Source organism: Ascaphus truei, chromosome 5, assembly GCF_040206685.1.
Source record: "Ascaphus truei isolate aAscTru1 chromosome 5, aAscTru1.hap1, whole genome shotgun sequence".
Taxonomy (NCBI): Eukaryota; Metazoa; Chordata; class Amphibia; order Anura; family Ascaphidae; genus Ascaphus; species Ascaphus truei.
Window position 1 is genome coordinate 269,949,126 of NC_134487.1, and position 72,089 is coordinate 270,021,214.

At 45.3% G+C, this 72,089-nt stretch overlaps 1 long non-coding RNA gene across 1 annotated transcript; it reads right to left on the reverse strand.

The window, feature by feature from the left end:
• Window positions 1-26,910: 26,910 nt before the first annotated feature.
• LOC142494570 (uncharacterized) lies at window positions 26,911-40,534 on the reverse strand. The gene is made up of 5 exons (XR_012801540.1): window positions 40,353-40,534; window positions 39,293-39,367; window positions 37,494-37,676; window positions 28,674-28,778; window positions 26,911-27,093 (listed from the first exon to the last, which is right to left on the reverse strand). It is a non-coding gene; the product is annotated as an uncharacterized LOC142494570 (long non-coding RNA).
• Between the last annotated feature and the right edge of the window lie 31,555 nt (window positions 40,535-72,089).

Genomic DNA, 72,089 nt, shown 5'->3' on the forward strand with positions numbered 1-72,089 from the left:
TCAATCTGCCTATAATTGTCTGATTAAAAAATAAAAATTAAATCGTTATCAGAAGTTAATGCATTGAAGGCTCCTTCTGGCAGTGAAAGGGTTAAACATTATTAAGAGAGGTTCATTTTTCAGACAGCACATTTAAGGAGAACCCCCTCATCCCTACGTTGGGGGTGACATGACCGGTGGGGCCAGGCTCCCTCTCTTGACCTTCCTCGCTTCTTTCGATAGGCTTACCTTAGGGCTGTGGGGGTGGGGTCTTAAAGGGGGTAGGTTGCAATAACCAATCAGGGCTGGGAAGGAGCATTCTACTCTGATCGACTTAGTTTGTGCTTCCGACGCACCGGCTACTTGGGAAGCTCATGCAGATGCCTGGCGTGAGTATATTAATCTAGCGTTTCAATAAACTACAACAATAGTAACTGACTTTCTTGGAAAGATGATTTTCCTGCTTAAAGCGAATTGTTTACCTATTTGTATATTATGTAAAATGGACATCTTTTATTTTTTTTTATTAAATTGGTTAAAAAAAATGTAAGTATATAGATTAGACAGTCATGTAGGAGGCTTGTTCCACACCAGGGATTCAACTTAATCACATCCCTTCGGCCGCGTTCACACTGGGGACTTCGCGACACAGCGTGCGCGTGCGCGCGCATCTGCCTGTTGGGCGATGTGTGATCATCCCCAGCAGACGGAATGATCCGACACAGGGCGACATCCAGGAAGGAATGAAAGTGCTTTTTAAACTCTCCAATGTGTAGCCATGTGTAAGATTGGTGTACATATCTCTTTCTCATGCTGGCAGTAAACCTGGTAAGTATGCAGGAATGCCAGTAGTTATCATGGAGGTTTGCCCTCACACCCTGGTGAGGTGTCATATGTTCCCAAAGGAAGTGACAACATGCATTGTGCCCCCACTTAGTGGTACAGAGCAGGTTTGTTCTCTGGGGGGTGATATAAGACACAGCACAGCCTAAAGTTAGAAGTCAGTTTCCTGTTGTTGTGCTGCCTGTTCACTGAGAGGCACGTGAAGGTTTGCAACATTGTTGCAGTGTCTCCTGCTAGCTGTGAGTCAGTAAGCATACGCAGCAGAGTAAGCAGACGCAGCAGAGTTAGAGGAGCTGACAGACAGAGCAGCTCAAGAGAGAGACAAAGCAGCTCAGGAGAGGAGATTACAGCAGCCAGAGAAGCTGGGGAATCTCTTTTAGAGTAAAGGTGGAAAGCAGTACTATTAGGGACAAGGGACCTTCCTAAGAGAGTGCTGAAAAGAGATGAGTGGCTGAGCTGTTATCTGTGAGGGGCAGCTTGCCCATACCACCATGCAAATAAAGATGCCCTTGTTAAAGATACCTCCACTGGGTGAGTGTGAAGTTACTCAGCAGTGGATGGCACCACCAAGAAGGAGTTCCTCACCAGGACCATCTTCCTGCGGAAGCACAGATCCTGATGAGGTGGAGGCGCTGCACATTAAGTAAGTTGGACTCGCACCCACTACCTCAGCTACCTGTCCTGATGACATCCCCTAATAACACCAAGCGGGAGACTCAAGAGTCCTGTTACTTGCAGGTGCACCACCACACACGCCTTGTAATGGGAGACTGGTTAGACTACACGGGCCAATATGAGATTGGGTGGGTCAGGCCAGAGGGAACACCCGTTACAATTGGAGGCGCTGCTGAGATACCTGTCAACAGGACAGGCTTTTGCTAGGCACACAATAGGAAACAGGGAAAGTGTCTGCTGCCACTTTGTGCTGCGTGGGACGGGGCCAGGGGTAGTCAGGGAGATGCTGGAGATGCATGCCGCAAAGACGCCTTGGGATCCGTAAGGGGTTAGTGAGTCTGGAGCCGGGGGCTATTGCTGTTCTAGTCGCCTTGAGGTAGCGCTAGCGGGGGACGCCTGAAGGGGTAAACTGGTAACTGAGAGCAGGAATTCTGGAAGGGTCCGCACTAGGCTAGCCAAAAGTAGGTCGACGCCCAAAGTACTGCATGGAAGAGCCAGAGTACTCTAGTCTCCATTCCAGACCACTTACCAAGGAGCACAGACTGGAGGAAAGCGTTACAGTAGACACTGAGAGAGTGAGCCTAGCCTGAGGTAGTGCAAACACGAGTCAGATCTACATTAGGTACACAAGGTGGTGCACAAGGCATTTTATTGCATCGGTGTGGCAGCTGCCCCGCAGAGAGGAGCTCCATGTGCGATAACAGAAATTATAACAGAGAAAAGAATGGCGACCGCAAGATTGGAGGCTCTCTCAAGCAGTGAGTCACACCAAAGATGGCGGCTCCCGCCAAGTCGGGAGAGCACCAGGACTGTGCAAGAAATTGTTGCAGAGTATTGTCAGGGTTGTTGGGTGTGGGTGCGAAAACCAGAGCTTCACCCCTGCACTGTGAGTAGTTCAGCACAGAGTCAGAACCACTCCTTGGTAGAAAGTGTCCCTTCTCGAGAGAGCCCCATCAGAATGGAGGATCTGCACAGAGTAGAAGGTCCAGGATGGCAGGGGGCAGAGAGAACCGTCAGAATGGAGGATCTGCACAGAGTAGAAGGTCCCGGATGGCAGGGGGCAGAGAGAACCGTCAGAATGGAGGATCTGCAGAGCGCAGAAGGTCCAGGAAGGCGGGTAAACGAGGAACATGCATATGACCTGTGCGTGGAAGAAGAACAAGCTACAGAAGAGACTTCTGTGAGCCTGTTGGAGACTGGCGTGACAGCCATGGCTGCGCCGGGGTTGTCCTGTCTATGCTCTCGGGAAAGTAACCTTGAGGCTAGGGAGGACGACAGTGTTGCTAGAGGGGAGGAACGAAATGGACTTTGTTATCATTCAATATACAAACAGCCAAACGCTACCTCAAATGTGATGAAGAAAGACAGTACTAACCAACATGGCGGTTCCCGCGTTCCCGGGATACCGCGTGGGCCAGCTGCAGAAAGTCTTGCAACTTTGCAGTTTGCTAATTGTTGGCCAGGATTGGCGCCAACGAGAAAACTCCACCCTGTTGGGGAGTTTGGCACGAAAGCTGGAGCCGCGCCCTCATGGACTATGACTGACTCCGCCCCTGTGCTGGGTCAGCCTACAAGTCTACGAGACCCTCCTCTAGAGTCCACCAGGGGGAGTGAGCACAGTGAACTGCCAGTAGCAACTTCTGTTCCCCCTAAGAAAGAAACAGAATGCAGCGAACCACATCCGCAGTTGTATGGTGTTTGGCCAGCAGAGGGACTGTATGTAACATTTCTTTTGTGCCCGTGCTTACAGAAAGACCTTAAACTCTCTGGTGGTATGAACTTTGATCCCTATCAGCGACCACGAGGGGTTCAGGTAGTGAAAGTCGAAGGAAAAAGGTACGTCCGGTGCCTATGCCCCAAGTGTGCTTTTCCTGATGGCGAATTGAGCTGGGGACCCAAGTGTGCCTGCTGCGCGGCACAGTTCCTAAAACCAGTGCTGCTGTGTGCTACGGAACCCGTAGCGGAAGATGCGGCTAACCAGCCTACCTCAACTACAGAGGGCCCGTGCGCCCTAACCGCGGCTCCAGATCTGGTTCCAATACCGGAACCCCAGATGATGGAACCATTCCTGACGGAATCAACGAAGGGTAAGGTGACTGCCCAGGGAGAAGGGGGATCGCTACCACTGGTACGGCTGGAGCAGGACCGCTTCAGGCCGATGGCCATCAGCGAATGCGAAGCGCCCCGACGCTGTTCCCCTGCGGAGATGTCCCTATCCCCATACTGTACTACTGAAGACAGTAGTCAACCAGCTGTGGTGATGCGCCAGCCGGCGGACCACACAAGTGAAGCTGAAGATAAAGAGACATTTATCCCATCGGCTGCGGACCATGATGTAGGCCCGTGTGCTCTACAACAGCCAGTCTGGCCTACCACAGAGGAACACATCGCAAGCCAGCGGAGTGGTGAGGAACCTCCTAACCCCCCACAGGCGCCGGTGGTGGCAACGCCGGAGAAAGGCCTAGCCCAGGCCCGAGCAGAGCGGAGAACAGAACCATCACTTCCGGCGGCGGAGGTCGTTCTGGAGGAAGAGGTTCCGGTTGGGAACCCAACGCAAGATGGCGGCGAGTCCAGCGAGATGGCCGTGTCCTCGTGGCCAAGCAGCTGTACCCGGTTGCCTGGGTCCGAGAAGAGCCAGCAGGCCCTGCGGAAGCCTGGGAGTAAGGAGGCGAGTGAACCGGAGTGCCAGTCCGATGGTACTGGGCAAGGTAGCGAGAAGTTGCGGGTCGTAGCCCCGCGTATGCCGGCGGTGTTTCCCTATGCCCAACCCCAGGCCATAGTTAAAACCCCTGCCCCTGTCACTTTTTCCTATGGGTCCCAGTCTAGCCAAGGGTTGTCTGGGGAGTCCCGAGCCACTTTTGAAGAATGGACTGGGGAAAATCTGGACTGGGGTGACTGTTTTGTCTCCGATGAGGGGTCGGGGAGGGAAATGTCTATGCAACGAATGTTATACTGCCCTCATGATGACAATCGTACTGTTATGGTGGGATGTGATCCTAAGAGCCTTGGGTCAAATTTTGGGTCTCCAGGGACATTGGGAGTTTCATCTGGGGATTTGGGTAATGTTGCTCATATGGTGCCTATTGCCCGGAGAGCCCCCTATGTGCCCTCACTGTCAGAAAGAGTTATTAGGGATCGCCAAAAGTTGGTACGTAATTTTCATCGTCCCTGGGAGAACGAACTTATGTTTGAAATGGGTTCCCTTGATTCAGAAAATTGGGATCCTGGCGGGTTAGATGAGAAGTGGTGTAGTCAAGAGGGGATAGTCTACATCTTCAAGAGATGCCTTGGGGAAATGTATGGGCATGATCCTCTCAGTCCACTAGCATCCAAGCCAGAGTTATGGTCTGATGGTGGGTGTACAGTATGTCCCCTAGAGTGTTACAGCATTGATGCTCTAAGCCCAGTGGACCATGCTCTGCGCAAGCCACCTTAAGAGGGTAGAGTAGTCCCAGTAATGGATACTCCAGCATGAGGTAATCCTAGTTGTTATACATCTAAAGTTAGGATGTATCTATTATGGTTATGATGAAAAGATATGTACTGTAATGTGTTGTTATGTTTTGCAGTGCTACCTGAAGGAAGGTTCCGCAAATTTAGATCCCAGCCGGGTCGTTGGGGTTCCACCAGGGGGAGAATGTAGCCATGTGTAAGATTGGTGTACATATCTCTTTCTCATGCTGGCAGTAAACCTGGTAAGTATGCAGGAATGCCAGTAGTTATCATGGAGGTTTGCCCTCACACCCTGGTGAGGTGTCATATGTTCCCAAAGGAAGTGACAACATGCATTGTGCCCCCACTTAGTGGTACAGAGCAGGTTTGTTCTCTGGGGGGTGATATAAGACACAGCACAGCCTAAAGTTAGAAGTCAGTTTCCTGTTGTTGTGCTGCCTGTTCACTGAGAGGCACGTGAAGGTTTGCAACATTGTTGCAGTGTCTCCTGCTAGCTGTGAGTCAGTAAGCATACGCAGCAGAGTAAGCAGACGCAGCAGAGTTAGAGGAGCTGACAGACAGAGCAGCTCAAGAGAGAGACAAAGCAGCTCAGGAGAGGAGATTACAGCAGCCAGAGAAGCTGGGGAATCTCTTTTAGAGTAAAGGTGGAAAGCAGTACTATTAGGGACAAGGGACCTTCCTAAGAGAGTGCTGAAAAGAGATGAGTGGCTGAGCTGTTATCTGTGAGGGGCAGCTTGCCCATACCACCATGCAAATAAAGATGCCCTTGTTAAAGATACCTCCACTGGGTGAGTGTGAAGTTACTCAGCAGTGGATGGCACCACCAAGAAGGAGTTCCTCACCAGGACCATCTTCCTGCGGAAGCACAGATCCTGATGAGGTGGAGGCGCTGCACATGAAGTAAGTTGGACTCGCACCCACTACCTCAGCTACCTGTCCTGATGACATCCCCTAATAACACCAAGCGGGAGACTCAAGAGTCCTGTTACTTGCAGGTGCACCACCACACACGCCTTGTAATGGGAGACTGGTTAGACTACACGGGCCAATATGAGATTGGGTGGGTCAGGCCAGAGGGAACACCCGTTACAAATGTCATATCTGTGGAACTGGCTACATAAAGACATCAAAAGTGGAATGGTTGTATTTTGGAGCTGTGCGAACTGCCAATGTACTGTATATCTACGTGTATAAATACGTTTCGTTCAAAATGTAAACTCATTTGTGCTTATGTTATGACATTTAGATGTTAGCAGCACTTTAATGATTATTTTTTTCACAGAACGCGTTATATTTTTGTTAAGGAAGCGGTTAATTGTCATACCTAGAAGAGTGAATAAAAACAAAGGCTTCATTTTAATACGCAAATCCATTAAATTTAGAGAAAATAATGTAAAAAAAAAAAAAAACGTTCTGATTGGCTGCTGAAATTGACGTCGCGCTGCTGCAGCTCGAAATCACAGATTCAAAGTTGATCCGCTAGTGCAGCAGCGTCGACGCTGTAATTTGCAGCCAATGGTAGTTTCAATACTGAACACTACCATTAGTCGTCAGGAATCTGTGACGAACGCGCGCATGTCGTGTAGTGCGCTGTGTGTGCTCCTGATGAAACTCTCGTGGTGAAACGCGTAGAGTGTCGGTCTACTCCAGTCAGCAGAGGGATACTTGGAGGATTCCAACCTCCCAATTTCCTGCTTCTACTAACTGCGACAGAGCTGGTACAGCCGAGCGACGCGAGGTGCAAGGGCCCAGAGTGACGTGAGGGGAGAACGCACGGAGAGTCATCAGCTGACCGACGGCGCCTCTTCCAACTACTCAGAGGGACCCGCTCGCTGCCGCTCCAAGACGGATGTCTGATACCTTCCAAGTTGCTGAGGCAGATATATACCTGGCGGGGTTACTATCTCAATTTGATTACACTTGTAAAATGTCCCACCATACACATTTATATGTGAATTGGATTACAGGCTAACAAAGAAACCTTTGTATACACGCACACCCTCTGAGAAATTTGTAAGTACAAATCTCATTGGGACATATTTATCTGAATCATCCACCATTTGAATAGACATTTGCACTATTTTGCTTGTGTTTGTTCTCTTCTATATATATATATCTGCGCTCCCCAGTATCCGGCTACCTGAAAACTTTTTGGATTGAAGAAAAACAATCTACACGAAGGGTTGAAGCAGCATTTATTTCTTATATCGCTGATTTTTCACTTTTTCACTTTGTATATTTGATATAATCACTGACGTGCACTTATGAAGTCACTTTAAATTAGATTTAAGCCCCACTCTTTAACCATTGGTTTGCGCTGTGTGTGCGGGGCCTTATATGTCAATAGCCAAACAGAAAGAAAGTGGTAGCATAAGTACAGTTAAGAGAAATGGGGCTGCTATAAGGGCAGTAAAAGTCCCCCATAACTTCAAATTACCATGTTACAAACATTTCCAGGATAATAATCTAATATCGTTGAAAATATACTTATGAATGGCCAACTCCAGTCCGCAAGGGCCAACAACAGGGTCAGATTTTAATGATATCCCTGCTTCAGTCGTTGATTGAGCCATCTGCTGAAGCAGGGATAGCCTGAAAACCTGACCTGTTGGTGGCCCTTGAGGACTAGAGTCTGCTACCCCTGTACTTGTCTGTTTTTTAAGGTGAGTCACTAAGTTTTTTACCCTATTAAACAAATTAATACATCTATATCCCCTCTATATTTCTAGAACAAAAGTCTTTTAAACCTGATCTCAGGGTGTAACCAATTTCAGTGCTGTTCATCTCTTGGTCTGAGGGCAAAATGCAGGCCTTCACAGGGACTTAGTGAAATTAATGAATGAATGAAATTGACCATGAAATGCCCTAAAGCTTAGCGCCACTTAGTAAATAAATTATAGTATAAGGAGGAAGGCTGGGGAAATCGGTGAAAAGAATTTGCAATAAAAAGAGATATAGGAAAAAAGGGCTACCAACAAATGCAAGAAAGAGGGAAACTGAGCAAGAGAAAGACGGACGCACTTTTTTTTTACAGAATTTGGGTCACCCCTGGAACAAAATTGCACTGTTTTCAACCCCCTCCGCCCCTGAGCTACTTACTCATAAGTTCGTAGTTCAGTTATAGTGCTCTAAGAACCTTAGATGTTGCACATGTAATAATGCATTGGTTTCTTGATTGAAGAACGGTAATAGGCTGGGTTAAGGTGTATGAATGAGTAGTGACGTATATATGGGTGAGCGTATATGTCTGTGACCTGAATAAAATGTCCTAGTGAGTGTGGGTGATGGAGATATATGAGCCCCACCACCTCACTGCCAATGTGGACTGGGTCTGACAAACGACTAATGACACCGATAGAATACCTCAAAGTACAAATAAAGTACCAACTCACGTGACCATGCCCATAATGCCTTCCAAGATGCGTGCTTCTGCGGGTAGAATGAAGGTAAGGTAGCCACGAATGCAGGTGATGCAGCGCACAGCAAAGGAACAGGATTCCACGGGATAGCAGCGGTATAGTAAAAAAGATCCTTTATTATAACATCATGGTGCAGACAGGACTGGGTGCAGAAAAAACCTCCGTCTCTTACGCGTTTCACGCCTGTGTGGCGCTGTGTGTGAGGTTTTTTCTGTACCCAGTCCTGTCTGCACCATGATGTTATAATAAAGGATCTTTTTTACTATACCGCTGCTGTCCTGTGGAATCCTGTTCCTTTGCTGTGCGCTGCATCCCTGCATTCGTGGCTACCTTACCTTTACTCATAAGTTCCTTGGTGCTTTATTTTCGATCTAGAAAACACAACATGGCCACCATGTCATTGGCTTTTTATTGGTTGACTTCTATTGGTTTTTTTGTATAACAGGTCACAAAACTGGGAGTTTCTGGATATATGTGTAACGGTGTTTCCTCCACCCAATCGCAGATAGGGGCCATTACAGGGTGTATGGTGTATATACCTTCTGGCAACAAGGAGGGCTGAGTCATCCACTGATGGTAGTGGGGACACAGGAACAGGCTTCTGGGGTTCATACCCCACATATTTACTTAGCAGTGCAGCGCCTCCATCTGCCGTGGACTCCAGGAACTGAAGTTGATCTCCCATGGTAGAACTTATTACCTCCCCCCAGTAAGGTCACACACCAGGCAGCAGGTATATTGCAAACAGGAACAGGTTTATTACTACGCTCTGCAGTAACAGTTACACAGCAGTCTTCTGCCGGATACAGTCTGTCAGTATTCACTGGATGATGGTCCCTGGACCGCCACTTCAGGCCAAGGGCACCAACAGCCATCCTAGCTCTTCCCCACCTCCCTAACGGAGGCAGAGGTATGGTACACACTCACTCTCCCCCAAGGGGAAGAGGAATAGAATAGGCCCAATATGCAGCTCCAATGTGTGACCTGCCTTCCTCAAGAGGGGGAAGGCACAACTAATTTAGGGTGGTGTCTGCCTTTAAGTACAGCCATGAGAGACACCAGGTCTGTCCCAGGATTGGGCAATCTCAAATCTGCTGTGCCCGCCTCCTCTGATACTTAGGTGCAGCACCAGTGAAGCGGAAAACCCCCATGATGATTACTGGCAGGCCTACTGTACCAGGGCTTACGGCCATGAGAAGGGCAGAATAGTAGTCAGGGGTGACCCTGCTATATATTGTTTTGGAAATATGATGTCCAGCATACACATGCAGCACTATCAAAAATAATCTGTTATTAAACTCGGACTCTCTCAGGTTACTTTCAATATTCCCAATAGCGATCAAGGTACTGTAGAGCCTTTAGATTTATATCTCAAGTTCTGATTGAAGAGCCTGTCATTTTCGCCATGCTGTCACAATAGTATATATTTTTTCCAAGAGGTTAGGTTATACTCTTCCCCCCCCCTACACTAGAGTTGTTTTGATTACACTTCCAGTGCAGTAAAACCTTTTGTAATATCATCACACATTGTCAAAGCAGTGTCGCTGTCAGCTGGTCCCATCACAGACATGCAGTAGAGTTTTCCTGCAGTTATCATGGCACAAACACACTGGCTGTCAGTGGGTAATTTCATTTTATCCGAGACATTGGATGCATGTATTAATTATGCACATGATTTAGCAGGATGCTTTCTGACGATTGCCAGTTCGGCAGTGCATAAGATAAGAAGACATCTCAAGCAGAATAAGGAGCCTGAGAAATGGGTAAAATGATAATACTGATGTGTGAAAGTGTGTAGGTGTGTACGTAGTTTTACTCAAGATACTGTGATGCCCACACCACGTTGTAGCATCTTTTAGTCCCAGATAAAGGCAGGAAACATAATATTTATCTATATGGGGTTTATTTACAGTCAAAACAAAATCATAAAATAAACTCTTCTTAGGAGACTAAGGCTGTGCTTACAGTGCCGGAGACAGCGACGTCACGTCAAAACAAATGCATTGCCGCCATCGCGCGCTTATAGTACGCACTACGTGACGGAGCGACGGCTTGGTCGCGATCGCTGGAAGTCATCTCAATTTGATTTTTCCAGTGACCGCAGCCTGACGTCGCCGGCACTATAAGCGTAGCCTAAGTACACATTCAGTGGCAACCCTTACTAACTGGATGGACAGCTAAGCTGGTTACCACCCAAACAGGTATTATTATAGCTGAACACATATAAAGTCTCTGAACACAGCAATAAAGGATTTCTCTTATCTGTTATTCCAGGGTTTGTAGCAGACGTCCCCGTTTCAGCACGGTCTTGCATCCTTCCTTCCTAGGGGAGCTAGGCCCCACGAGAGCTCAGAGAATCTCTCCTCTGTAAGTCCAATGTTAAGGATAGGACATCCCCGCTTCAGCACGGTCTTGTGTCCTTCATTCCTCTTCATATTCATACACAGATGCCCACAGGCCTGCAACCCTCAAAATAGAGCCATGAAGAGAGAGGCACATACAGGCCCATATTTACAAAGCAGTAACAAGACACCTTATGATTTACTTAAAGGAGTCTTCAAGTGCCAAAAGCTGCCATGTGGAGTGATTAATATGGGCCCTAGTGATTTTCTTTGAGTACTCTGTTGCTGTTTTTACACTACTACTGCATGACCTTTGCAGCGGGGAGACTGGTTAATATCCACCGCAGCTTGAACGGAATCTGCCATCCTTCCCAGAAAGCTCCATATACTCCCAACGTATACCCCACCTATGTATTTTTTCCCTCTGTAAAAATTGTATTTTGTATTGTATGTCTTTATTTATATAGCGCCATTAATGTACATAGCGCTTCACAGTAGTAATACACGTGGTAATCAAATAAATAACAGATAATATAAATAACAGATCATGGGAATAAGTGCTTCAGACATAAAAGTAACATTTAAAGTATTAATCCGGTTTCTTAAAGATCCTACGTATCGGTCCAGTCCAGGCCATTTTGTCACAGCCACATATCCACCAGAGACCGTTAACTTCCCGGCATGTATAGCTGCAGGGCACATGTCAGAGTTCTACAGACAAATACAAAACAGATGTATTGTGAGATTTTCACGGTGCCAAGCTTAAGTTTATCAACATCCTAGCACCCCACGAGCCTCTATCAGATACATAGATATGAAGTGTTCCATACATTTTTACCATAGCAGACAACTACGATTTCACTCTGTGTGTTTTCTCCCATTTACTCCTGGTGTTCCAACACTAATTTGCAAGCCACAGCATAAGTGCTCCATGGTTTATACGCAGATCATGGGAACCCAAGACACTGTATTGTCTGCCCCACCTCTGGAATGCGAATGCCCTGGAGGATAAAAGGACTCGGAAATCACAGCTGCATTCATTCTGAACCCCTTCAATCTACATCTGCGTCGCCCCAAAGGCGCACAGCCAAAGGGCAGCCAAAGGGTGTCAGCCGTTTGCTGATGTTTGTTGGTATTAAAATTCCTGTATTTCAATCTGAAACTCTGCACCCCTTTTATCCCCTGCGCCCAATTTTCCAACTCTATCTGTCCATGAAATGTCTGTGAATTGATTGTACAACCCTGTTTAATGTAACCATGTATTGTTATAACTCTGTGCCCAGGACATACTTGAAAACGAGAGGTAACCCTCAATGTATTACTTCCTGGTAAAACATTTTATAAATTAAATTTTAAAAAAATTAAACATTAAGGAAGAAAAGTCCCTGCTCCGAGGAGCTTACAGTCTAATTGGTAGGTAGGGAGAACGTACAGAGACAGTAGGAGGGCGTTCTGATATAATAATGCTTTGATAACATGGATTTTGGATCCTGGGAATGAGCCCAGGAAAGTTATTTAGATGCGGTTACGCGTTCCTGTTTCTTTTTTCGGGACATTGCTTTATTACCCTTTCACCCTGTACCTCTAACACAGGCGTAACGAGAAAAGTTTCTGCTGCTCACCACTCGGCAACAGGCAAGTCTCGTTCAGTCTGTTTCATGTTGCCATCTATCACGAGAAATGAAGCTGTCACTTCCAAAACTGATTAGAGATGAGGAGACGGTGAGAATTGAAGACAAGGACATGAGTATATGACAGGCAATTGAGATATTTTCTTTAGATCTAAGATCAATGATCATTGGTTAACTATTCCCACTGCTTGCCTTTTATATGGCGACAGGGGTGCTTTAGCCTATCAAATCTGTCGCCTCTAAGGAGACAGATAAGAACTTTAGACCATTAAGTCTGTGAATCTCTTGGTTAAAGAACCTTTGGCTTATTGTGTCCACCCTGGGCCCCACCACAAGGTAACAATAAGATGTGATTAGAAACTGTAGCTGATCAAGTTTGTCCGTCCTATCCCGCAATAAGATAACATAGCAACAAGGGAAAGGGACTTATGGCCCATGAGTTCAATGTCCTGCTCTCCATAGATAAAAGCTTAAAATGGAATGAATACAACTATGGATTGCACAGAAGAGTTAATTACCCTAAATGTCATTTTTTAACCCAGGCTGCATATTTGACCTTAAAGCTGCAGACCAAGCAATATCCTACATATGTGTTTTATTTTAATAAATCAGTTACTTGCAGCATTTTTTTAAACAACTCTGAATAACATTTTTAATGTATTATAATGTAACAAGCCTTTTTTTGTTTCTATAGCAACCATTTACAAAGTCACATCCCCTTCTTCTTCTGAAACAGGCTCTGGTACACCCCTTTTTTGAGCCCTTCCCACTCTCTTGCAGTGCGCAAGCTCAATTGTATCTAGTGACTACCTGGTCACATGATCTGCCCCACAGAATTTTGTCATATTATTATGCATATGCATACCACTGAATGCAGCATACTCCTCTGCAGTCATTTAGTGAACCCCGAGCCGAATCTTCGCCAATCGATCACAGTTGAACGGATCGATCGGCAACTTAGCTAATTATTTATCGTTGTGTGGATTGTATTGATGCACATATTAAAGGAAAAGCTTGGACTGCGGCTTTAGGCCCCGTCCAGGGTGAAGCTGAGTGCGCTTGCGCGCTCATGCGACACGCGATCATTACACATGATCGCAATGTGTCTGTCCAGCATGCATGTGCGCACATCCCTGTGAGCGCTCGGCGCTCAGCTGCTTGCAGAGACAAATTAATATGATACTGTCGCTCGCTGGCGCGTCACGTGAGCGGTTCACCCAATGAGGGCGAACCAGCTCCGTGACGTCATGGCCGCACCCCCCGGCTTCAATCCAGGGGGGGGGGAAACAAGGGGGAAAAAAGAGCATGGATTGCCACTTTAGGAGTTTATAATCAACTGATTTATTCATACTTATCAATATCATGAACTATATATACCCTAATATCAGTAGATCTTTTTACCTTATATTTTATTTGAAATAGTTAGAGGGACTTAAAGATTAAAAAACGAAGAAGAGAAACAACGCTTACTTACCCAGATTTACTCTGCACTCAGTAGAGGTCCAAAGGAAGAAGCATAAAAAATATAACACATCAGAAAGGTTGTACATATATATATATATATATATATATATATATATATATATATATATATATATATATATATATATACACATACACACACACACACACACACACACACACACACGTGTATATATATATATATATATATATATATATATATATATATATATATATATATATATATAATTTTATTCAACCATGAACAATATGATGATAATTGATAATAATACACACAGAGTTGCTCTAACCTATATTGTGTACATTGATACTCCACTTTGCGACCACATTTCATACTAAAGCAGGGGTGACCAACTTCAGTCCTCAAGGGTCACTAAAAGGTCAGGTTTTAAGGATTTCCCTGCATCAGCACAGGTGGCTCAATCAATGGCTCGATCTTTGACTAAGCCACTTATTGAGCCCCTGGTGCTTAAGCATGGCTATCTTTAAAACATGACCTGTTGGTGACCCTTGAGGGACTGGAGTTGGCCACTGCTGTACTAATGCTTTGACGGCAGGTGAGGGATGTTGTGAGGACCCAGCTAGGGAGGGAGACAGGCCGATAGTTAGAAAGACAGGTAGGGTAGAGTAGAGGGAGGAGTTAAAAATGTGTGTGAGCGTAGGGTTTATAGTAGGAGCAAGAGGTTTCAGGAGATGGGAGGGAATGGGGTCAAGAGGGCAAGTGGTAGATGGAGAAGAGGAGAACAGCAACGAGACATCCTCCTCTGAGACAGCAGAAAAAGAGTCAAGGAAGGCAGGAGGAGAGTTAGGAAGAGATGCAGGATGGGAGGAGGAAACAGAGGGGATGTCCTGATGTATGGATTCCACCTTTTCCTTGAAATAGTCAGCAAAATCCTGAGGTGAGATGGAGGAGAAAGAAGAGGCAGCTGAGCGTGGTCTGAGTAGGGAGTCAAAGACAGAGAAGAGTCTGCGTGGGTTAGACCTGTGGGTGTTGATTCGTTGAGAAAAGTAGGTTTGTTTAGCTTGAGAGAGAGCAGAGTTGAAACAGGAAAGCATAAATTTGTAGTGGAGGAAGTCTGCAAGAGTGTGAAATTTCCTCCTGAGGCATTCAGAGGAACGAGTGCAGAAAAGCAGCATGCCGTGTGGGAATTTATTTAAAACCAGAGACAGAACATGAAACACAGACAGAGCTCAGTGCACATCCAGTGAAACCTATACAGGGTACAGTGCCTAAATATATATGTATAGATATCTATTAAATAAAATGGTCTTTTAGTTTAACATTTTGGCCAAAGTGTTGTAAGCCCCTGAGCCACTACACGGCAGACCACATCTCAAGGGTCCCTAACACTAATATAAATTCTTAATAACCTGTGCATTACCAGGAAGAATGATTTATAATAAATCTGTCAAAATTAGTTGCATAGTTCTATGTCTGATTGAAGCTTTTATTAACCTGTACATTACCAGGAAAAGCACTCTGTATTAGATTTGTCACAATTATACTGCAAGCAGGCAAGTTCCCCCGAGTGGGAGATGCTATGGAGTGAGCTTTTAACCATTTAAATATGGGAGGGGGTGAGCTTCAACAAGATAGGAAGAGACACCTTCCAATCAGCTAAGACCAGCTGAACAAGATTTATAAAACATACAGGACACCTGCAAGCTCATATTGAACCCCCAAAATAGCCACAACATATATATAAGCCTATAAGTGTCACAGAGCAGTGCTACTGAGCATGGCGATATATATTTAAAACCAAGACTAAAACTAAAAGACTGAGTGAGCCAAGTCTCAGTTATAGCAAAGAGAAGCAGGTAGAGAGAGAAAAAGAAGTCATGCACAGTGAGGAACTTGTTAGAAAGGGAGCGAGCATTCCAAAGGGCACGGGAGAATGGGAGAGAGGAGGGAGTGTGACAGAGGATGGGTATGGGGTTAGAGGAGTTGACACCAGAGGGAGTGGGAGTTGCATGTGGGAGGTGAGGATGAGCGCAAGTAGAAATAAGACAGGGACCAGGATTGGGAGATATATCCCCAGATGCAAGGAGGAGAAGCATGGAAAAAAGAGAATGTGTGAGGATGTTTTGTAGGGGTGTGTTTTAGTGCAGGGGTTATAGCTGTGTAGTGTCAGAGAGCGCAGGTAAGAAAGGAGTTCATGTGAACTGAGAAGTGGTGAAGGAAGGAGAGATGGAGATATATGAATAGTTACAGACATGAGGCTGGTAGAAAGAAGTGTGTACTTTGAGAAGTGAGGTCACATCAAATATAAATAGTAACGGTGGCATGGCAGCAATAGGTAAGTGCTGAGATGTGCAGTCTGGGATAGATAATATCCTCCTTTCCAGCATAGATCAAATTAGGATTCAGGGCCAGTAGGTGTTCTCCACTTGTTCACTCCTTTTGAACTCCCATTTAAACTCTAGCACTGCATGCTACTTTAAACTGGGCTACTTCAAGCATGGGCTGCAGACAACAATGGCTGCTATGTCTGCAGTAATAAAGGCCTCAACTTTGACAAAAGAGACCACAGATTTCAGTGTGGATTTTTGACTGAAAACATCCTGAATAGCCGCTTTGGACAACTTAGAATAAGGCCCAAAGTTTGCAGCAACAATAGTAACAGAAAAGATATAGCAACAAAGAAGCACAGGTGAAGTTCAGCAGCGCTGTATAACTCAGGTGAGACATTTGTTTTTGAGAATGTTGCAACAGAAAGGCTCACATATAACTTAACAAAGCAGCGGCATTTGGCAGCAGAGAAGAGACATTGGCTTAATCATCTGTTCCATACCTTGTTATTGAAGGAAGGAAGAATGATTGTTCTGTTGCCAGCTTGGAATGTAAAGATCTGAGTCAGTCAGAAATTCTAACACTCCTCGTTGGACTCATCATTATATTTTAAAGATGTATTAAATAATAAATTATACAAAATATAATACATAATAAATTAAATATCTATAAAATTATTTGCAGCCATAAATTCAGCATGAATTCCTTAGTGTTACAGTCCGAACTTTTGACTGTTTCATTCACCAGATCACTTTGACTGTAAGACTTAACTCAGCATATAAAGTTTGAGCATATTGGCGTGTGTGTGTGTGTGTGTGTGTGTGTGTGTGTGTGTGTGTGTGTGTGTGTGTGTGTGTGTGTGTGTGTGTGTGTGTGTGTGTGTGTGTGTGTGTGTGTGTGTGTGTGTGTGTGTGTGTATATTTATTTATTTATTTTTAATTTATATAGGAATCTGCACCGTGTTAGCCGAGCTTAATTATCAAAAATGAATAGACGATACCGTTCTGTGGCTAACGAAATGCTTTTATTTGTGCAAGCTTTCGAGATACACTGATCTCTTCTTCCGGCCGTGTTACAATGCATAAAGCAAGCAAGGTTTAACTTAAAAACAGTGAATTTTGGAATTGTATCTGTGATATATATTTATATATATATATATATATATATATATATACATATATATAATATCAGTATATATATATATATATATATATATATATATATATATATATATATATATATATATATATATATAGTGGAAATAGAGAGACACACGGAAAGGGAAAGACAAAGCCAGAGAGACAGAGATACATCTGACATACGGTTTTGGAATCAGATGGTTGATATATTGTGTATTCCTGGGAGTGAACTCATCAGAAACAGCAAACAACTTCCTAGCCTCTGTTGTTGGAGGGGTGTAAACAAGGTAGTTAATATGCATAAAACATAATTAACGTCTTCAGTTTTTTCACTTGCTGTAGTAGCGCCTCTGCAGCTGGACTCATGGGAAATGTAATAGCAACATCTACATATTGCTATTAATTACAGACAATCGGGCGGACAAGTTGTGGTTAAGTGCCTGACTGGCTCTCTCTTTTGCCAGCACTCTCCCTCCGTTCCCCACTCTGTCTATTCTTTACCAAAGCATTCTGGGGTTTGCAGCTTTGCGATAAAGGCCGTATTATCTGTCCTTCAGAACAGACACATAGGGGCTTATTCTGTAAAGTGTGATAGCACAGATGACGTGCTATCGCATGAAAGCTCCATTGACTTAACTGTGGATTTTCCTGTGATAGCACGAAATCTGCGCTATCACACTGAATAAGCCCCGTAATGTAAACAAAACAATACCAACATATCGGTATTACCAATACTACTATATTACATAGTAGAAGTAGGTTGAAAAAAGACATATCCATCGAATTCAACCCATGCCTTTATGTTTGCTAGGAAAACAAGTGATGACGTTTTACGGCTATTTAAACAACTACTTTTTATTATCCAGAAGCCATAACACTCACACGCTTTACCCATCTTTACTGAAGCCTGTAACACTACAACAAATTAAAATGCAAGGATACTCATGCAAAGTAAATAAGTATGTGAAGTATTTCAAATAACACAAATAGAAAAGGCGCTACACCTACACAACTAAAGATGGGCGAATCCATGCGTGTGTGTGTGTGTGTGTGTGTGTGCATGTGTATCTCTATGTGCTTGTGTCTCTGTGTGTGTCTCTCTATTTGTGTGTGTGTGTCAGTGTTAGTGTGTGTCTCCGTCTCCAAAAGTGTGCCGGGGTTGGTTGAGCTCCTGCGAATGCATGCCGAGCCGGCAGCTGCTGCGTATGCGCACCGAGCCGGCGGCTGCTGCGTATGCGCACCGAGCCGGCGGCTGCTGCGTATGCGCACCGAGCCGGCGGCTGCTGCGTATGCGCACCGAGCCGGCGGCTGCTGCGTATGCGCACCGAGCCGGCGGCTGCTGCGTATGCGCACCGAGCTGGCGGCTGCTGTGCATGAGCGTCCCCACTTGCCCACAGATGACGCGCGCCGATGGCCTCTTTTGCCAACCGTGACATCACTTCTGTTACTCTACATCCATCACCATGAAGGACATACTTGAAAACGAGCGGTAACTCTCAATGTATTACTTCCTGGTAAAATATTTTATAAATAAAATAAATTTGTGGAAGCAAAATTTTTGTAGTTGTCAGCAAAGAAACTTCACTTAAAAAATCCACAAAACGTGAATCGCCCTTTTTGAGTTTGATCCGCTTAAATCTGCGGACCAAAGGAACCGGCCGATCGGCATCGGATCCAAATCCGCCCCCAAAATTTGCCCATCTCTACACACAACCATCAATAAAATAAAGCAAAAAAAAAATCCGTATTTCACAATTCCCTATTGCAGCTTGTTTAAAAGAATGGGGGCAAGTGCAAGTGGGCAAGAATCTGCAAGTTCTACCATGAGTGCTCTTCCTGTGGGGGAAGCCAATCCACTTCCAACTGACTTAAGAAAGGCAAGCAGCTAGTAAGTCAGGCTGCAGGAAGGGATGAAGTTGGGATCGGGTGGAGACATCAGTAAGAGTAGAGACAATGATGCTTTGTCTGGGGGAGTGGCAAGGTGTTTGTGTGAGGGTTTTTCAGTATGGTTTAGCATTCCTTACAGGAGTGAAAGGGTACAGATTTGGGAGGAGGAACATTTGGTGTCTGCAAGGGACAATAAGAAGGTAGTGGAGAACAAACTGTGGAAGAAAGTGAGGTTGGGTAGAGTAGCGGACCATTTGAGGAGTTATCAATTCAAGGGTTGAGGATTTCACCTCTAGGCATGGTACGCAAAAAAGGAGAAGGCTCTTTCAAGCTTATACACCATTTGTCATTTCCCGAGGGTGGTTCGGTAAATTATTTCATTGACAAGGATGAGTGCAATTCTTCATTTGATAAGGCGTTGAAGCTGGTAAGGAGTTGCGGTAAGGGGCCCAGGTTGGCTAAGACAAGTATAGAGTCAGCATTGAGGTTGCTTCCTCTTCACCAGGAAAAAAATGTAATGTTATCTTGCCAGTTTAGAGGATAGACAAGTACCCGTCCATTGGGTGCTCTGTATCCTGTGCTTATTTTATAGCATTTAACACTTTTCTGAAGTTGGTTGTTAAAAAGTTGGGGAAAGCTCTGGGGTGGTTCATTATCCAGGTCATTGTTTTGTTTGTGGGTAGGAAGGATTCTGGGAAATGTGAGTGGTTGTAAGCAGTATTTTGGGATAGGGCTGTTGATTTTGGGGTACCCATAGCTGAGGTAAGACGGAGGGTCCCTGCACTAAGCTCTGTTTCCTGGGTATAGTGAATTACATGTTTTTTTGTTTGCCGGAAGGGAAAGTCAGGGAGTTGCAAGCTTTTGCTGAGGTGGTAGGGGCTGCAAAGAAGGTCAGATTGAAAAGGTTGCAATCTCTTCTGGGTCGCTTGGCATTGGCATTTAAGACCATCTCCATCAGTCGGGTGTTTTCCAAATATTTGGTGGTGGCCAACGCCATGGAAACAGAACCCCGACATTTTGTGAGGATAAATAAGGAGTTGAAGGAAGATTTGTAGGACTGGAGTCATTTTTTCGTTGTGTTTAATGATAGGACCAGATGATAACAGGGGGGTGGTGTCTGACCATGAGCTGAATGCAGAGGCAATTGTATTCGAGGGTTTCTTGGATGGTCAATGGTGTGCAGTGGAGTGACTAAAGGGAATGGAAAGACAGTCAATTGATACGGAATTGGGTGTTTTGGGAACATTTTGCCATACTGGTGGTGATTGAATTATGATGTGAGGAGTCTGACAGCAGGAGCGTTAATTTTTTTGTGGCAATTTGGGAGTGTTAATGTATATTAATAACCTATCGGCCTAATTCCCCCGGTGGTTAAGTTTCTGAGTGTCCTACTGTTTAGCTTTTTCTAAAAGACCATCTGGTTCAGGGCCAGCCATGGTTTGGGTGTGTCCAATGCAACCATGCACTTTCTTCCTCATTTCAAGTGGGAACAATTCAGAGAAGCTGCACCATATGCATCAAGGGATGGCTGCGCATGCTTGGAACACCTGCGGAACATGGGACTGATGGTATATTGATGTTGGAAGGGTTTTTAGTGGGTTGTACTTGGGTTGCTTGTAAGAGGGCATGGGTGGAAAGGAGAGCCTTTGTGATGGGTTCAGGCAAGGTGCCCGACTCTTTAGAGCTAGTATAGCAATTCCTGGGAGGGTTGTGAGTTACGCGTGTTTTGAAAGGGGCAGTGAGTAAGAGGCTGGCAGGTTTTAATGTTGCTGAAAGTTGTTAGTTAGGGAGGATTTTTCCAAGGAATTTATAGGTAAGAAAGTGTTGACTGGTTGGGGCAAGATGGGGATTAAAAGGGAATTGCGTAGGTCTATCACCCTCTGTTATTGGGGAAAATTGCCAGATGATTTTTTTTTTCAGATTATGTGGTGGTTTTACTCAAAACAGCTTTGTGTTGACCATTGTTGTTTCGTGTAAGTTAACTGGTGGGTTTCAGATAGGACCGAGGTAGGGGTTTACAAAGGGCCAATGTGGTAATAAAAGAGATTTATATGGCACAGAGGGTGAGAAAATCTAAAACAAATCAGCAAAGTGATGGTAAATGGGTTTAGTCGTTCAGGGTTGAAAATGTTGTGCCCAATGGAGGTGGTTTGGAGTTTTTTGTGATTGAGGCAGAAGGACTCAAGTCAGTTGTCAAATTATGAGTATTTTTTTTTTTTCAGTTTAATGGAGTTCTTAAAAAAATACTTTGGTGGTGAAAAAGGTCGGGTGTTTGGCACACACAGCCAAGGGCAGCCACGGAGAATGTTACAGTGGGTTGAGTTTCATTCAACGTTAAAAAGAATTGGACAGTGGTCATCAGATATAAGGGCTACAGCTGGTATGAAGTTTTGTCATGTATTTTATTGTAGGTGATAAGGTTAAAGGGTATGGATTTGAGGTTACTTACAGTCATGTGAAAAAGAAAGTACACCCTCTTTGAATTCTATGGTTTTACATATCAGGACATAATAACAATCACCTGTTCCTTATCAGGTCTAAAAAATTAGGTAAATACAACCTCAGATGAACAACAACACATGACATATTACACCGTGCCATGATTTATTTAACAAAAATAAAGCCAAAATGGAGAAGCCATGTGTGAAAAACTAAGTACACCCTTACTGCTTCCATAGGAATTAACATGCTAAGTAGCAGACAGGTGCTGCTAATCAAATGCCCTTGATTAATTGATCATCAGCCAGTGTGACCACCTCTATAAAAGCCGAAGTTTTAGTAATTTGCTGGTCTGGAGCATTCAGGTGTGTTTTAACACAATCCCAAGGAGGAAAGACATCAGCAATGATCTTAGAGAAGCAATTGTTGCTGCCCATCAATCTGTGAAGGGTTATAAGGCCATTTCCAAACAATTTAAAGTCCATCATTCTGCAGTGAGAAAGATTATTCAAAAGTGGAAAACATTCAAGACAGTTGCCAATCTTCCCAGGAGTGGACATCCCAGCAAATTCACCCCAAGGTCAGACCATGCAATGCTCAAAGAAATTGCAAAATACCCAAGAGTTACATCTCAGACTCTACAGGCATCAGTTAGCATGTTAAATGTTAAAGTTCATCACAGTACAATTAGAAAAAGACTGAACAAGTATGGTTTGTTTGGAAGGATTGCCAGGAGAATGCCTCTTCTCTCTAAAAAGAACATGGCAGCATGGCTTAGGTTTGCAAAGTTGCATCTGAACAAACCACAAGTCTTCTGGAACAATGTCCTTTGGACAGACGAGACCAAAGTGGAGATGTTTAGCCATAATGCACAGCTCCACGTTTGGCGAAAACCAAACACAGCATATCAGCACAAACACCTCATACCAACTGCCAAGCACGGTGGTGGAGGGGTGATGATTTGGGCTTGTTTTTGTAGCCACAGGACCTGGGAACCTTGCAGTCATTGAGTCGACCATGAACTCCTCTGTATAACAAAGTATTCTAGAGTCAAATGTGAGGCCATCTGTCTGAAGCTAAAGCTAAAGCTTGGCCGAAATTGGGTCATGCAACAGGACAATGATCCCAAGCACACCAGCAAATCTACAACAGAATGGCTGAAAAAGAAAAGAATCAAGGTGTTGCAATGGCCCAGTCAAAGTCCAGACCTCAACCCGATTGAAATGCTGTGGCTGGACCTTAAGAGAGCTGTGCATAAACAAATGCCCACAAACCTCAATGAACTGAAGCAACGTTGTAAAGAAGAGTGGGCCAAAATTCTTCCACAATGATGTGAGAGACTGATAAAGTCATACAGAAAATAATTACTTTAAGTTATTGTTGCTAAAGGTGGTTCTACAAACTATTGAATCATAAGGTATACTTCGTTTTTCACACATGGCTTCTCCATTTTGGCTTTATTTTTGTTAAATCATGGCACGGTGTAATATGTCAATATGACGATATTGAAGTCTTTAAAAAATTTAAGAAAACTCATAAACACCATAATTTTAAAAAATCACAGAAGGATATTATTAATGGTCTAGAAGCTGATAAAGATATTATCCTCAAACCCGCAGATAAGGGTGGAGCACTAGTAGTGATGAACCGCAGGGATTATAAATTAGAGATCCTAAGACAGTTGGGGGACGAGAATTTCTATAAAAAAGTTGACCACGACCCCACTAGAGAGGTGGCAAATAGGATTTTAGCTATTGTCAATTTGGCAATGGAGGGTGGAGTAATAGCTAAGAAACAAAGAGACTATCTGATAAAAAAAGATCCAGTTATACCAGTGTTTTACACCCTACCAAAATCCATAAGAACTTAAGGATACCCCCGGGGAGACCCATAGTAGCTGGTACAGATTCGATTTTTCAACCGTGTGCTGTCTTTTTGGACAAACTACTTAGACCCTTAGTCACTGATTCAGAATCTTATATTCAAGACACATCTCAATTCTTACTTAAAATTCATGCTGTATCACGTTGCCTGATGAAATCTTACTAGTTACTCTGGATGTCAATTCTCTATACACATCAATTCCCCATACTGATGGTGTCACTGCAGTTAAGACAGGTCTTGATGATCTTAAGCGCTGACCCGTGCTGAGGCGTGCTGATGTTTCTCAATGAGAGCAGCTTTAGCAGGGGCTCGCGCACGCTTCCGCATGCGTGCAGAAGCGTAGATCTTATTCAAAAGATAGATTTTCGTGCTCACGGGAGCGCAGGGGCGGTCACGTGAGCGGTTCGCCCAATGAGGGCGAACCAGCTCCGTGACGTCACAGCCCCCCCCCCCCCCCGACACGCCCCCGGACGGCGCGTGGACCAAGGCCAGGGAAAGCACCCGCTTTCCCTCAGCCTCCGCACGCCTATGCACGGCTGCAGTCCTATGGACGCACCCTAACCTCTACACACCAAGGGAGCGTATGCTCATTGTAGACTTGCTAGAAGTTATCTTACAAGAAAAACATTTTCTTTTTGAGGATGCATTTTATGTCCAAACACATGGCACGGCAATGGTCAGCAATGTAGCACCCACATAGGCCAACATATATATGTCTAGATTTGAAGATCAATATGTTTACAATCATCAAGGTTTTCTTGGACCATAGGCATATGTGGGTTCGCTACATTGATGACGTGTTCTTGGTGTGGCAGGGGGATGTTACTACTTTATTGGATTTTGTGGCAGACCTGAATAGGGCCAGAGCAACGATCGGGTTTACATGTATATATGATAAGAGTGCTGTTAACTTCCTTGACACTACTGTTAGGGTGGTAAATAATAGGCTGGAGTCAGATATCTTTACCAAACCCACAGACAGGAATAATTTGTTGCATTATTCAAGTTTTCATCATCCAGGGACCCTACGGGGTCTATCATACAACCAGTTTTTTGCGGACAAAGACCTTGAGTTGAGTATGGACAGTATGACCAACAAATTTAGAGAGAGAGGATATCCCGCAGAACTCTTAACGAGACAACGAGCCAAGGCAGAACTCTTGTCTAGAGCTAGCCTCCTGGACCCTTCCACAGCCATACGTAATACGAGAACGTTTTCAGTTCCATTTATATCTACATATAATACTCAAAGTGGAGAAATAAAAAATATAATCTTAAGACACTGGCCACTACTACAGAATGACCCCACATTAGCTCCTCTATTCTCATTGCGACCCCTCTTTTCTTACAAAAGAGGTAGGAAACTGAGGGATCAATTGGTTAAGGCTGACATTGGAGGTACACAAAGCAGACAGACCTTTTTGGGCACACCAAAGCTGGGCTGTTACAGATGCTGCAGCTGTGCACAGTGCAACAGCATGCAGGAGGGGCCAACGTTCCTTCACCCACTGTCGGGTCAAAAATATACAATCAAAGAGTACTATACGTGCTTATCCAAATGGGTCGTGTATCTAATTAAGTGTCCCTGTGGGTTTGGGTATGTGGGTGAGACTACCCAGCCAGTTAGGGACAGGATAAGACAACACAAGACTGCCATACGGAAATGTGACCCAGATGCTCCCGTCGCTCACCATTTCACACAGGCCGGGCACAATGCAAGCCAGCTACGCTACCAGGTGATAGATGGTGTGAAAAGGAAGCGACGCAGTGGAGATCTCCAGAGAACTTTATTTCAAAGGGAAACCCAGTGGATAAGACGCTTGGACACACTGGTCCCACATGGCATGAATAAGTCATTAGACCTCAGCTGCTTTTTGTGAGGTGACGATTAACTGACCTTAGACTGATCCGGTCCCTTGAGCGGTTGGCTAGACCCTCTATGGTCTCACATTATCCCTGGTAACACCTTAGTAGCACCATAGGCTCATGATGGTTGCCCCTAACAATGAGATGTGTAGTGGTTGGTGGTCTGGTCACTAGTGGCAGCCTTAGTGTGGAGATCCATTCCCTAACTTTGTATGTTTTATCCCACCTCTACCCCTACTTACGGGCCATGACATCAGGATGGTATCATGCTATGGTCAATTATTTTTTCATTATTATCTGATTTTTTCAGTATTATCTGAATTTTTATGCATTATTTTAAGGTCCATGTAACTAAGATTACTACATATTTATATGTGTGGTCTTGTGTTCTTTTTCTGTATGTGTTCAATATATTTTTTGATTTATAAGACTCATTTATATTTTGTTCTGTTATAGAGTTACCCCCCTAGCAGCTTATTAGGACACATCTATCCTCCAGTACTCCTTCATATTCTGATATACTCCACATTGGCAACCATCAGCACATTTCTACAGTGTCTGGAGCATTTACGATCCACAAGCATCACTGCGCATGTGCAGCAGATCGGCGCCTCAAGAGGAGACTGTGGCGTCCCTGCACTGTTTACGCTAGCCATGTGTGAGGTTCTTTGCATATCCTGACGCATGCGCGCCTCATTGCCCATACAGGAGGCACTACACGAACTTTATGGGCGGGACATTACGCAACGTGTGACGTCATCCAGGAAGTGACAATATATGAAGTGCACCGTGAGGTGTCCGGTCAGCCGCCGCTGCATTGAAAGAAAAGGAGAGTTGCCAGTAGCCTGTGAACACTAAGAAAAGGACGGTTTGAGTTTCTCATATATCTTTACCTATACTACGGATGGCTGTTCACGGCTGGACTATATGATTTTGTGATTTTTCTAAATTTGCAATTGTGTGTCACATAGGGGGACAAGGGTCAAGGGAAGTACCTTGAGGTTCCTTTGGACCCAAGGGAACGGGCCTGAAGAAAGGGTACCTACCCTGAAACGTTGCCCCTCTTACCCTACCCCAGTGTCTTTATATGTTTACCTGTTTTCTTTCCCCCCCCCCCCACCCCTTTTGTATCACACACTTCCCTTCCCTCTATATTCTCCCCTACCTTTGTGGTTTTCAGAGCTGCATACTCTGCATTTACAGTCATTTAGCATTTCCTTTTTTATGAAATTATGCATCACTCACGCTATTAAATTTGTGGCTTATTCTGAGACTCTCTACGTTTTTCTCCATTAATCAGTGTGTGCTGGAGCTTCTTTTGGGTTTCTATGATTTACAGTGGGGTCGTTTAGGCCCACTTTGTTCCGTGCACCCTGTACATTTTCAATATATTTTCATTTTAGAGTGCTGTCTATTAGTGTGTATATATTATGTCATGTGTTGTTGTTCATCTGAGATTGTATTTACCCAATTTTAAGACCTGCTAAGGAACAGATGATTGTTATTATGTCCTGATATGTAAAACCATGGAATTCAAAGAGGGTGCACTTTCTTTTTCACATGACTGTATTTATTGGGCAATAAGAGCAGCAGTTAGGTCACACGACACTTATCTGGGATTCTAGACAAAGGAGGTTATTCTGTCCTGGAAGGCTTTGAGAGGTATGAAAGTGGTGCAGTTACTCTCCAACATTCTGGTGGAGTGGAGGTATGGGGATTCACCGGAAGTGTAAGTGTCAAAGGTCATTGTCATGATGTTCTTGCCTAGACAACAGGGAAAAAAGCCATGACGTACAGTGTAGAGGTAACTTCATAGGATCACCTGAGTGCCAGCCCTGCTCCCGGTAGAAAAAAAAATCTACTTCTTCATTTGGTTCATTCTATAAATCTGAGGTAGCTGAATATTATCTTGCCTCAAAGAAGCTGCAATTATATGTAATAATAATGAGACCCACAAATAAAGAACTGTCAGTGCTTCACCCTTATTCTGAAGCCAAGGAGCCACACTAGTTAACTTCCATTTAGAAGTAGAATGGCCACAAATGTACTGTAGTGTCAATTTAGATACAGTTAAAGACTTTAAAATATATATGTTAACATTTTGCAAGCATTTATCAACTATGTGCCATACATGTTGACATTACTTTAACTTACAAGTACGTTTTAGTTGATAAACTGCACTTAGCTGCCTAAACAACTAGTATGCAATTAACAGGAGCAGAACATCTAAGGGCCACATCAAAGCCACCAGTTGAAGATCTGTGCTATTGGCTCTCTGCTCTTGCTAATTTCATGCTAGTTGCTTATGCAGCTAAATAAATGAAGGTTATGTGAAATATATATATTTATGTTGGACATCTTTTTAGAAAGGAACGGTATACAGGAATATACCAAATAAGTAAACATGTGAAGCATGTTGATCCAGGGAGTAATCCAATATTTGGAGTCAGGAAGGAATTTATTGTTTCCCTTGTGAGATATCATGGAAGATTTTTCACTGTTTTTTTGTTTGCCTTCCTCTGGATCAATATACTGTAAGTAGGGCTATAGAATCGAGTATCTGTCATCTAAATTTGGCATAAGATGAACTTGATAGACGTATGCCTTTTTTCAGCCTCATCTACTATGTAAAAACAAAAGACACTGAAGAGGATTGGCGGACAGCCAAGCAAGCCAGAAGCACTCGCAACTCAACGGGTGGGGGTGAATTCAAAATATTTATTGAAGCTACATAAAAAACATAATGGGGACACAAAACAAAAAGGGGGATACTCCTCCCACGCATTTCACGCTGTGGTAGTGCTTTCCCAAGGAGAATTTCCTCTCTTTTGGTTATTCCTGCCAACAGTCAGCATTGAGCCTGCCAGCTCTACCTCTCCATATCAAGGTCCCTTATCCTCCGCACGGAGCAACTCCAATTTCATTTAACTGCAAACACCATACTATACCTGTACCCAAACGCTGCTGTCATCATGCCATCTTATTCCGGATTACACACTTTTGAACATGTTTTCATCTGTTAAAGCTGTCTTGTGAGCTGTGAATGGTTTGTCTGTCATCATCATCTACTATGTAACTATATATATATATATAGTGCAGATGTTATAAATGCTTGAACAATGTTGAAATACAGTAATTTGTAAGTCTTTTAATGCATCTAAAATGACAATATGGTTCTGGCCCTTGTACTCCTAAATGTTTTGTAACCTGGGCCCTTTGGAGAACTAGTTGTAGATCCCTGTTGTACATAAACAAGCCTTTCCCTGATACCCTGGAGCCTGGTAACTGCTACTTCATACTGTTCACGCATTACACAAAGGGCACAGTCTGTACCAATAACGTACCTCCAGCAGGGCAGCAAAAATGACAAGTTTGTTTGTTTTTCTTCCAGGCCATATTTTCTTCCCACAATAGTTGTAGGAATGTGATCACGTCGCTTTGCTGGCACTCTGTTATACAGGCAAATGAGGACATGGATGTGAATGAAGACATCTGCCAGGAGCAGCTTACAGTCTCAGCAAGTGAGCAGAAATGTTTGTGCTTATAGCTCTTCTGCCCAGGGGAGAGGTGGTAATTGGGAGAGTGTAGAGTGGATAAACTAACCATTTAGTGACAGATTATCAGGGACAGCCTCTGTCAGGCTACTAACCTATTGTAGTTAACGAAGGAAAACACAGGCTGTGTAACCCTGTTCTATAGCAAACTGAAAACAGCTGGTACCCATTCTGGACTACGGGTTGTATTTGCAACGTGCATATGCGTCTGCAGTTCAGGTTAGGCCTGTTCTGTTTTTTTTTTTTAGTCCTCTTTTCTTTAGAGGGAAAATAAATGTAACGCACCTGATGTTTGTTAAAGAAACGTTTATACACCATACAATTGTTTTACGGAAGACAATAAAAAATGGACACATTAGGAACTTGTTCTACAGTCCTGACAAGAGATTGGCCTCAGCGAGGGGTCTAGACTATTCCATTTAGGCTTAGCCTATGCTGTTTTGTTTCCAATCCTAATACATTTCCCATATAGTTGAAACATAAATTTAATTACAATCCTCATTGATTTCGTATATAGGGGTACTACACTGCAGGAACACAGGAGGATTGTGAATGAGAGTTTTACAATCAAGTGAAGTTGAGAATATCCTTGGTAATCTGAAACCAGCTGGTCAACAGTAGTGTGAAACATTTTTTGATGGCTATAGGATGCATTGTGTATTGAGTCAGTCTCAGTGTTTTAGTTCTTCCTCCGAGCTTTGTCCAAGTTGCAGCCCTTTTTCGCACTGAGCAAAGGGGATTTAAAATGGCAAAGGGATTAACAACTGCTCCTGTAGATACTGATCCCCTATTTCCCAGTGGTTTTACCCCCCAGTTGGAGTATTTTAGGGATAGACCATTTAACCAGTTTTTCTTTGGTTTGGTTAGGATGACTTCATCACTCTTTTTCTATTAACACTATGTTCTTGCTTTTTGTTGCTTAAATGCAGCAGGAGGGCATCTGATAAAAAAAAATGCTTGTTTGTACCCATTTTTAAAAAGGTTTATGTTGTAAGGAAAGAAAAGAAATACGGAAACACAGCAGTACTGACCGATACCTACATTGTGCAGTACATATTGGTTCAGATTTACTAAGTGATTTTAAGCACTAACCCACCTTATGGCTCATTCAAATGAATAGTTTAATAGGGAGAAAAAAAACAAATCCCAGAATACTTTGAGAACACATGAAAACTAAATTGGCTCAATGAACTGGAGGCAATTGTTAACCTTGTATCACCCAGGGACAAGTTCCATCCATACTGGCTCCCATCTCTAATCCCCATAGACTGTTTTGCAGTTTTATCCCTAGGGAAAAATCAGTTGGCATGACAGATAAAAGAACAGAACTGCTTTAGGTTGTCCCTGGCAATTCATATCAGGTGGTCATCTTATTGTTTGCATGCTGCATACCACCTCACCTTCCTTTCTTATCTAAAAGCATTGCCAGTTTTGGATATGCCCTCGGATCTCTTCCTTCTTTTGCTTTGAAGACTCTGCTAATGCATTTCTAATTTCTGCTTATCTCAGATTCCTGTCGCACACTTGTCTGCCAGACATAATTTCTTTCATTTTTTTCTCTCTCTCTCTCTCTTTAGCTCTCCTTTCCCCCCCCCCCCCCTTCCTTCCTTTCAGTGTGATGCCTCCTTACTGTAAGCTTCCCTCATACATCCTGAAAGAAACCTTCTTTTCAGCCCACCGCCCAGCTGCTTCTGCTGACAGCAGGGAAACACTCCAGAGGCCTCCTGTTAATTTAGCAAAAACAGATTCCTGGTTATATCTGACGCCTTGCTCGGCCCTTTTTGGTGTGTCTTGGGGGGGACCGAGGATAAGCACAGCTTCTCAGGCAGAGAGGCCACTCTTAAATGAGGGGTCAGATAAGTGAAACTGCTGATTCTTAATAGACCTGCAGCACTCCTGCATCTGGTACTTATCAGGAATCGTAGCGGAGGATGTTACCCCACAGTAAGTAGGATGACCACTTGATTACCGAGAAGATTCAACCAGTCCGCTGCTTACGGGGTAAGCGTCTGTTCGGCCAAAAGGGACCCACCACATAAAATGTCTCACTGCCTGGGGAAGCCACGGCTCCGACCAAGCACCGAGACCACGGAAGGTGGCTACATCTGTACTTCCCATCCTTAGAGAATTTCCTGGGGGATTAATTTGCTGAATTTATATGAAAATGATATAAATGAGAATCCAATGCTCTTAGCAGGTTTACGCAAGAAGTGGTGAATCCACTTGAAGACAAATACAGTAAGGCTTGTGGCAATGTATTGTAGGATATTTATGCAACTTAATCTATCATGTATGTGTGTGTGTCCCTGTAACAGAGATGTATCCCTGTTTAAATAAAGCAGCCTCAGAGCTCGGAGATTCCAGCAGAGAGATAGTTGATTGCAGCTACTCAATTAACTAGTCTCCACCTGGACTAATGTGAGCTCTGTAAAAAGCCTCATGCGAGACACAGGAGAGGTTCCTTAGCTCACAGTTGGGCTGACACAGGAAAGCAGAGAAGCCTGCACAGAGACACTGTCCTGAGCACAAAGGTGTGCTGAGATCAAGACACCCAGAGACCTATATTTCCTGGACCTACTCAAGTTTATTGGCTTTGAATCTCATCCCAGGCTATGTTTAAAAGCTGTGTTTAAAGCAGCATGCATTGGCTTAAGGGTTTAACCATTTAATGTGGTCTTGAGATAAAAGGTGGCACTGTGTGCTCATTTGCATGTCATTTCCCAGAATCCCTTGCTGCAGTGGAAGCACTGTATACTAGGTGAAAATGGTGAAAAGCAGGGTTGCAGACCTGTCTAAGACATGTGAATGTGCTCACAAGTAATATATATTATATACTAGCTGAGAGCCCCGGCGTTGCCCGGGATGTTTGTGGTGTGGGTGTGGCATTTGGGTGGGGAGTGGTGCACGCGGCCCATGTGCGGTGGTAGTGCTGCTGTGGCTGTACTGATGGTGATTGTATTGGTGTGCTGATTTGGGAGGGTTTGGTGCTGATGTGGGGGTGCGGATGTGGGTGTGCCGATGGGGGAGGTGCAAAGGTGGCGATGTGTGGGTGCTGATGGTGTTGATGGGGGCTGGGAATGGTGGGGAGCCGAGAATGCCAGTGTGCTGGGGGGGCATGGGATACCGGTGTGCTGATGTGGTGGTGCTGGGGTGTGTGTGTGTATACACGTGTGTGTGTGTGTGTATACACGTGTGTGTGTGTGTGTATACACGTGTGTGTGTGTATACACGTGTGTGTGTGTATACACGTGTGTGTATACACGTGTGTGTGTGTATACACGTGTGTGTGTGTATACACGTGTGTGTGTGTATACACGTGTGTGTGTATACACATGTGTGTGTGTGTGTATACACGTGTGTGTATACACGTGTGTGTGTATACATTGTGTGTATGTATACGTGTGTGTGTATACACATGTGTGTATACACGTGTATACATGTTTGTGTGTGTGTATACATGTTTGTGTGTATACATTGTATGTGTGTGTGTGTATAAGTGTGTGTGTGTGTGTGTGTGTGTGTATGTGTACACATGTTTGTGTGTGTATACACGTGTGTGTGTGTATACGTGTGTGTGTGTGTGTATACATGTGTGTGTATATACATGTGTGTGTATACACATGTGTGTGTGTACACATGTGTGTGTGTACACATGTGTGTGTGTGTACACATGTGTGTGTGTGTACACATGTGTGTGTGTGTACACATGTGTGTGTGTGTGTACACATGTGTGTGTGTGTGTACACATGTGTGTGTGTGTGTGTACACATGTGTGTGTGTGTACACATGTGTGTGTGTACACATGTGTGTGTGTGTATACACATGTGTGTGTGTATACACATGTGTGTGTGTGTATACATGTGTGTGTGTATACATGTGTGTGTGTATACATGTGTGTGTGTGTATACATGTGTGTGTATACATGTGTGTGTGTGTATACATTATGTGTATGTATACCTGTGTGTATACGTGTGTGAGTGTATACGTGTGTGTGTGTATGTGTACATGTGTGTGTGTGTATGTCTCCACGTATGTGTTTGTATGTCTCCATGTGTGTGTGTGTATGTCTCCATGTGTGTGTGTACGTGTACATGTGTGTGAGTATACGTGTACATGTGTGTGTGTGTACGTGTCTACGTGTACATGTGTGTGTGTGTGTGTGTGTACGTGTACATGTGTGTGTGCGTGTCTACGTGTACATGTGTGTGTGTCTACGTGTACGTGCGTGTGTGTCTACGTGCGTGTGTGTGTACGTGTGTATGTGTGTGTCTATGTGTGTGTCTACGTGTGTGTGTTTGTGTCTACGTGTGTGTGTTTGTGTATACGTGTGTGTGTGTATACGTGTGTGTGTGTGTCTACGTCTGTGTGTGTGTGTGTGTCTGTGTCCCTGTGTGTCCTTTGGCCCGTGACTCCGCCTCAGGGAAGGGGGGGGGTGGGGGGGGAGGGGGGGGAGGTGGTGGGAAGGAGGGGGGTGGGGGGGAAGGGGAGGTGGGGGGAGGTGGTGGGAAGGGGGGGGGGGGGTGGGGGGGAGGTGGTGGGAAAGGGGGGGGGGTGCGGGGGAGGTGGTGGGAAGGGGGGGGGGGTGCGGGGGAGGTGGTGGGAAGGGGGGGGAGGTGGTGGGAAGGGGAGGGGGTGGGGGGAGGTGGTGGAAGGGGGGGGAGGTGGTGGGGAGTTGGGAAGGGGGGTGGGGGAGGTGGGAAGGGGGGTGGAGGTGGTGAGAGGTTGTAAGGGGGGAGTGAAGGAAGGTGAAGGGGGGGTGAAGGTGGGGGTGGAGGGGAGGTGAAGGGGAGGTGAAGGGGGGGGTGGAGGGGAGGTGATGGGGGGGGTGGAGGGGAGGTGAAGGGGGGGGGGGGGGGTGGAGGGGAGGTGAAGGGGGGGGTGGAGGGGAGGTGAAGGGGGGGGGTGGAGGGGAGGTGAAGGGGGGTGGAGGGGAGGTGAAGGGGGGGTGGAGGGGAGGTGAGGGGGGGGTGGAGGGGAGGTGAAGGGGAGGTGAAGGGGGGGGTGGAGGGGAGGTGAAGGGGAGGTGAAGGGGGGGTGGAGGGGAGGTGAAGGGGGGGGTGGAGGGGAGGTGAAGGGGGGGTGGAGGGGAGGTGAAGGGGAGGTGGGGGGGTGAAGGGGAGGTGAAGGGGGGTGAAGGGGAGGTGGGGGGGGTGAAGGGGAGGTCGGGGGGTGAAGGGGAGGTCGGGGGGGGTGAAGGGGAGGTGGGGGGGGGGGTGAAGGGGAGGTGAAGGGGGGTGAAGGGGAGGTGGGGGGGTGAAGGGGAGGTGGGGGGGGTGAAGGGGAGGTCGGGGGGGGGTGAAGGGGAGGTGGGGGGGTGAAGGGGAGGGTGAAGGGGAGGTGAAGGGGGGTGGAGGGGAGGTGAAGGGGGGGTGGAGGGGAGGTGAAGGGGGGGTGGAGGGGAGTGAAGGGGGGGTGGAGGGGAGGTGAAGGGGGGTGGAGGGGAGGTGAAGGGGGGGTGGAGGGAGGTGGAAGGGAAGGGAAGTGGAGTGAGGGGAGGTGAGGGGTGGGTGAAGGGAAGTGGAGTGAGGGGAGGTGAGGGTGGGTGAAGGGAAGTGGAGTGAGGGGAGGTGAGGGGTGGGTGGGTGAAGGGAAGTGGAGTGAGGGGAGGTGAGGGGTGGGTGAAGGGAAGTGGAGTGAGGGGAGGTGAGGGGTGGGTGAGGGGAGGTGAGATGAAGGGGGGTGAGGGGAGATGAAGGGGGGGTGAGGGGAGGTGAAGGGGGGTGAGGGGAGGTGAAGGGGGGTGAGGGGAGGTGAAGGGGGTGAGGGAGGTGAAGGGGGGTGTGGGGAGGTGAAGGCCGCTCCCTCACCCGTCCGGCCGCTCACTCACCCGTTCGGCAGCTCCCTCACCCGTCCGGCCGCTCCCACGTGGATCTGAGGCGGGAGGCAGCTTGTTGTGGCCGGTCCCCCGCTGTGTCCCGGGCGCTCGCTCGCTCCGCTGACTGTAGCGGCGCCGGGGGGGGGGGGGGGGGTGGAGGGAGGTGATTTGAAGGGGGGTGAGGGGAGGTGAAGGCCGCTCACTCACCCGTCCGGCCGCTCCCACGTGGAACTGAGGCGGGAGGCAGCTTGTTGTGGCCGGTCCCCCGCTGTGTCCCGGGCACTCGCCGCTGACTGTAGCGGCGCCGGGGGGGGGGGGGGGGGAGGTGATTTGAAGGGGGGTGAGGGGTGGGTGAGGTGAGGGGTGGGTGAAGGGGGGGAGGTGATTTGAAGGGGGGTGAGGGGAGGTGAAGGCCGCTCACTCACCCGTCCGGCCGCTCCCACGTGGAACTGAGGCGGGAGGCAGCTTGTTGTGGCCGGTCCCCCGCTGTGTCCCGGGCACTCGCTCCTCCGCTGACTGTAGCGGCGCCGGGGGGGGGGGGGGGGGGAGGCTGATTTCGGGGAGGAAGAGGCGGAGGCTCCGGCGGGTATGCGAGGGCCCCCCCCCGGGTTATACATGCTGCTAATGTACACCCCCCCCCCTACTGTGTGTGTGTGTGTGTGTGTGTGTGTCCGTGTGTGTCCGTGTGTGTGTGTGTGTGTGTCCGTGTGTGTGTGTGTGTGTGTCCGTGTGTCCGGTGGTCCGTGTGTGTGTGTATATCCCTGTGTGTGTGTTTTTGTCCCTGTGTGTCCTTTGGGCCGTCACTCCGCCTCAGGCCAATGAGAGGTGTGCGGGGGCGGCCCAAGGGACCAATGAGATTTCCCCTAGGGACACCGGACATCCAGCAGGCAGGCATGCATGCAGGCAGGCAGGCAAACATACAGTGCTTTCACTAATATAGTATAAGATATATATATATATATATATATATATATATATACATATACACACACACACACACATATACACTGCAGCCCTGTATACGGTACTGTACAAAAAATATTGTATTCTCCAAGCTCCAGCATTCTAACTTTTGGGAATAAAGGGATTTGCCAAAGGTCACAAGAAGCCACTTGACCATTAGCCACTTGGTTTTTAGAACATAGGAGGATTATTTGCATAGTATCACAAACCATTATCTTTCAAACATTTCCTCCTATGTCACAACAAAAGTACTATTGGTTTAAGTGTTATGGGTCTTGAACACATATCTCCATCTATACTGGAAAGGGATAGGCATCAGGTGCTTTCTCGTAGGGAGACCTTCTGGATCTTTAAGCTTAATTGCTTAGTTCCAGAGGGTCTAAATGAAAATCTGGACACTAGTACTATAGTCTAGTGCCCATTTTTTCTTAATTAGTGGTCTCAGTTTTTCATGAAGTGTGCTTCTTGATTGGCCAGTCTCAATCTGTTTGTTTATGTGTTTTTTTTAAATGTTGTACATTTATGTCTATGCACAGAATTATGTGTAATTATATTTAATATTATTTATATATATTTATATATATATATTTCAAGTATTTTATAATATTATTTAGTATTGGTAATATGTATTATTATCTTATTTTACGCGTGTATATACTTTCCATTTATGGGTTTTGTTGTACACCAGTATTAGATTATGTGATTGTTTCTGTTTACCATTATTGCTTTTATTGGTTGGATTTTTACCAATTATGTTTCATTGCATCACTATAAAAGATCAACAGCTGCTGAACTTTAGACACACCCCTGATGAAGTCAGTACCCCTTCTGACGAAATGCATAGGGTTATGTTCTTAATTTAATTACCCATCAGCTGCACTAAGGACTTTCATACTTCAGGCACTGAGAGACGGGACAATCCTGCATGGTGGTTCATTTATTTACAAGAGGAGCTGACTGAAGAGTGAGGTGGCCAGTTTGCTGTTAGCACGGAGTCTACAGTGTATATCTGCAAGAGGGAGTGTGGGGTCTTCGCGTACAAAAACGCTGACGAACTGGGGATCTGCTGTGCGGCTGAGTTCCTCTTCCGCACCCCCCAAACCCCCCCCCCCCCCCCTCGACCCTCCACCACGTCCGTCGGGGCTTCCGTTTGTTTTGAGTGACAACGCCAAACATCATCCGGATCAGCATACTTATAGTCTCCCGGACGAAGGAGACTCAGCTGACGGACTTTACATCTAAGAGTGGGTGAGGTCTATCCTAGCATCTATACAGCACTGGCTTTTTACCTTACCATCTCCGTCTTTGGATGTTATATATGGACTTCCATTGCTACACTTCATATGTGAACTTTTTCACCTGATACAACCTGTGCCTCTCTGGTTACATGATTGCCTATGATATACACCTATACTTAGTTGCAGCTTAGTGATGACCTTCCATTTGTTTTTAAACATAGCTGGTTCTCATATACATATTTGGTTATATGTTTTTACATTTATCTTTATCAACTTGGGGGCATTATTTGCCTTTTTTAAATAAATCTGTCTATATTTTATACTGTCTTTGAAATATTTATTATATTATATATATTTTTTTTTTTACATTTTTTGGATTAGGTTATCCCTATTAGAGCTGCATATTTTCCAATAATTTTGCATTATATATATATATTACACACATACACACTGCATCCCTGTATGTGGTACTGTACCAAAAATATTGTATTCTCCAACTCCAGCAACCTAATTTTTGATGCACGAGCTAAAGGGTGATAAAGGGATTTGTAAAAGGTCACAAGAAGCTGACACTAGAAATCGAAGTGGGTTCACCTGTTCCAAACGCAACACCCTTAACGATAGACCACTCCTAGCAAATGAACCTCTCTTTTCTGGAACAAATTCAGGTGGGCTTGTGCTTCCTCTCTGCACCTCTGTTAACCCCTTCAGTACCAGAGGGGCCCGTCACCTCCTGAATCATCACGTCTGCCCTTCCAGTGTAGTCCGCGATCACCCCTAGAAAGCGAACAAAGGGGCATGACACAGCGTATGGGTTAAAGCAGCGACCCCCTTCCACCCAGAAGTCTACTTAAGTATAACTCATGTTAATATCTTGCCCCCTGGGTCGTCCTGCTGTTTAAAAAAAGAAGTATTAAAAAAAAATTGTTTATTAATGTTTAGCTTCTAATGTTACCATGGTAACCTTTAGACGGCAATGAGCTCTGGGGAGAACTCCATTTTTACGTCCCGGACATGTAATATTTCAAAGGTTTATATCTCCTGAATAGAGATGGACAAACCAGTCTCCCCCGGAATTCTGCGGAACGTTAAAACCAAATCCGTCACCCCTACCAAAATCAAAGCGGATTAAACTGAATCCGTCCCTGGATACAATCCGGGTGAATTTTTAAGAATCCGCCCTCAGATTACATATTGAATCCAAAATCTGCACCGCGGATTGTTAAAAATCCGCACTCTCTCTCCGACCCCTCCCCCTCGATTTAATCTGAGTGCGGATTTGAACAATTTGACCGTGAATTATTAATCCGCCATGTGGATTGTCAGTGATAGGGGAAAAAAAATCTTAAAAAGACAGATTGACCTTTTTGAGACTGATCAGAGGATATCCACGGACCAATGAGACCGGCTGATCCAAGGCGGATTCAAATCAGCAAATACATTTCACCCTGAACAAAGCATCCACGGACCAATGAGACCGGCTGATCCAAGGCGGATTCAAATCAGCAAATACATTTCACCCTGAACAAAGCATTAGATTTTTACAAATGTATGAACAGTGTTGAGGGCAAGAGGAGATCTATTAAAGATCAAGAAAAATGGCGATCAATGCAGACTTCTGCTTTATAAATAAATGCACTGCTGGCTTTTTAATGCAATTAAAAGGCAATACTTTGGTTATGCAGCCAAAGGGAATAGAAGACATGCCCCTTCGATGGTTAAAGGGTTAATAGAGGATGCAGACGAGTCATTTCCGGCAGTGAGTTGAACAAGAATAAAGGAGCCTTCTTCAGGACTAGAAGAAGAAGCTAATGAGAGGATCACAAGATGCCCATTTAGCAGAGGAAACGGTGATAAAACGGTAATAACAAAGACGCATACTTACATGTAAAAGGTAAATGTTAGTAGAGTAATAACAGCACATTTACCCGTGCAAGGGTTAGGTATGCCTGGAAGAATAAGAGGTAAGAAACCAGGGTATTGATGGAATATGAAAGTGTGTGGTCAGACCTGCATGTCAGTGAGTTCACTGTATAAATAACTGTGGTCAATCCCATTGACAAGGTAGTGGTCACTACTGTGCTTGAATGCAGGATAGCACTATCCATTTAAGCCACTTTGCTGCCAGATGCTCTGGCTTCAGTGAAAGGGTTAAAGCTCTTCAGATACCACAAAACAGTCATGCTATATTTTATTTATGCCACAGGAAGGGAATTTCCATGTTGCAGTACAGGAGCGGCCAACTCCAGTCCTCAAGAGCCGCCAACATGTCAGGTTTTAAGGATATCCCTGCTTCAGCGCAGTTCAGCAGGGATATCCTTAAATCCTGACCTGTTGGAGGCTCTTGAGGACTTGAGTTGGCCACTCCTTTTGCAGTAAACTTTTTGACTTACCTACGCCTCGAGCTGGTCTCCTCCCCCCGACATCCAAAAATCATGCAACTTCTTGGGAGCATAAACCGGTCCCAGCTTTATGAATAACAACAAGATATTAAACACAACAATTAACCCGACTGGGAACCCAGAGAGATTGCTCGGTCACCATGAACCAAGAGCTCAAAGGATAGCCTCAGCTCGTGTCCACGTCACCACTCACCGCCAAGGCCGCATAGCACATAACACACAATACAGAAGGACGCTCCCATTCCGTCCGCCCGAGCTGGGAATCGCTCCGCCTTCCCCAAACTTCCAATTACGAGGTCCACCACCTCGCCACCAGTGGCAGATTTCCCTTTAGGCCCCGACCTAAGTCGGCAGAATTTTGGGGGTGGCAGAATTTGGAGGCGGCATGCCGGCCTACTGCCCCGCGCATGCGCGATCAGCATTTTCCGCTTGTGTGCATACACGATCAGCGTTTTCCGCTTGGGCGCATGTGTGAGCGGCGCTGGCTGCTTCTGCGTTATCTGCGCCGGACACTTATGCACATGAATGGGCCAGCAACGTGACATCACATTGCCATGGCAATGAGATGGCATGGCGCCAGGACAGGAAGGCGGCAACAGGTAAGTGCCTATGGGGGACATTTTGTTTACTCCGCCACTGCTCGCCACAAAGAGTCAATACTGACTCAGAGTCATCCGCCCCACCGAGCTACTCCCCTCATACCAACCCCTAATCTGCGACAATTTAACTGAGTAATGCCCCAACCCTCTTTCTCCATCTCTCACCCCATAAAGCAAGATGGAACTTCACTGCAGATGGATCTTTTAGAAAGAGGGAGATAATATCCCTTTCCTTAAATACCCTTCTGACCCTCACCCCCTATCCTGACCTCACAATTCCTTAGGGTAGGGGCCCCTCCACCTCGTCATGCCCCTCCCCCTACAAGTCCAAGGCTCTCTTTCAAGAAAAAAGGAATTTGCATACCCTCCAATAGTGCCTATTCAGCAGGTACACTTCATGTTTCTGGGTCCTGTAAGACCAGCTATACAGCGCCTATTAACCCTTGGAGTACCTGAAAGGCCCGGGCAGGGGGGCAATGCTTCGCGGCCCCTCTGGCACTCGTGTGATCACGTGACCGCTTTCTGAACTGATCACATCATCGCTTCATCACTGAAGATGGAAGGGGAGGGGTCATCCTCCTTCCGTCCACCATCACTTCAGATCGCGTCGGAGGCGATCTTCCCTTATTTAGATGAGCATTTTTTTGGGGGGGGGGACGTTGCTATATCCCAGGGCGCTCAAAGTGTTAAACAAAGTTTTTGTGTGTGATAAAATGCATAGGTAAGGGGAATTGTAGAGGAACTACAGTGTTGCACATTTTTATGTCCAAAAAGTGTTGTACTTTCTAGCAGTGGGCAAAATCGTGCTTCATCCGCTGTGAATAGCAGGGGTGACTTGCAGGGGCCAAACAGAACCGAGCAGAACATTCGCCAAACTTCCAAAGGGAAGAAAACGTCTCTCTTGCATAGGCCCAGAGACACCTGTTGCTTGGCAACGGCATTTAACTAGATGGATAAAGGAAAATGTGAACAAGAGAATCAAACCAGAGGGGGAAAAAAAAGGAACGTCACGTAAACGAAGGGAATACTGTAGCATCTGTCACCAGCGTGCGAAGCAGCCTTTTGGGGCCTGTAGTAGTGTTTAAGCTTCTTCTTTATTTAAGCCTTCGCTGCTGAGGGGCCTGCAACATATCGTAGTGAGGCAAAAAAATAAAAGGCAGTGTCCATTAGCTAAGAGAATATTTTTTGTCTGCAGCTTAACTATGTCAGAAGTGTCCATTAACAATATGATCATCCCTACCCCATTTTTGGCAGGAGGGGCCTGTAATGCACTGCAGTCCCCCCTCCCCCAGGCAGGGAAAGGGTTCAAACATATCATGTACTTTTTTTTTTGTGGCTTGTTTGACATTTTTTTTTCCGGGTGTTTCCTCTCACCGGACCGCCGGCACTTCTGTGTCATGTGATTGTAACTGGAGAGATCACATGGTGCACCTAGGCTCCCGGACGCCAGTAACGGTTGTCGGGGGCGGTCATCCTGATCTGCCACTAAAAAAGGACCAAGTGCCCATGAGTGCCTGGTACATTATAATGGGGACTGTAAAGGTTAATAATGTCCCAAAAAGTTGCCACTCGCATCACATTCATTAGCAAATTCGTTTCTTTCCACACACTACAAGCACAGCAAAAGTATGGAAATCAGGGTTTGCTTGTGATTATCCTAAACGCATTAACATGGTTTGATAAATGTGTACTACAGTATATTTTGTTAGCAGATTGTTAGATTGTGCTAATTTCTTGACATACAGTATTTCCCCTCCCTGCCCCCATGCAAGAGCTTGCAAGTAACTTGCGTTTGGTCACTAGTAGATGCCACTTGGCCTTGAATCAGGAACTCTAGCTATGCATTCAGGCCTATCAAGCGTTGTTCGTACAGAAAAAGACTCGCTGATTGGAAGACAGTTTCAAGCATTCCCAGAATCAATGATCTCACAGACATCCAGATGTAAACACGGTCCATTGAGAGCCCTCAGCATTAACAGCCCTCGCATCAGAGCATGCAATGCATCGCAATGCAGTGGTATGACTGCTCTTGGCACCCACAAATTGAAAAAAAATGTCTGACGATGTTACAACTGGATTATTGGTTTGAATGCTGCCACAAATCTGCCCTTTTAAGATATTAAAACAGTACTTGCTCGCTATCCGTATTCGTAACTAGGAGGGGGCCAAAATAGGTACATTTATCAAAGTCTTCCAGCCTCAAAACTGGGATTTTAGAGCAGCAGATTTGGCAAAGAAAATGATTTTTTTCTTTGATATATCTAAAGCCGTTTTTTGGACCAGTTTTGCAGCCAGGAGACCTTGATCGTTGACACCCTAGCCTAGCAGATACACTGCGAATAACAAGCTAGTCCTGTGTTTTCAGAAATTGGGTTCAATGGACCCCCCCCCCCTTAAATAAAACAAAACATTGATGTAGACTAGAGCAACTGAAGTGGGTACACTGAGGCCTCACACACTCACACACTCTAAACTCCTCTTACGGTTCAATTTCCTCTCCAAACCAGGATCATTAATATGCTTTATTTATTTATTGTGAACATGAGGCATTGTGCGTTGGGCGCGCTGCCAGTCCCGGAGCGCTCGTTTCTTTCTCTTCATGTTCAGCACCAGCGTTTTAAAGGATTCCATCGTATCCTTAACCCCTCTACTGCCAAGGGGGGGGGAAAGCAATGCATTGCTGGCAGCTATGGGGGGTTACTGACATCACACTACAGTAATATAGCATTAAACCAATTACAGCCTAGGACATTTAGCCACCGGCATCACACGGCAGCAATCCCGCCGCTGCTCTTCAGCTGCCGGTATGTTTCACCATCAGTGATTTTGCCACAAAGGTAGGTCCCTTACACTAAAGCCCCTAACCTTAACCCCTTACCCTAACACCCCTAATCTTAACCCCTTACCCTAACACCCCTAACCTTAACCCCTTACCCTAACACCCCTAACCTTAACCCCTTACCCCAACACCCCTAACCTTAACCCCTTACCATAACACCCCTAATCTTAACCCCTTTACTCTAAAACCCCTAACCTTAACCCCTTACCCTAACACCCCTAATATTAACCCCTTACCCTAACACCCCTAATCTTAACCCCTTACCCTAACACCCTTAATATTAACCCCTTACCCTAAAACCCCTAAAATGAACCCCTAAAATGAACCCCTTGCGCTAAAACCCCTAACCTTAACCCTTTACCCTAAAACCCCTAATCAGACCTTACCCTAAAACCGCTAATCAGACCCCTTACCCTTAAACCCCTAACCTTAACCCCTTACCCTAAAACCCCTCATCATACCCCTTACCCTAAAACCCCTAATCGGACCCTTTACACTAAAACCCCTAATCGGACCCTTTACACTAAAACCCCTAATCGGCACCCCTTATCCTAAAACCCCTAATAGGAACCCTTTACCCTAAAACCCCTAATCGGACCCTTTTACACTAAAACCCCTAACCATAAATCCTTACCCTATCTCCATAACCTTAACCCCTTAACTTAAATCCCCTAAAGTTAACCCTTAATACTAATAAATGCTTTCCCTTACTTTAGCAGTGGCGGCGGCGGCAGATAGATGGCTACAGCGAGAGGTCCCATTCCGAATTAACCCTTCGCTGTAGTGGGAAAAGTGCAGTCCAGTTCCAGAATAACGTTGGCATGCAGTCTCAGTGAGGGTTTAGACACTTCAACCACTGCATAATAAAGAAACCCCTTCCAAGGCACAATAGGAAAATGTATGCCGTATACCAAAGAGCTAACAGTCTAATTTGGGCCTATCCGACACCAGGATGGCCTGCTGACATCTCTAGAATATGTTATTAGGACTGCAATCCTCTGTACCCTGGTTGAATTCGCACATCAGAAATAGTATAATTATTCCTCGCCCTAATATCAGCCAATCAAGTGATGTACAGATACAGTTACATACATGAAAGAGCTGACCATTTTAAATGATATATTTTATTTTCTATGCGCCTATTTCACTCACCAGGTAATGTACCTAATGTAAGCTCAGTTCAGCAAAAGATAATACCTCGTTTTTCTAGCCCTGCCAAAGACATTCTAGATTATGTCAAAACAGAATGGGTTAAGCCAATAAGATATCCGTCCTTTTAGATAGATAGAAATGATGAGGATCCATTTAGGAATTAAACTGGGACTCTTTAAGCATTAAATTAATATTGTTACAATGTATTGATTCAGTGTCGGCAAAGTGTTCAATGCGTTAGTACAGTAGCTAACACCCAAGATGCATCTCTTTCTCTCTGTCAGTTGCTCTTTTATTCACTCGCTCAATCATACAATTAATCGCCCTCTCCCCGAAAACCCCCTTCATATGCATTTAATAATAATAAGATGTTTTTGTATACTCCCTTTCCTAATTTAATTCATAGTCACTGAAATCATTTGTTCCAATGAAACTCTCAAAAATACCAGCAGATAACTACAGTGTAGAAAGGCAAAGCTCACTATAGGCAGCATAAAAGTTTTAATGAAGATGACATCCTCTCTAGTATCTATTTAAACTATTAATAAAGTTTATTATGTTTAAAAATGACGGAAAAGGACTTTTAGCTGCGGACGATCAGCTGCAGAGGGACACTTCACTGCAACCGTTTAGGGCTTAAGCTTTTTAGGGTCAGAGGTTAAGAGTTTTTGTTTTTTTAGGGGAAGGGTTTAGGGAATAAATTACCTGCAGCGGCGAACTGTACCAGCAACCAAATGTCCCGGCTGTGAAATGACCATGGCTAAATGTCCTAGACCATAAAAATTAGATGTACGATGGCTTAAAAATGTACGGATCCCCCCTTTCCTCATCCATATTATTTTTTTGTATCTCCCCATTTATGAAATCTTCAAAATAACAGTTGAAAAAACATAATTAATTTTTGTAAATTAATAATAATAACTTTATTTCATATTTTCCTTTCTCAAAGTGCTTCCCAATTACAGGATTGTGCACAGTATGCACCAGCTAAGATTTTTTTATAGACTTAGTTCCTGCTGATTTAAGGTTATAATCTATTTGTTTTTGGTGCTGGGCACAGGGAGATATAGTGACTTGCTGACACTGGGATTTGAACTAGGTTCCTGTGAGTTGTTGTCCGTCTTTACTCACTGAGCCACTCCTCCTCACTTCTCAACATTTGAACACATTTTATTCATATGCTTGGATGAAAATGGCTTTAAAAAAAAATATGGTGATTGTTACCTGAATGATAATGTGATCAAACTGTGGGAGCACTCAAATAAATAGTTAGGGAATTGAAAGGCTAAATGGGGTTTACATGGGTGGGAATTCTCAGAGCTCAACCGCAGTCATTTCAGTTCCTGAGATCCATACCGAGAAAGGTACCGCTGGCACGCCCGTGTATTGAAATCCGACACATTACGCGGGTCAACAGGAAAACACAACTGATAGAGTTGCAGCTTTGTTTTGGCCTGTGGAAGACGGGAGATGTATACCACCATTTTGTTTCCCCTGGAGGCGACGGTACAGGTGTTACCGTTACAGGTATGTATCTCATCGCAGCTCAGACCCCCTGAAGAAATTAGTGAGGGGTAACTGCCCTTTTAAGATACGTTTAAAATCAAATAAGGAAGCATTTCGAATAGTACTTTCTCATGACAAGGTAACTAGATTTATGCACGCATGTTTTAAGACAGGGATGGCCAACTCCAGTCTTCAAGGGCCACCAACAGGTCAGGTTTTCAGTCACTGAGCCACTGATTGAGCCATCTGTGCTGAAGCAGGGAAAACCTGACCTGTTGGTGGCCCTTGAAGACTGGAATTGGCCACCCATGTAGTAAGGGACAGGATAAAGGAGGAATGAGGCCAATGCAGGTTACCGTGTCCAAAATAGAACTGTGCCATTGTTGGCAAGTGTAGCTAGCAAATTTTTGTGAGAATTTGACAAACATTTTGCCATTTTCACATCATTTTTGTTAAAGCTACAATTGCTCTAAAGTAGGGGAAATGTCACCATTTTTATAAAAATATAGCAAAAATATAACCAAATGACACGTTTCCCTTTCTTCGTTGCATTTTTTTGCCGGATATTCATGTCACTTTACCATATAAACAAGACCCTGCGACATTGCATATTTTCATCGCCTAACATAGCTAATGTTTTTAATTTTTGCATTTGCTATTTTGTTTGAAAAAGAAAAAAAGCTTCTGCGCTTTACGTACATCCCAAATCCCAAACTGTCCATTTCTAGGATAATCGTATTAAAAATACTTATGATTGTCTATTTAATTTGATATATTTTTTTACAGCTCAAATTTTATTGAACAAGTTTTATGGCGATACAGGCGGTCCTCGCTTATCCGACGGAATACGTCCCGCAAACCGCCGTCGGATAACGGACCGTCGGATTGCGGGTCCAATGTTAATCGGCGCCAGTGACCGTCGGATAAGCGGATCCGGAATCGGATAATGCGTCCGGCAGACTCAATTTTGCGGCGGCGGTTAAGGCAGGGGTGCGCAAACATTTGCAGCTGCTTTCCCCCTGCCTCCTGCCACCGGTGCTCGCGCCCCCCTTACCTCAGTTCCCGGCATCAAATGACGCCGCGGGGTCATGTGACGACACGTGACCCTGCAACGTCATTTTATGGTGCGTTGCCATGGCGATGGGTCAACAGCCGTCTGAATCCCAGTAAGTAATAGGTTGCAGAGGCCTCACGCAATCCCCCGGCATTTAATTTAAATGCAGTGGGGAAGAGTGCGGGGCCTCTGCAACCACCGTGCCCCTCTACAAAAATCTCCCACCCCCCCAGTTTGCGCACCCCTGGGATAAGGCATCCGTCGGCAAGCGTGGACTCACTGTATACTGTACGGAGTACAGAAGAAAAAAGAGAGAGGAGAAACAAAATCAAGACAGGCAAATACAGAAGCACAATGACACTTAAACACAGATTTTTTTTTGAGGTGTTGAATAAATGTGAAGAGACCTCGCCCTCATCCCCAATAACTGAGATTCTGTACCAACCCTTCTCAATTTCATACCAAGGGCAGGGGAAGGGGGAGAGAGGATAAAGAGCAAAAAGCATATCTAAAATGACGGGGAGGGGAGAGGAGGGAGAAAGGAAAGTGTGAACAAAAGTGTAATTTGTGGTTGTCAATCATTGAAATCATATTACTGTACCTACAGGTGTAATCAGCGAGATTAATCGTGACCTAATTCTTCTTCAATCTACAGCAAAAGGCGTCAGTTATCTGGTGTTAACCCCTTACACATCACTGTCACTAGTGCAACTTTTTCAACCTCATATTTAAAAGAAGACAATGCCATTTAAAACATTTTTTACTTTTCCTTTTAAATGGAGTTTGACGGATTGAATATTTAAATGGCATTACCATCTGCCTTTGATTCCAGGCAGCTTGCTAAAAATCCACGGTCTGGAAAAACATTTAACCCTCCGTTTTAACTGGAGGGATCTGCAATGTGCTGTAGACCTCATCACCACTGAAGGGGTTAAGTAAGAGTGCCCACCTAATAGTCCTCTCTAATCAATAGCAGATCCATGACATGGGCTCATTTACTCCATGCAATGGGCGCTGCTTCTGCATGTCCTCAGGATTAGAGCTGTTTGTTCAGGGATTAACGCTCGTTTTAGCGGCGCTGTAGGTACAGCAGAAGAGTATCCCTGTACTGTTTTAATGATCTCCAGAGTCCTCCGTGAAGATTAATTCTGTGTTCGAAGGGATTATGGGCTTTAGATATATTGTTGTTTAGGAATCTGAAGGATACAAGATACAGAGGGTTTTTGCTATAGTACGGATATACCAGGAAGATGAAAAGTGGATATGACATGGTACAGTCCCACTTAGAAACATGTGCTTCAAAAGAAAAATGAAAGCACTCGCCCAAGCAACACATTCTCAATCACTTTTAATGATTATTTTAACATAAAGCTGTGTTAAGGCTTTGCAGAGGGCTAAGGGAGGGAGCCTAAATCCCAGACAATCTATACAATATCATAGAATAGACATTTGTTCACATACTGCTGTTTTGTGTTGGGGATTTTTGGATCCTATGCTTAGCTCGGGAGTAGCAATTACAAAGTGGTATTGATCAGGGATGAGATATAGAGCCGTTTTGTGAAGTTAACATATTAATATGTTTTCATATGAATGGTTCTTTAGAATAGAAAACTTTGCAGTAATTTTAAATACTGTACGCGGTGTGAAAAAGAGCCTGTTATGGGATCAAGTAAGAAAGTGGGTAGGGTCCCCTTTCACGGTTCAAAAAAAATCTATTTATATTCAGCAAATAACATCTGCTTACACCCAAGTCAATTTCTACATCTCTCTCTACTTGAGTCCTGAGTCTAACTCCCCCTTCAACTGATACATTCCCCCTTCAAATGTCCTTCCTAGAACCACACGCTGGTGACTCCTCCGAAGGTTCCATGAATAGCAGCTCAGCTCTTGCAAAGTCTTTGCCTGATCTAGGGCATTACAGGTAAACCTGCAACTGTAACAAGCATTCAATTGGACACACTGGTGTCATACTCACAGCTCTGAGTTCACAAAGGGCCTCATTCTACGGAATGGGAATTTTAGCCGCTTTCGTCACCACCTTCTGCATGTCCTCAGCGCCTCTCCCAGCCGCAGGGCACCTCCGCTGCTACGACGCTGGACACACTGTACGCACGGCAGGAGCCAGGAAGCTGCGCGGTGGGCGCAGGAAATGAAAAAATGTGTCCTGTCGGCTGGTGGCCGCACTGAGTGTCCTAGGCGTCGGAGCGGTGGAGGTGGCCTGGGGCTGGGAGGGGCGCTGAGGACATGCTGTGGCGGAGGTGCCCGGCTGGGAGAGAAGCACATACATTGTCAGTACAGGCTTTGATCATCAGAAGGGGGAAATCTTCTCAAGCAGGGACGCCAAGTCTGACGGACGGACAACACTGCTCTTGTTGCGCAAAAGCATGAAAGACCAAGAGTCATATCAACTACGTGGTGCTAAGTTGCAAAGGTTCCTTATGACCATTCATGTAAATAGGCATTAAGGTTCTTTATGGCATGTGTGGATATAATCTATCTATCTATCTATCTATCTCTATCCCCCTTTAAGGGGGTAACTACTAGTCAGTAGTTACAGCCTTAATGGGTTAACTGTGTTGGATCACTCAAGTTACTCCCCTCCCCATCATGTCATGCAGGATAACTATACAGAAAGGGATAACCGTGATTTGTATGTCTTGTGACCAGTGATGTCACTATAGGAAGATTGAAGGGTATATATAAATCTCCTATGTTCTAGAAACAGGTTCCCCAGAGTGACTGAAGCCTCATAGTGAGTCCTGTAAATAGGTTTGTGTCTATATAGTTATGTGTATTAAGGATCTCCAGTCATCATTTATTGTTTTCAGTTAAGGAACGTGCCCAGTACAATTAGAACCATAGTAATGGCCCAAGATTGTTCTCATTTGGGAAGAAGAGTGAGATGAATAGGAGTTCTCAGAGTACAAACTCTGGAGCATAATCGGATTGACCCCACAGGTTCTAAGTAATCTCCTGATCCAATATGTATGGATGAGGTGGGCAGTACACAGAGTGACAGGATACTGATCCTCGAGGACAGAGTGTATTCCCACCATAGAATCACTTGAGATGGGACATTATTGAAACTATGCACGAGATTGTCAATCAAACTATTACTACGGGAAATAAGCATAAGTACCTCCCCAGTATAGGAGTGAGTGCTACCAGGGGAAGAAGCACAGAGTAACCATATTACTTGCCACCAGTTAACATCTAAAGTGACGTCTGTTTTGTATGGTGGGCATTATCAATGCATGTGAATAAAGCTCATGTTTGTACTATAAAAGTTCCAAGCACCCATCCTTATTCTAGCTGCATATCCATGCCCAGCCTGCCCTGACCCAGCACCCTGAACAGGTAAGAGAGACTAAGCATGGGAATATATATATATATATATATATATATCCATCCAACTCGATATAAACTCCTTTAGAGGCACAGCTACTCCCTTTGTTATGGTCCTCCCTTTTATGTTACTTTGCTGCTTTCTCACTATAAGATAAATAGCTGTTCTCTCCAGCAGTGAACAGCCGAAACACCATATCCCCCCAGCAATCTTTTATAGCGTACGTGGTCATTCAAATGTCTGGATGGGGTTACAGGGCAACCTGGGATGATCCAAAGAAACAGTCAGCCAGCCCCATACGCCACTCGTATCAGCTGTGAGTTTAATGCTGCAGCAAGCCCCACAACTGGGATCATACTGGGATTAAAGAGGCATTACCCCTTTGTTAAAGCCTGATGTTTCTAGGATAAGCTCGGAGCTTAAACTAATACTTTATTATAAAATCAAAAAAGGCTTCTAGAAGCCAGAAATTAAAATGAAGCGACCTGTTTCTCAAATGCATTTTCCTTAACCACTACTCAAGCAATCGGAGCAATCCCTCTACGTACGACATGGCCCAGACAAAATTGCATTCCATTTCTAATGTGTCGTTTTGATGGTGTTGTTCAGACAGGATCCCCAGAAACTGTCACAAACACTATATCCCAGGAACCAGGGAAGCCAAACACACACATTTAGTGCCATTTAGGATATATAAACAAGACTTGGGGGTGTACAACATTTTGGAGCACAAAGAAAGAGCTTCCCGAGGTAACAGCATGGCTTGCACCTGAGCAAGGGATTTTTTGTGCTCCTCCAAGTCTTCTTTATATATAATAAATAGCCCCAAGGGACCCTAGGCACTAGATGTGTGGCTGCACCAGCTTGTGTGATATACAGGCATACTCCGCATTAACGTACGCAATGGGACCGGAGCATGTATGTAAAGTGAAAATGTACTTAAAGTGAAGCACTCCCTTTTTCCCACTTATCGATGCATGTACAGTACTGCAATTGTCATATACGTGCATAACTGATGTAAATAACGTATTTGTAACAGGCTCTATAGTCTCCCCGCTTGTGCACAGCTTCGGTACAAGTAGGGAGCCAGTATTGCTGTTCAGGACGTGCTGACAGGCGCATGCGTGAGCTGCCGTTTGCCTATTGAGCGAAATGTACTTACTCGCGAGTGTACTTAAAGTGAGTGTCCTTAAAGCGGGGTATGCCTGTAGTGCACAGGGATGAGTAACGCATGGGATTGATACTAGTGGTCATCATAAAACTCAAATATCAAAGTACTATTGTATCTGGTTGAAAGAAAATACCACTTTTGTTCAATGACTTTCGGTGGCCTTTTTATAGATATTAGTATTACAATGTTTTATTGTTAATAAATTCATATTTTCTTTACTCGTTACAAAAAAAAATGTATTTCTGCTGTTTGTTGAAACGATAACACTCTGCGCCCTTACACTGTGCTGCTACTTTATTTGAATGCACTTTGGTCCTTATTCTTTTATGTAACTTACATTTTATTGAATTTTAAAACATTACAAAAAAGGGAGAAAATTGAGTAACGACACAAGGGAGCAAGTATAATATACCGTACTCAATAACATCATGCATAGAAAGCAATATATCAAGATATGTATAGAGTGAAGAGCTGTTCTGTAAACAACGAATGTAAAAACATTGGAGGAAAAAAATGTTACATGTATTATCTTCCTCCAAAAAAAAAACATTACAAGACAAGGCAAATCGGTTGAAGAACAAATATTAAGATATGCTAACATCTGTCATGGCACAGTAATGTTTTATAATAACAACAGGGTCCCCTTGTGACGTTCACTGGATGTCAGAAGGGCCAACAAGCTCATGGGTCTTGTGACATAGTCAGAGTGAATGTCGTTGCTTGTTTTTGTGGGAGATTGTGTCTTGAGTGGATTCAGGGAGTTGACAACAGGATCAGAATGGAAGAGGAGGACTTTTCCATTTGTGATGTCACCATGTGATCCCTACACCAGCAGGCAGGGCCAGATTACCCACGAGACACACTTGGCGTGGGGCCCCCCATGTTTAGTGTGACCCTGTAGGTTGCGGAGGGCCGGTGCTGCGGCTGCTCGGCTCCCCATTCATCAGCGTGGTGGTCACTGTCTGCCATACTCTCCCGCCTCCTCCAGTCCAACTTCCACCCGACCAGAGGAGGGAGCTGCAGAGTCCCCGACCTCAACCAAGGTACATTTTGTGTGTGTATGAGAGACAGAGAGAGAGGGGGGGGGGTGTCTCTTACCTTCTCTGGACCTGCCCTCCTGCAGTGTCACGTTGTCATGGCAACCCGACGTCAAATCACAATGCGACATCACATGACGTCGCCACGTCATGACACCAGGAGGATGGCCTCATGGAAGGACCCCCAAAGTCTTGGTGGCAAGGGGCCCCAGAGGGTCTTAATCTGCCACTACCACCAGAGACGTTTCTGACACCATAAGGTTAATATAGAATATAGAACAAAGCAAACAGTAGTTTAGTTTGGAAACTAAAAAGAATACAACCTTTCAATGTATGAATCCAAATGACATCTATGGAAGTCAAAAATAGGCATTCATTGTATGAATAGTTATTAAGATATTCAATGAAAGAAGACTGAATATTTGTGAAATGGTTGGTGTCTTCTTTATTGAAGCAGCAGGTGTTTGAAGACTGAAATCTTTCCAAATATAATTGAGTCATAAAATAACCGAGTTAATGTTTATTTTTAGATGGCGCTGCAATGCATCAGGTTCTCCTGTTCACGTTTGGGAGGTTTAATCTTGACAGTGCCAGAGGACCACTGGGCCTCCGGTACTTCTGGGTCATGTGATCACCCCAACGCTTGCCAGAATCACTTTACCCTTTCCTAAATCTTTCTCAGCGTCCCCCCTGCTTTAATCCCTCTCCTAGCTTCCTATCAAATCCTGTATCACTCACTGAATTGTCCTCACTTTTAAGGCTTTACATTCTTCTGCCCCTCCTTACATCTCACCCCTAATTTCTCACTATACACCTGCCCGACACTAGCGTTCTGCTCAAGGATGTCTTCTCGCTACCTCTTTTGTGTCTAAAGCCCTCTCCTACCTCAAACCTTTCTCACTGACTGCCCCACACCTCTGAAATGCCCTTCCCCTCAATATCCGACTAGCACCCTCTCTATCCACCTTTAAGGCCCATCATAAAACCCACCTCCTTAACGACGCATATGGATAGCCCCGTGTCTGATACTATACACATCATACATCGACCTTGGCCCCTTGCAGACTTACTTGCCAGAACACCTTCCCACTGTCTCTGTACATTCTTCCTACTTACCAGTTAGATTGTAAGCTCTTCAGGACAGGGTCACCTTTTCCTCTTACTTTTATGTCTGAAAGCACTTATCTCCATTATGTGTTATTTGTATTATTTTTTATTTATATTATTATGTCACATGTATTACTGCTGTGAAACGCTGTGTGCATTAATGGCGCTATATAAATAAAGATATACATACATACATACATACATACATACATACATACATGATGCAGCTAGTCCCCTGATGCCGGAAACAAAAGTGAATCTGTTGTAATCTGTCTGGCCTCTCCATCGGAGCAGTCAACTCAATCACACCATACAAAATGAGCAAGTGTCCATGAGGTCGCTGGTACATCCTAAGGACGTCTGGTGTGCCAGGGCCCATGCAGTACTAGGTACGTCATTAAGGGAGCAGTTCTACAAACAAATGCAAAAACTACTAATTAATGTAAATTGTCTTCCTTCAAAACATTAAACTCAACCTTAAAGAATTGAACACTTCTTTGTGTCCTGTTAAAAAAAGAATATATTTTTGTTTCCAGTGGGAGAACCGTAATGCAAATTTTAGCAGACACATTCCTCAAACGTGTTTGACTAATGATGGCATCATAATTACTTCCCAAAGGGAAGAAAGGAAATAACTCTTAAGTGACTAACCGTTTCTGCAAACCGTCGTAGGCCTATCACCGAAAAGAATGCATCAACAATCAAAACAATCCTCCGAAACATCTGATTACCAAGGATACCGTCAAAGTTGAGAAAATATACATATTAAAATGCTTGTACATTTAAAAATAACTTTATTACTTATAGCGCTTTTCCCACAATGGGACTCTAAGCACTTCACAATATAGTGCGGGGTACGCAGCACATAGACATTTTACAGACCCGCTCCCTGCACAGATGAGCTTACAATCTATGTTTTTGGTGCCTGAGACACAGGGAGATAAAGTGACCTATCCAAGGTCACAAGGAGCCGACGCCGGGAATTGAACCAAGTTCTCTTTATTCAACCTCATGCTTGTTATTTACAGAGTCAGTGTCTTTACTCCAGTGTTTTTCAACCAGGGTTCCTAGGAACCTTTGGGTTCTCCGGGCATCCCTAAAGAATTCCCTGCAATGTTCTGGTCATTCGAAAATTGTATCAAATACAGAAGAATTTACAATGAATCTGATCACAGATTTGCTATTAGACATAGTTGCGGGTTCCTCAGAATATCACTTAAGGTTCCGTAACCAAAAAAAGGTTAGAAACCACTGCTTTACTCACTGAGCCACTCCTTCAGCCTATATAAAGAAAAAGAAAATGATGTTGCCATTTTGACTTTGGTCCTAGGCTGCATTATCTTTAAAAAAAACAAACAAAAAAACTAAACTGAATAAATGTATTTGTGGGGACGGGATCCAGATATAACCCTGACTTAAGCAGGGCAATCAGCCCTGATTTTTCAATCGCCACTTCTATCGAGCTCTGTGCATCGTTTCCCTATGCAAATCTATTGGGATAGGAGCTGTCCAAATTGTCGCTGGTAATCTTGATCCAAATACTGAACCTTAACTACAAATGATCACCTAATAAACGTAAACAGACTAATATTTGTATGACAGCTGCTTCCACACTTGCCCATACGATTAACCAGGCTATTTTTCTGTTGACCCACCCTGACCTGGAAATTGCTATTATGCCATATCCTGTGTATATTTTCTTGTGGCTGGAGGGGACAGGCATATGATCTCCTTTATATCACTTAAGTGGGGGGGGGGGGGGGTTTAGCTATACGGAGAGCAGTGGTCTCTAGGTAAAATACAGTACTTGATCTTTCATTACACTGGTTGCCCCTAAGGCAGCTATGGTGTAGGCAGGGTACAGCGTCCACTCAAATAAATTAAAACAGTTGCAAATTAAAAAAAAAAAAAAACCCTCTGTGCTGTCAGGGATTGCCCCTTTTCAGCTCCTGAAGTGACAGTAATTTAAAATTCTTTTGGCTCCCCTGACAAGACTTTCCACCGGAAGACAAATAGCTAATGGCTTGATCTGCCACTTTAAAGATATTACACAACTAAAGAGGAAACTCGGCTAATCCATCACTTTTCTGCCCAGATGAAAGAAGGGAGAAATAATAAACACACAGAAAATACATGCGCGGTGGATGGAATTTTTATGATAATTTGACAATTCCTTTTTTTTTTTTTCCCCGACTCGGTTTTAACTCCTTGCTGGCTGCAGGAGGCTGACGCGCTTTGTCAGCATCAAAGGGTTTAATTGGCGTAGTTGGTTTCTGATGTGTTTTTTTATATTTTTTTTTATTTCTCTCTGTACTTTCTTTTTCCTCTTGGCATACATTCATGATTTACTATTGGCAAGAGATGTTCCAGAGGGAGAGAGAGAGAGAGGCAGTGTGCCAGGGGGAAGAGAGGTAGGTAATATGAGTATGAATATGAGGGCGAGAGAGAAGCATGATGAGCGAGACAGCATGAGCGGAATCAAATGAGAAAGGAGAGAGAATGAAAAAATTATTTTTAGCTTGTGTTTCCAGCATAGATCTTACGTATAGGAGCGAAATACAGCTACGGCAGTGGCTCAGAAGAGCTGCCTATCTAATATTTCATGTCTGACTCACTTATCCCATTGCGGAAGCCAGAGTCTTAATCACAGGGTTACCATTAAAGATGGGTGCGAAATGTTCGTCAAAATTCAAATCTGCAAGTTCCTTTCAGCCGCGAAAAAAATGCTGATCAGTCTCAAAAACGCACATCCGCCGGCAACGGCTATTTGTAAATTCGATCGGATATTCATTCGCGGATTTTGCGAGAGAGTTTTTCGGTTTGTGTGAAATTCGTGCAGATCGAAAATGAAAATAACCCAAATAATATAGAGCTCTGTTGCATTGAAATAATTAGTCGAGTTAGAAAAGGGGTGCGCAAAGTGGGGGGCGCAAGATTATTTGGGGGGGCTCAGACTTCACTTACCTTTCCTCGGCGCCACGTCTCCATGGCAACGCAGCGTCAAATGACGCCACGGGGTCATGAGACGTGTGCGTCGCCAGAGCAACGCGCGTCAAATGACGCCACGGGGTTACGTGACGTCACGTGACCCCGCACGTCATTTGACGCTGGATATTGGGTAAAGGGGGGACGCGAGCATAGGGGTGGCAGGCAGGGGGTGCGCAGCACAGAAAGTTTGCAAGCCTCTGGGTTAGAAGCAGGTGTTCCACCTACTCGACCACTTTATCTATGACATTCTACTAATATCACGCAGACGCACACTATAAATAGTGTAACCCTCCCTGCCTGGCTTCTAGGGAGTTTATATCAGTGTCGGTGTTAGGGCGGCTTAGGATGCATTACCTTGTTCAGGGTGCAGGCTTCTTGCAGGCTGTGCGTTGGTAAGCAATGATGGGCACCAGGAACTTTATTCATTCAAACATTGTTATTATCTGGTAGGCACAGTCTCACATTTAATATACATAAGGCATCTTGTATTTCCAATAGAGTGTCGTTGGCCTGTGCTGTTGGTGCAGCTTCCCTAGCTGCTCCTATCTCGGCCCGATAGGAAGGTGCTGAGGCTTTGTATTTACTAGGCTACATATAGAGTTCCTCTGCTCTATAACGCTGCTAGGACTCCATATCCATGCGGCCACTGGTGAGACAAGTACTACTTCCTCTGGGATCAGCTTCCTCATTTCAGGATGGCCTGCCGCTACATGGCCTTCTACCTTAAAACCAGCGATTGACCCTCCTTTGGGGCTGGTCCACTATACCCAGAGGCTGCGGCTAATGGAGCCCCCTCTGGGCATAGTCTGTCTCTCGACATATCTTGGGAGTAACTCCAGACCATACTGGTGAGACTCTAGATCAGGCCTGCACAACTCGTAAAGTGAGAAGGGCCGAACTGCTCCAAGGAAAAAAAATTTGGGCCGCACGGGTAAAATCATCATCATCATCATCATCATCTCTTCTCCAGCACCTCTCATCATCATCATCCTCACTATCAACCTTTACGATACTACCCATCTATCTCTCATACCCCCATCTCTCCCCCTCCCCCACACAATACCCCCCTCCACATCAAACACACAATACCCCCCTCCACATCAAACACACAATACCCCCCTCCACATCAAACACACAATACCCCCCTCCACATCAAACACATCCCCCCTGCACCTCCCATCACTCTCCCCCACCCCCCTGCACCTCACAAGGAAAACAGAGTCGGGCCGCACGGGTAAAACAGCATTTATTATTCAAAATAACACATTTATTTACGATGTTTGTCACTCATTGCAGCTGTAGTTGTGTGAAATAGGAATAGGAAAAGGAAAGTTATTGATAATGATAGTAATTAATATTTTCACAATGTAGTCTAATTTCATTTCAGCAGCCCCTCCAGCCCATTCCATGTCAGCAGCCCCCCCCAAGTCAGCACACCCCTCAAGTCAGCATCCCCCCAAGTCATTTCAGCAGCCCCCCCAGCCCATTCCATGTCAGCAGCCCCCCCAAGTCAGCATCCCCCCAAGTCATTTCAGCAGCCCCCCCAACCCATTCCATGTCAGCAGCCCCCCCAGCCCATTCCATGTCGGCAGCCCCCCCAGCCCATCCATGTCAGCATCCCCCCCAAGTCAGCATACCCCCCCAAGTCATTTCAGCATCCCCCCAGCCCATTTCATTTCAGAAGCTCCACCCAGCCCATTTCATTTCAGCAGCCACCCCAGCCCATTTTATTTCAGCAGCCCCCCCAGCCCATCCCATGTCAGCAGCCCCCCCCCAAGTCAGCACCCCCCCCAAGTCAGCATCCCCCCCCAAGTCATTTCAGCAGCCCCACAGCCCAATTCATTTCAGCAGCCCCCCCGAGCCCATCCTATGTTAGCAGCCCCCCCCCCAAGTCAGCATCCCCCCCAAGTCAGCATCCCCCAAGTCAGCATCCCCCCCAAGTCATTTCAGCAGCCCCCCGCATGAATGAATGTCCCCCCGCATGAATGAATGACCCCCCGCATGCGTACCTGATGATGTTGGCGGCGGCAACAGCAACAGAAGAGGAGGAGGAGGTGGTGGTGGTGGATGGCGGCAACTAAAACTAATGTTTGTTGGTGGCAGGGTGAAGCGTGGGGGAAGCGCGCTCTAGCAGCAGTCTCGGAAGTTCCGGGTCACGCTACACTGCTGGAGCGTGTCCCCCTGCTGGAGCAGGGAAGGGGGTTAGAGGGAGCAGGGGAAAGCGCGCGCATTCACAGGTTGCTGGAGCGCGCTCCTACTAGAGGGCCGTTCTACACAGCATGCGGCCGCACGAGCCTTCTTTTCTTACCAGAGAAGGAGGGTGAAGGGCGGGTTGAAGGGCCGTCGCGGGCCGCACGGGGTGCCCCGGCGCGGGCCGTATGTTGTGCAGGCCTGCTCTAGATAAACAGGGTACTTTCCCTAACTGAAAAATAATAAAGGGGATGGGAAGCCTATCCTATACATAGGGCTTACATAACTGTTCACATTGAGATCCCTCTTCTTCAACTCCTCCTGGGATCTGCCTACAAGAAGTTTCCCGCCTCTGTTTATAGGCTAGCATGATGTCACTGTATCCAGGCAGAAGGGGCAGGGCCTAACTTCTGCTGAATTGCACCAGCACCATCTGTTAGGGAAGGGGAGTTACTCTGTGTGAGCCCACACAGTTACCTCCTTAAGACCCCAAAAGGGGGTTACACTAATATAAAAGGATGTTAATAATTATCTTTAAAATAAGCTTGATAAAATTATCATAGTATAAAATGATCTAGATACATTGATGTTTAAGGACATGGGAATGTAAGGCTAATTTTGCCTTGGTTCATAAAACCACAAACTTAAAATAGATTTTTACGGCAGATAAATAGATGCCAATATTTCCTCAATTAAAAGATCTGAACCTGCCACATGACATCAAGGACTCTACCCCCAGATTGTAACTAACCCCGTCCCAAAATGTCATAAGACCCACCCCCTGCTGACCTGGGACACTGTACCACACATTGCCTCTGCGGAGCCTCCTCCTGACTGCTAGAGGCAGGTTTAGTCTGGTGCTTGAAGATCAAGTATGTCCTGATGAAGATGTAGTTGACACCGAAACGTCGATGTTTTCAATAAAGAAGTGTTCTTTTTCAAGACTGATGGGCCACACCATTCATTGTTCTTGGTATGAGTACAGTAGCACCACCTGTACACTGTGTTTGCACCCGGCACTCACCTGTGGGATACCACAATGCTTGATATGGACTGGTAAGGTGTGCATTCTCCCCATTCGTTGTTGAAGATCATTGATCCTGCCAGGCAGCTCCAGGGAGCAGTGTGGAGTCATTGATTATTTGATGTTGGGCACCTTGCAGAAAATAGAGAAATTAGAGGGAACAGGGACCCTGATCCCAAAATCAGGAGCCTCCCTCCTAAATAGGGAGTGTTGACATGTAAGCAGATATATTCTCTCCTTAGTGATCCTGGAAGTTCTAGCATCCAAAACCATCCCATATAGAGGGGATAAAGGATCAATTGTTTTAGTAGTATCCAATTGTAGGGTTGGCGAGGTGGGATATATACACAAAGGTTTGTGCATTGTAGGCCAATTCAAGATAAGTTATATGTATATGTATGTATGTCTTTATTTATATAGCGCCATTAGTGTACATAGCGCTTCACATTAGTACTACATGTGAAAATCATATAAATAACAAATAATACAAATAACAGGTCATGAGAATAAGTGCTTCAGACATATAAGTAACATTTTGGAAGAGGAGTCCCTGCTCCGGGAAGCTTACAATCTAATTGGTAGGGAGAACATACAGAGACAGTAGGAGTGCATTCAGGTAAGTGCGTCTGCAGGGTGCCAAGCTTTATGTATCAGGTGTATAGTATTAGCCACGGAGCTACTCATATGCTTCTTTCAGCAAGTGTGTCTTGAGGTGGGTCTTAAAGGTGGATAGAGAGGGTGCTAGGCGGGTACTGAGGGAAAGGGCATTCCAGAGGTGTGGGGCAGTCAGTGAGAAGGGTTTAAGACAGGAGAGGGCTTTAGATACAAAGGGGGTAGAGAGAAGACATCCTTGAGCAGAACGCAAGAGTCGGGATGTGTGTGGGTTTGGAGCCACGCAAAATGAAATCTTATTTACAATGGAGAAACTCTTACAGTAGCGACATTGCTTATTGAAGCAAAAGCCGCCGGCTCCATGCGGCTGGGAAGCGGGTAGCCGCGGCGCGTGGCGGCGCACTGTGACGTCACAGTAACATGCGCGCCCGGCTTCCCCGTCTTCCCCGTCTTCCCCTGGCTTCCCCGACACCCCTGGAGATCAAATGAAGGTAAGCGGGGGTGCGGGGAAGCAGAGGGGCATAGCAGGAGCCTTGTACGGGGTCGGGAAGGGATTTAAATTGCGCGCGAAGTGGAGGGGGGGTGCGTGGGGGAAACGCGGCGGCGCGCGGTTGTTACTGGCGGCAGCTGGGGTAGATCTCGGTGTGCCGTCGTGATTTAGTGCAATAAACAATGTCGGTGCTGTATTTTCTCGCTAGGAGGCAGCCATCTTTTATTTGTGATAGTAAAGACACTGAAATCTGAAGTAGATTAATGGTAGGTCATTTTGTCTTTTCATTTTATTTTGTGTAGCTCAAAATCCTGTAGTGTCAACCGTGATTTTTAAAATAATATTGTGAGCATATTTTAGAAATAGCAACATAGCCTCTTTTTAACCAGCACATCACATCTCCTACTCGATTACCCTGATCATTGCCATAGCTGCAATACATTCACCAACTCCTCTGTTAGTCGTAAGTAGGTGGCAGAGCTGTTTCACAACTCAAACTCAAGTCAGTAGGTAACATCCTGAAAGGGCCAAAGTCCCTGAAGACGACTGTCACGTGTTGTGTGAGGGGGGAAAAGAGTTCACTCCAGCTGCCAAACAACTCATTCAGGAGAAACTCTCTGGCATGAACAGGGAGGCACGAGAATCCCCCCTTTCCCCTTCTACCTTTAACCACATAAAGCATACAAATAACGACAGACACAATCTGGAGGTATAAAAGGCCACGGCTTTGTTTCTTTATATAAAGATAGTGTAAGTCCCTGCCAGAAAGCTCGGTTAATAGGTTAGTAAAGGGTCAGCCGGGCCTTGCCCTGCTGCCCCCTGTCAACCACCGCCGTGCCCCCTTGGGCCGGCGTCGCGAGAGGGCTCCCGGAAGTTACGTCCCGGTGACTCACCCCCTCGCCTCTACCCCCGGCCTTAACAGCCCTGAGCCCCTTCTGGCAAGGACAAGCACTTAACCCCCCAACTGCCTCCGCGACAAAGGCAACTTGGTCAAACTAACCCCTCCTTCAGGAACTTCTGTCCTTGTTTGCAAATGTATTTCGGGTTTATCCTGAAACAAGAAGGAAATGTTAACAATATGTTGTGTGAGGGGGGAAATAGTTCACTCCAGCTACCAAACAACTCATCCATGAGAAACTCTCTGACACTTCTAATTTCCTCTTTCCTATTCTCTCCCTTCTACTTCTCTGTGCCCATTCTCCTGTCAACAAGTGAATATACAGTAAAGAAATCAATAACTCGAGACAGGAAACCGGAGAACATGTTCTCCAACTAATCTGCTCTTTAATCCATCTGAGGTGGAAGAATACTGTTGTTTTCTCACACATTCCTGTCAGGGCTGTTAATCAATCAATATTTAGAGATTGCTAATTAACAAGCAAGTTGCAGTAACATTGTGTATTAATAATATATCGTTCCGGAGTGAATTGTTCATGAACAAGTTCCTACGCCCATAGAGCTGACAATCTATGTTGTGGTCCCAGAGGCACAGGAAGACACAGGGAGACAAAGTGACTGCTCACAATGAGTTGGCACAGGTATTTAAAACTGTGATCACCTGCTTCTAAAGCAGTGACTTTACCATTAGATGGCCCCTTCTTCTGCTGTCTTCCCCTTTTTTGCAGGCACGAGTCCCCGCCCCATAGAGCTTACAATCTTGTTTTGCACACGTAACAAAGACTGAGATTTAAACCAGGCTCCTCTGCTTCAAACATAGTATCATCATTTTCAGTCAGTGCAATTACTGACTGAGCCACTCCTTCAGACAGTATAGTTCACCTCACAAGTGTGATATACTTGGTGAAAAGTTCCAGATTTAGCTAAGGTTTCTAGGGTTGCCGGGTGTCCGGTTTAGAATTGGACAGACCAGTATTTTGCTACTACATCCGGTAAAAAATGAGATGTCCCGTTATTAACTCTCTGAACGTTCGGTGGGCAGTGCGAGCAGGGCCGACAGGGGGGAGAGCCGGGACAGGCCAGACAAAGTAGTTGCCGCCGGGCTCCAGCTCTCCCCCAGCTGAGAGGTTTCCCTCACTCTGTCCCATGCCGAGCTTCTGATGCTGGCATGTGGCGGGTCTCTCTGACGTCGGCGCGCACCGGAACTAAGCTGGGCTCAGCTTCCAGCATGCGCCGGCATGAGAGGGAGGCCCGGCGCACGCCAGCATCAGAAATTCGGCGTGGGATAGAGAAAGGGAGGCCCCGCAGCTAGGGGAGAGTCGGGGCCCAGCGGTAACTACTTTGTCTGGCCGCTAGGCTCCGCGCAGCCACCGGGCCCAGCCAGAGACCTGAGACCACCCCAAAGGTAAGTCTGTATTTTTATATATATTGGGGGGCTGGGGTATTTTTTATATGTATTGGGGGGTGTATTTGTTATATGTATTGGGGTGTATTTTTTATGTATGTGTGGGTGTATTTTTATATGTATTTTATATGTATTGGGGGTGTATTTTTATGTGTATGGGGTGTATTTTTATATGTATGGGGGGGTGTATTTTTGTATTTGTATTGGTGGGGACGGGGGTTGTATCTTGCACCGATTTTCACCATTTCATATTCTATTTTGTAAAAAATTCTGGGAGGTTGCTCAATTCCCAAACCCCTCCCCAGAATTGTTTTTTTTTACGAAAGAGAATATGAAATGGTGCAAATTGGTGCATATTGGGAGTGAACTTTAGAAAAAAATGACATAACGGTTTGATCATTTATAAATAACATACCTCCCCACCGACTTTTCGAGCATGTCGCATCTTTCACCATTGTGTCCAGTATTTTTGGAGAAGCCACCTGGCAACCCTATTAATGACAGCTGAACGCTACATGTATAATTGGCATACAGAGGATAGCAATGCATGTTACAAACATCATATTAACATGTGACACATAACCCTCAAAAATCCTTGTATTTGCTCAGAAACTACTCCCCAAACTGATTGCTGAAACAGGCAATGCAAGATCGATGCAGTGTATTCTGGAACCACAGGGTCACATGCAGGCTATGAATGAGGCCAGATAGCTGAATCGTCCCCTTTTGAAAGCACACCAAGTCCTTTTATATTTTCTTAACTTTATTGGGGAAAACACAGAAATAAAAGATACTTGTAGATGGTATTGCGTGGTGAGAGAGTGCTTCTCTAGGTGAAGGTGCTTTGGTATGGGAGGGAAGGTCAAAACGGATTGCCTTGCAAGGGAGTAGATAGATGAAGGTGTACTCACTCAGGCTGCTAGTGTAGAAAAGGAAGTGTGGGACTCCTGGGAGACAGGAACAGTCTCAGGACCAAACTACTGTCAGCAGAGACAGGGGAGGTGGGTTAACCCAATCTCAGCTAGGAGGATTGGTTGGTTGTCTGGGCAAACAACTACTGGCTATGTGGAGAGGGGAATGTGTCAATAATGTTGCCTTTACATATGCAGCCACATGCAGCCAGAACAGGGGAACTAACAAGCAGCTGAACTAGGGAGATAGAAATCTTGTGAGCTGCCAAGGGACACAGAAATGTGTAATCCTGTTCCAGGACACAGTGTATCCGAATAGATTGAAAGTGCATTGTCCCTTTAAGTTTTGTTTAATGGCAATGGTGAGAAACCTTTGACTTGTGTGTCTTTTTGTATTTAAATGTTCAAATTAAACTAGAAAGCCTTTTTGAAATATAGAAATCTGCCTTGTGCTATTAAAGCTGCAGTTCAGTCAATATCCTGTGTAGTCAGGTTCCCCCCTTGCGCACTCACCCCCTCCTTCTGGTATGCGAGCGCGCGTTGTTAGTTGTTAGAGTGAGTTCCTGTTGCTGTGCTGCCTCTGTCAGTAAGAGGCACCTGGAGGTCTGCAACATTGTTGCGATAGTCTGAGGCAGAGCTGTGAGTGGCAGCACAAAGCAGACAGAGAAAAGCAGTTGGTGACTGGAGCTGCTAGGGGAAGGAGGTAGGGTGCAGGGGTCTGCGACTCTCTGCACTAGGCCAGCAAGTCCCCTAGGCCCCAGATAGCCCTGAGTCATCCCAGCTGAGTATTGTAGGGACAGGCCCTAGGTTAGGGACCCTGCCCCATTATATATTTGCTAGGAGTGTATCACGGCCATTGCTCGGATTGCTAAGAGGGAGCTGGACTATCTCCACGGAGGCCCAGCTAGCGTGACTGCGGCCTGCTGGCAGCAGACAGACCCTAACTAAGGTAGAGACGGTGCGGAGCTGTACGGTGATATTATCCGCGCTGGAATTCACCCCACGCGTAGGAGGATATCCCGGCGGATTCAACCCCAGTGATATAGCGGCACCCGTGGCTGGAGCCCGGGCAGGTAACCTACACCCTCATGTGCACCAACAAGGCCTATCAACAGACATAGTGACTGCGCAGTCACACACACATATTGGTACAGGTTCTGGGTGTGCGAGACATTGTGTTGGTGCACTGGACACGGGGTGGGATCACTCTGGGGAGGTGGTAGCGTCCGCCGTGGGCCTAAAGTGTGGGCACCCGCCGTGGTGCAAGTTAGCGGTAGCGTCCGCCGTGACGCCTATGTGTTGATGTTGTATTCATGCTATGCCCGTAGTAAAGGTATTAATCATTATCAATTCCGTTGTACGTGGTTATTGAATGTCCTGTGAGGAACTACTCCCCCCTCTGGTGGGAGCCATCGCAGGTGGAGGCGCTGCACCCATTGTAAGTAGTTATCCATAGTATTGTATTGCCCCAGGTTCCCCGTGGCGGAAGCTCGGCTCTCCTAGTTACAAACCAGGTACAGCACCACCCTGGTCCGTAGTCAGATACACCTGCCCACCTAGATCTCACTTAGGGTGGGGGGTAGGAGGGCTACACCTGCATGTGTGTTTTTTTTAAATAAATCAGTTCTGTAGTAAGAAAAAATACTTTTAGCATTTTCTGTTTTAAAAACAACAACTTTGAAAGACCAATTTACTTGTATTCTATTTTAACAAGCATGCTTGTTCCTATAGCAACGATTTACATTCCCCATATTTAAAGATGTCGCCAAACTTTGCCGATCAATAGACGGAGAACGAATTGACCGCCAGCTATGCAGTTCTTTAGGTAATTAGAGATTGCCCAGATGAAACTATTGAAGTAAAAAACTTAATTAAAAAACAAAAAAAGACTGAACTGCAGCTTTAAGTGTTTTTTTTACTGTTTCAGACCTGCACCTGCAACCCACTATCCTATAAACCCTTTTCATGAAAGCAATGATAAATGTCATAGACAACAGCGATTCTATGGAGTCCCATCTGTTATGGTGCCAAGTGAGAACTGCTTTTTCAGGGAAATGTTGGAGTGACTGAAAAATAACCAGTGTTGTTGTGTTGAAGATTGTTGGAGCCTACGTATCAACTTGGAGACAAGTGTGTTTAGACGCACTGCTCTGTTTCTGGAGCAGAACTGGATCTTCGGAAAGATCAATTTCTTACATCTGATGCAGAATTGTAGACTTATGCCAATTCATGCGTGGAGGATGGTTTTTTTTGCAAAAAGAATGGTGCACAGAGACTGTGGTACATATCATAATAATCTGTCCACCATGTAATTACTCCCCAAGGTGCAAGCTAGGACAGACGAGGCAAAATTGGATCAAAATGCTTTGATACGTAGGTGCAAAGTGAAACTGATACATAGAGTTCTGTGTTGTTGGCCTGTGGTAGCCCAGAAAGAACCTGAGAAGGATGAGAATTTTGTGGCAGATAGCCTGTAACCCCTTACTGATGCTGTGGTTGCTCTATTCAACCGCCCACTCAGACCATGTAGGTTTATGAGGGCTTGCTTTCTATGTGACCCCTTTCTCTTGACCCAGACCTCAGGATTCATAGACATTCCGTAGATGGCAAAGGATACTCCTTATAAATCTATTCACTGCAGGCAGGCCCTACAACACGTAGAACATATGTCCAGTCTAACACTGAAACTATTGCAATTGTGCATTAGATTTGGCCAATAATGAAGGAATGAATCAGTGGATGTGACTGCTCAAAAAGTAGCAACGTAAGCACATCACAGCAGCAAACCAGCAATTCTGTGTGGGTCAGATCATGAATAATAAATTGGGCGGAAAGCTCAAAGGATCTGGAATACTGAGGTGACTTTTGTCAGGGGTGCTCAACCCCAGTCCTCAAGCCCGCCCCCAAGAGGTCAGGCTTTTAGGATATCGAAGAGCCACCTGTGCTGAAGCAGGGATTAATTGAGCCACATGCGCTGAAGCAGGATATCCTGAAAACCTGACCTGTTTGGGGGGGGGGGGAGGGGAGTTTGAGGACTGGAGTTGAGCACCCCATATCTATGTCACCTGGTATAAGACAATCTTTGAGAGCTCTAATATAGACGTGACCATAACCTGTGGTCTTTTAATAAAAACCTTCCGCAAAGTATTCAAAAAATAAATAAACTTATTTTGGTCCAGCAAATAATCCTGCAATAATAGTAGCTAGAATAACATTACATTGTGTGAACGGTCCCTAATTCTAGTTTTTCTATCTGCAGCCGAATGGGCTTCCCAGAGAACTCTTACTTCCTCCCTTCTCCATCACCCGCTGGAAGAATAATCAGGCACAGAGGACTGCAGTACACAAACACATGTCTGTTTGATTGATTCTCATTAGACATTGAAATGAAAAGACCTCCAGCTTGCAAGCCCTCAAGGCGTTTTCCTTTCAGGTAAGGCACAGACTCAGCACCAGTCTGAGCGCACACACATACATACACCTCTGCAGGGTATAGAAGTAAATGGGTACTTACACACAAACAGCAATCCTGATATACACACAGCTATCTACCACACCGAGCATTGCAGTAGTTAAGGAATACAGAAGGTCGTTGGCTGCAATCTATGCTCAATCACTTGCTCTTGCGCAGGCAAGTTTGCACCAGTATAAACATGCACACACACTTTTGCAGGATAAAGAATTAAACAGGGATTTATACACAACGTCATTCTCCAAGTGGGGGAAAAAAAGTATTTTTAGCAATTAAATAAATATATCAATTGGTACTGACACTAAATGGGTTGGTGTACAGTATGCAGTTAAACTCAGCATTGCTTCATATTGCAGTCTCAATATAGTTAGATAAGATACATGGTGCCTTAACAATATAATGTATCTCGTTCTTTTATTTATTTATATATATATATATATATATATATATATATATATATATATATACAGCTAAACCCCGTTATAACGCGCCTCGTTATACCGCGATTCGGTTATAACGCGGTTTTCCCGTGGCTCCCGTTTTTTTTAAAAAAAAAAAAAAAAAAAAAAAAAATTTTTTAAAAAAAAATTTTTTTACATTTTTTTTTTTGCACACTGCACACACTCACTGCACACACACTGCTCATTGCTCACACTGCCACACTGCACACACACTGCACACTGCACACACACTGCTCATTGCTCACACTGACACACTGCACACACTCACTGCACACACACTGCTCATTGCTCACTGCCACACTGCACACACACTGCACACTGCACACACTCACTGCACACACACTGCTCATTGCTCACACTGCCACACTGCACACACACTGCACACTGCACACACACTGCTCATTGCTCACACTGACACACTGCACACACACACTGCTCATTGCTCACTGCCACACTGCACACACACTGCACACTGCACACACACTGCTCATTGCTCACACTGACACACTGCACACACACTGACCACACTCACGCACACTCACACACACTTACGCACACTCACGCACACTTACGCACACTTACAGACACTCACACACACTCACACACACACACACACACTTACACACACTTAGACACTCACACACACTCACACACACTTACACACACTTAGACACTCACAGACACACACTCACACACACTCACACACACTTACACACTCACAGACACTCACAGACACTCACAGACACTCACAGACACTCACACACACTCACAGACACTCACACACACTCACACACACTCACACACACTTACACACTCACAGACACTCACACACACTCACACACACTTACACACACACTCAGACACTTACCCACACTCACACACCCATATACACACACACACTTTCTCTCCCATATATACATACACACACACTCTCTCACTCTACACAGACGGGCCGCGACCAGCACCACCACCCGCTCCCCCCCCTCCTCCCGCGCAGGCAGCGGGAGCACCGGGGACAGCGGTGGGGAGAAGAAACCCCCCGCTACAACCTCCATGCAGGCAGCATGGTTCTGAGGTAAGCGGCGACCTGAGGGGACATCCCCACTCCCATCTCCTGCCCCGCGGCCTGTCCCGAGGTGACAGGGGGAAGCGGGGACAGGAGAGACATCCCCGCTCCCATCTCCTGCCCCGCGGCCTGTCCCGAGGTGACAGGGGGAAGCGGGGACAGGAGGGACATCCCCGCTCCCATCTCCTGCCCCGCGGCCTGTCCCGAGGTGACAGGGGGAAGCGGGGACAGGAGAGACATCCCCGCTCCCATCTCCTGCCCCGCGGCCTGTCCCGAGGTGACAGGGGGAAGCGGGGACAGGAGGGACATCCCCGCTCCCATCTCCTGCCCCGCGGCCTGTCCCGAGGTGACAGGGGGAAGCGGGGACAGGAGAGACATCCCCGCTCCCATCTCCTGCCCCGCGGCCTGTCCCGAGGTGACAGGGGGAAGCGGGGACAGGAGAGACATCCCCGCTCCCATCTCCTGCCCCGCGGCCTGTCCCGCGGTGACAGGGGGAAGCGGGGAGCGGAGGGACATGCCCGCTCCCATCTCCTGTCCCGCGGGATGAATATGCGCTAAAGCGCGGCGGCCATTTTTTTTTCTCGCGACCCCGTTAGTAACGCGGTGGTCTCGGGGTGGACCCCGAGACCCGCGTTATAACGGGGTTTAGCTGTATATATATAAAATAAAAAAATAAATAGATGATACCGTTTTGTGGCTAACGAAATGCTTTTATTTGTGCGAGCTTTCGAGATACACTGATCTCTTCTTCCGGCGATGTTACATTCATTGTAACACAGCCGGAAGAAGAGATCAGTGTATCTCGAAAGCTCGCACAAATAAAAGCATTTCGTTAGCCACAGAACGGTATCGTCTATTTATTTTTTGATTATTGAAGCTCGGCTAACACCGTACTGATACCTCTACATGTATATATATATATATATATATATATATATATATATATATATATATATATATATATATATATATATATATAGTTCCTAGGGAGAAGGAGCGGCACACTGAGTAAAGACACTGATTGTAAACAATGACACTAAATTAAAAAAGATTGTAAGCTCATCTGGGCAGGGTCTGTGTCTGTACACATTCTTGTGTGCTGCGTAGCCCGCGCTATACTGTCATTGTGAAGCGTTTTGCATCCCATTAGGAGGAAAGCGCTGTATAAAATAAAGTTATTATTATTATTGATAATGGGGGTTTTCCAGTGATAGGACTATTTCTGGGCAGCTGTTTGCAATACATTATTGTATCGCTTGCACTTGGATTATCCCGGCATCCCTTGTGCTATATCACTGCACTTTGCGAAGCGTCTATGCAGGCCTCAAAACGTTGATCATGTAAAATCAATCAATATTCTGAGTGTGTCTTCTGTTCTTCATGAATAGGACATACACGCACGTGGCAAGCAATACTTTAGGAATCGGGGTTGCTAATCCTGACTGGTCACTACTTCCCAAGCTGTCACAATCTCTCTGGCATTGTCGCTATATCCCATTCTTGGGGATTTATTCAATAAGGTGGGATAGTACCGATGATTCAGCATTACCGCATGGTAACTCCTATTGACTCGACTGGAAGTTTCCTTGTGGTAAATTAATGCTGACGTGTCAATATCGCACTGTATTGAATAAGCCTCTTTGTCTCTGATTAATATCCTAACGCATCCTATAGTAGTCAAAGAATCAGGCACGTTTATTTTATTTCAACCCCTTAGAGGGGATGTGAAGATGCAGTGCATTGCAGACCCTTCAGATATAGAAGGGGTTAACGAACTGTAATTCTGGGAAATAAAGTATTCCAAAATATCCCTTGTTTTGTTGGAATATGGAAAAGAACAGCAGGGATTGTATTGTCAATTCCATCATTATTGGTTTTTTTCTTCCAGTCGCAATTTCAATACAATGATTCACAGACCATACCAGAGGAACAATGTATTAGAGAGGGGGGGGTTTGAGGGTATAATATTAGGCTGAGCCCACTGTGCCGCTGACCGCGCTTGGTGCACAATGCATTTTTATTATGTTTCGGGCACGCTGAAGGGTCCCATGACCTCCTCAACCAATCAAGGCCAGTCACTGCTCAGCCATGCCCCCGGCCACGGCCCCCGCTCTCCATCCCGCTTACCAAAAATTTGCAGGACAGCCGAACGCTCGTGCTTGGAGAGTTGCTGACGTCACCACTCTCACGCATGAGCGCAGTGGGCACAGCCTTTGAGGGAGACAGTGATAAACAAACATCATTGAAAACATCTGCCCTTCCTCTTCCTTCCCTCACCCCGGGATATTTTTTATTTTATTTTTTTTTACTTATTTTAGAAACAAAATGGAAAACTCACCAATACTTCCAAGAATGTAGAAAACGGATCCAATTTTGGCTAAATATTAATTTGGTTTTAATATTTTTGCTTATTTTCAACAACAAAAATTTGAACATTCACACATTTTCAAAAAACATGTTCCCAAATTTTCGAATATTGACTAATTTTCCATTTTTTTTTATTTTAAAAACCAACAGCTGCGATTATTTTCAAACTCAGATGATGTCGCTAATATTCGGAAACGCCGCAAATTTGCCATTTTCGCTGCAAATTCAACTTTGATGAAAATGTTGCCCATTACTACACTGCACCCCCGTGTCACCTGTCCTTTCACTGCAAAATATGACCCCTTTTCCCTGCTCATAAAGCGCTGCCAATATACGCAGCTCTGTACATAGAATTATTGAAGGCACAATGAGTCTCTTCCCCAATAGAGTGTGCAATCTAATTTTGGTGCCTGGGGCACAGGGAGGTAAAGTGACGTGCCCAAGGTCACAAGGAGAGGGACACTGGGATTCAAGCAAGGGTCACCCACGTCAAAGGCAGTAACATTACCACTGAGCTGCTCCTTTAGCACTATGTTCCATAGTTAATAAGCAGTGTTGCTCCATAAGACACCTTCTGAGCCGAAAAATATTTGAATGGGCTGTAAGAGGTCATAAGTCATGCTGGAGTATGTCTTATATCGACCTATATCCTCCCAAACTGTCATTGCCCCTCCTGCATTGACACTGCATCCCTTTCTTTTTCTCTTGTGATCTCAGTGCTGTGTCACCAGGTTTGTCATCACTGTATTCAATGCCCTGTCAGTGCACCTCTACACTTCCACTGAATAATGTGTACTGTAACCACATCACCTAAGTTCCGCCTCCAGCTTTGCACTGTTAGGCTACGGACCCAGTGCCTGCTCTGCACGCGCGTCTGCCAGGCTGGCGGTGCGTGCAGCCGAGTTCCCCGGTCTGCAGTGAGCTGCAGGGGAAAAGACAGGGGGGGGGGCGTGATGGGGGCGTGGCCATGATGTCACCCGGCAGGTTCGCCCTCATTGGCTGAACCACCAGGGGCGTGGCCTAGCGCTCCGTCGCTAGAGCTGATCACAATTTTCATGTGTGACTGAAAAAATTGCCGCACAGCAACCGCCCCT